General features: G+C 56.8%; 2 protein-coding genes across 2 annotated transcripts; both read left to right on the top strand.

Annotated features, from left to right (window-relative positions):
* The first annotated feature begins 20501 nt into the window (after positions 1–20501).
* On the top strand, positions 20502–30999 carry CBX6 (chromobox 6). Its single transcript, XM_008144611.3, has 5 exons — positions 20502–20657; positions 20836–20879; positions 21037–21102; positions 21244–21310; positions 25542–30999. The coding sequence occupies exons 1-5, from the start codon at positions 20589–20591 to the stop codon at positions 26541–26543; spliced, it is 1248 nt and encodes a 415-aa protein (XP_008142833.2). The 5' UTR covers positions 20502–20588; the 3' UTR covers positions 26544–30999.
* A 12896-nt stretch (positions 31000–43895) lies between these two features.
* Positions 43896–60190, top strand: NPTXR (neuronal pentraxin receptor). The gene is made up of 6 exons (XM_054718644.1): positions 43896–44003; positions 44350–45111; positions 56142–56367; positions 57455–57702; positions 59419–59598; positions 59930–60190. Exons 1-6 carry the CDS (start codon positions 43896–43898, stop codon positions 60152–60154), a joined length of 1749 nt encoding a protein of 582 aa, XP_054574619.1. The 3' UTR covers positions 60155–60190.
* Positions 60191–60899: the final 709 nt, after the last annotated feature.

The following is a 60899-nucleotide window of genomic DNA, read 5'->3' as shown; positions in this document are numbered from 1 at the left end:
AGATCCAAGCAGGCTCGCCAGGATTGCTCTTGGCTTTGTTGCTGTTTTCATGGGAAAAGAAATTTAAGATTTTAAACCATTTAAATCCGAATGGCCGGCTAGATGTGGTCGAAAGTGAAACCGTGAGGAAGAAAGAAATGAGGAAGTGAAGCTGTCCTTGCAACATAACAAGGACTAGAGGAGCTGTTACAGCTGCTGTCATCGGGCGTGTGGTGTGAGTCAGGGACTAAGCAAACCTGTAAGTGTGTTTGGGAGCCTCGCTGATGACAAAGGTGGAGTTGCCATTCGAGGGGACGGGGGGGGGGGGGCGGGGGGGGGCGGGGGGGGGGGAGGTAGCATCAATCCTGTTGATGGCGGCAACTGGCCGAGATGTGTCATCTCCGTGGGGAAGCGAGACGGCCCCGCTCCTGCTCCGCTGCTCCCTTCGGACTCTCTCAGCCCCAGCTTATGACCCCCCAGCAGAAAGGACCCCTCACGTTCGCCTCTACATCTAGAAACCTGCCTCCTTTTAGACTCGCATTCATTCATTCATTCATTCATTCATTCAACACACGTCGTATTGCGCTCCTCTGTGCCGGGCGCGATTCCAGGGGCTGTTCAGGTGCTGTTCAGTCTGTGCGCTGGGGTTTTCACAAACAAAAACTCTCCTTTCAGTCGTTTCTCCCTCCATCCTCTTCCCAGAAAAGTAAAGCCTCCCTTTCTAGAACATGAAACATGTAAAAACTGTCTACATGTTCTGCCCTCCTTTCCTGCCTCCCGCTGGTTTTCATCCCACGACCCCATGCTGCTGTGTTGGGAGGAAAGGGCTCTTTGTCAGGCCTCGCCCTGCCCCTCCCCCAACAGCAAGTGACATAACTGAGCACAGCCTCCTCCTTGAGCTGCTCTCCTCTCCCGGTTGTTGGCGACACTCTCATTCATTCATTCATTCATTCATTCATTCATTCAACACACATCTTACTGAGTGCCTCTGTGCCAGGTGCTATTCTTCCCCTGGTTTTCCTCCTGCTTCTGCTCACCCCTGGCTCCTCCTCTCCTCCTGGGGCTGGGTCCTCCCCTGTGACCCCCACCACCTCCCTAGGAGGCAGCCTGCCTTCCTCCCACCATCCCCCAGGGCACACAGCCCTGTGCCTCCAGCCCTGCTGCTCCCCTGAGCTTGACGCTTGGACGCCAGCTTCCTCGGAGACACCTGCCCTCAGACGGCTCCTGGGCACCGCACACTTACCTTCCAGAATGGAACTCCTCATGGGGTGTTTTCCCCAAGAAACTTACTTTTCTCGGATTTCCCCAACTGCATAAAGGGCACTGCCATTTTCCCCTGAGCAGTGAGCTTGAGCCCAAACCCAAAGACTTACCTTGAATCCTCTTTCTCATAATATCCAATTCATAACCACGTCCTTCCAGTCGATGTTACTTCCAAACCCACTCCCATCTGTCCATTAGTCTCCATCCAACTGCCTCCCCCATCACCTCTCGCTGGAGGATGGGAGAACCTTCCGGCTCCCACTCTTATTCCCTCATTCTATGTCCACACAGGGTCTGGTGCTTATCTTCACCTCTAAACTCCTGCCTATGACCAAGCCCCACCACCTCCCCGCTCCCACCCTGTGCTTTGCGGGCGCTTCTCTTCTCGCCTCCCTCCTGCCTCAGGGCCTCGGCACTTGGGTTAGCTCGGTCCACGGTTCTCCCAGGCTAACCCTTTCCCATCCCATCCTGTCAGTCTCAGTACAGAAGTAACCTACCTGCGCTGAACACTCTATTTAAAATCGCTGCCACCACCCGTCAGTCTCCATGAGGGCATCCTGCTCATTCCCTTCCAGGAATGACCTTGATCTGAAGTTCTCTTACCCACCCCCATCATTTCTTATTTCCTTTCTGTCTCCCTCCCCCATGACATAATCCCCTGGAGGTGTGGAGCCCCCCGAACCTCACTCAAATGTGTGCCCCCAGTGCCTTGGAACAAGCCTCCACACAGTAGGTGGTCAATTAATATTAGTCAAGAAGTGGACAAATAAAGAGATGGGAAGTACTTTGTGTCCTAAGTATTTCTTTTTTTTTTTTCATAATATTTTTAAAAATATATTTTATTGATTTTTTACAGAGAGGAAGAGAGAGGGACAGAGAGTTAGAAACATCAATCAGCTGCCTCCTGCACACACCGTACTGGGGATGTGCCCGCAACCAAGGTACATGCCCTTGACTGGAATCGAACCTGGGACACTTGAGTCCGCAGGCCAATGCTCTATCCACTGAGCCAAACCGGTATCGGCCTAAGTATTTCTTTCTCTGCAGAAGAAGGAGATTAGGGAAGGGTGTGGCGGGGCTGGTGCTGAGAGAGAGACTCTAAACTTTCCCAGGAGATACCTCCGTATTATTTGACTTGTTTCATTAAGCAAATACTTCCTGAATCTTTGAACAAGAATGAAATCACTGCAGAAGGAGAGGTCTCCAGGTGGACAGAGACAGGGAGAGGCAGGCTCCGGCTGCCAGGGCCAACGCCCAGGTGGGCATCACACACGAGCTGGGCGAAGGAACCCTGTCCAGAGCGGGGCTCAGAGCCCTACGTGGGAAAGTGGCCACCGAAGAAGCATCGCCTCACCCGGGGACGCAGCCAGCCTCACTCCCAGGCCCCGGCCGAGGGAAAAGCAAACCAGCACAAGGCAAGGGATCTGCGAGGCGCTGGGAGATGGGCCCCAGGAAACGGGGCCAAAGGACAAGTCAGGGGTGTCGGCCGTCCCGGCCAAGGCTCTTCGGTGAGCCCAGAGTTGAGTCTGGCCTCCGGAGAGCTTTTCCACATTAGCAAGTCCAAGCTGCCCCCCTCCCAGGGCCTGGCCCCCTGTGTGGGGAGACGCAAGGCGCAGGATGATGCAGCGAAGAGGAGCTAGGGGTCACGGAGGGGGCTGTGGCGAACGCCAGGCCTGTCTCGGCGAGTGCTGGTGATGAGGAGGGAACCGGGTACTGTCCACGGGGACCCTGGGCAAGATGTGAACCCAGGATATTCTGTGTGTCTTGTGAACTTTTACACCCACATTGGCATACTTTCAGTTCTGCTTCGGGTGACATTCCGGAAGGTGAGCGCACCCAAGGGCTGCCCGGACAACCGCGAGCAGAATGAGGAGGACACACCTCCGTGTGGCAGTGACGGGAAATTCCGAAGGCCCAGGAGTTCCTGCAAAGGCGAGACCAACAGGTGTGGCAGCCCATGCAGAGCAGACCCCGGGCGATGCACGAGGCCCAGGCCGGGAGCCTGCAGGGCTGGGGCTCCGAGAAGCACGTGTGGGGGTCTCGGCAGTGTGGGCACAGGGCCTGGAGGGATGGAGCCCAGAGAGAGGGTGGGGGGCAGGGCCCTGCCAGAGAAGACCCCGGGGGACCCTTCAGTCCGCAGGTCGACGCTCTATCCACGGGGCCAAACCGGCCAGGGCAGCCATCGCGTTTTGTAAAGGTCTTGGTTCCGCTCCCCTCTGCGCAGGCGGCTCCCTGGCTCCCTGGTTTTCTCTGGACGCCAGGCGCCTGGAAAACCTGCCCTCGGGGCACAGCCAGGCTCCATCCTCCCTCCAGCCGCACGGCACAGCCCGAGGCGGTGGCCCGTCCTTCTCTCGCTGCTGTTCCGGCCGCCACCCGAGGGGGGCGGTGGCGAGTAGGGGCGCGAGTGACGCGCAGAGAGCGGCCCGGCGGGTCCCCGGGTGGGCGTTCGCTCTCTCCAGGGAGCGGTGGTCCCTGCGTCCGTGCCCCGCCCCGCAGCTCCCCTCCCCCCGCAGACTCCCCCTTTCGCTCGCGACCCCTCCGCCGCCGCCCGCACAGAGCAAGGCTCGCGCCCCGCGCGCACGGCGATGCGGAGACTCCGCGGACCGCACCGCAGCGCCGCGCCCCGGAAATCCCTGAATATTGCACAGATCCTTGTATTTTCATCACCACGGGAGGCTTAGGCCCAGCATTAGCTTCAGTGGGTGTTTTGTTTTTTTGAATACTTTTGGGGATTATTTTTGTTGAAAATCCGTACCAATAAAGGGCTTACTGAGAATATTCCCGATTTTTGGTGTGTGATTGGCAAACAAACAAGCAAAAAAATGAAAGAATGGCGACTAGGGTCATGAGAGCTTGAAAATACACGCGCCCTTCAGGGTGCAGGAGGGCCGTGGGGATGGGGACAGGCAGGCTGGCAGGTTCTGCTGGGTCTGATCAGTGTAAGCTGTCAGGAACCGGCCCGGGGTCCACGTTCCTTATTTATGGGGGCCCTACCTGTCCTGGGCAGAACAAACGGTCTCCGTGGCTTACGTCCATGGCACCTTTTTCCTGCTGATGCTAACTGTCCATGTGGGGCTGGGGGGCGGTCTGACCGGAGCCTCCACTGGGCCAGGCCCAGCAGCTTGGCAGGGGCCGGTGCTCGGCTTCTCAAGTTCTGCCTGGAGCGATGTGTCACATTTCATTGGCCAAAGCTAATCCCAGCGGAGCTGGGAAATGGAGCTCCACCATGGCCCCAAGGAAGGAGAACCAGAATGTTCCCAAGCAGCCCTCCTGCCCTCCATCACCCATCCCCTCCTGCTGATGTATGGGTCAGAGCCGGTCAGTAAGCCCGGGGAAAGGAAGAGGTGTGACCATTGGGAAGAGGCCACGTAGGCCGCGTCTCCCGGTTTCCAGGGTGTTGTTCTGTCCTGCTCCACTTGAGAAGGTAGGGGTCTCACCCTGGCGGAACCGGGCCTCAGTGTCCCAGGTCAGCACAGGTGTGAGTCTGTGCTCCCTACCAGCCTCCTGCAGGCCGATGAAAAAGCAAAAGGCTCCTATGCAAAGGCGAGAACTGAAGGGAGAAGACTTAAGTATTAAAGGCCTCACAATCCTGCTATATTATTTTCAAAGACTTGCCCGCTCTTACCCATCTGCTTCTTACCTCTCCCCCTGTATCTGTTTATCTCACCAAAAACTGCCTTTGTAAGGCTTCAACATCAAGAGCAAAAATAAAATCTTGAAAGCTACCAGTTAGACGAGATATATTACCTAGGAAGGAACAAGAATCACACGGACAGAGCTTACAAGTTGTTTTTGTTTGTTATTTTTAAAGCTTTGTGGTTCCTATTATGTTGCATTGTATCTCCAGTTCCCAAACATGGATCAATAGTGGCAACCAGGTTCTCCAGGAGGTAGTGATGAAGACAGCAGCATAGCTCCTCAGAAGAGCACCATAAGCAAAATGGATGAACAGTTCTCCAGCGTAACTATGAAATATGAAACTGCATATTCTAGGACAAAGGGATTCTTGGGTAACGATTTTATGCATGTCGCCATAAATGAACATTGTGAGTATAAGTTCAATGAGAGTCCGACCGATGTGGCTCAGTGGTTGAGCATTGACCTATGAACCAACAGGTCACGGTTTGGTTCCTGGTCAGGGCACATGCCCAGGTTGTGGGCTCAATCCCCAGTAGGGAGTATGCAGGAGACAGCCAATCAATGATTCTCTCTCACCACTGATGTTTTTCTCTCTCTCTCTCTCTCTCTCTCTCTCTCTCTCTCTCTCATCTCCCTTCCATTCTGAAATCAATTAAAAATTTTGTAAGTTCAATGAGAAATATTTGAAGTTTTCATTTATCACACTAGCAGTCCATTTGCCCCTAGTCCTCAATACGTTACAATTAAAATTAAAGCTTTGATAAATAGTCGTCCGAAGCCATGAAACAGGTCTTCCATGACCTTCCAAATAAGCAATCACTCCATTTTTTTTTTTCAGAAGAAGCACACAAAAAAAATGCTTTCTAACGTGAAATTAATTATTCTTGTTACTAAAGGTGCAGTGGAGACCAAAGCTACAGAAGCATCATTCTAAGTTGCTCCCTCTTAAATGCACATAAAAGTCAGTCATACAATTACCAAGAAGACTGCAAACCAGCTGCAAAAATAGTGATAAAAACTTTGCTAGGAGAGAAAGCCAAAAGGACTATTGAGCCCTAACCAGTTTGGTTCAGTGGATAGAGCGTCGGTCTTTGGACTGAAGGGTCCCAGGTTCGATTCCGGTCAAGGGCATGTACCTTGGTTGCAGGCATATCCCCAGTAGGGATTGTGCAGGAGGCAGCTGATCGATGTTTCTCTCTCATCGATGTTTCTAACTCTCTATCCTTCTCCCTTCCTCTCTGTAGAAACTTATATATATATAAAGGACTATTGATAAAACTCCTTTATCAGATGACACTGTTGTACGTTGCAATCATCAAGACTATACGCAGTAGAAAAGCAATCACGGCATACACCTGCCAGGGGCTACTGTGCTTTAAGCAAGCCAGCACTGCACATGGGTGAGGCATACAGCAAGCCCTTGGCACAGTGGGGCTCTAACACGAAGGGAAAATGCTGCCCGCCTTGCCATTTGGCTTGTCATCCCAAAGCATGACAAGAGGCTTTTACTTATAGATTATGCTCCCTGTGAGTCATGGGCTAGGAATGGGCCTTTGGGCCGGCGCCAGAGGTGGAGTGGCCGTGACTGCCAGGAGGAAGGGCTCTGTGAATGAAAGGTGGCTCCGCACGCTGCTTTATTCACAGAAAGGAGTTAATGGTCAACAAAATGCATCTAGACCGTGGCTGGGGGTTAGAGGAAGTCATAAAAAAGATACAAATAGCATCTAACCCTGACAGTTAGATGCACACCTTTTCAGCATGCTGTGAGGAAAAACCAGATAGGACACGGCTCAGGATGCGTTCCGTGGGGACAGACACCCGGTTCCAGGTGGATTAAACAATGACTGGGCCGAATGAGGCCGTTTTTACGTCAGGGCTCTGGCTCCGTTCCGCTGCCGGCGCCCTTGTGTTGGCTTCTTTTCAGACCGGCTCCCTGAGGTAGAAAAATGGCCTGGTTGAGTGGCTCAGCGGGTTGGAGCGTCCTCCCCTACACCCAAAGGTTGTGGGCTCCATCCCTGGTTGGGGCACCTATGAGAGACAACCGACCCACATTTCTCTCTCTGAAATCAGGTTTTATAAACCATTTTTTAACAAATGCTTACAGCAGCACCAAGCCCCACATGTTCACCACACACCATCCAAACCAATGGTGTGTCCCAGAATTCCCAGAAAAAGTCCTGAGGTTCACACTGATTGGATGGATGTAGGTCACATGTGCACTTCCGAACCAATCATGGTGTGGCCGGGGGCGGAACCCACTGATTGCCCCGCCCCTACCATAATGGCAAAAAAAAAAAACACGGCAAAACAGACAAGGAGGGCAGGTGCAGGGACAGCTCACTGATATGAAACTATTCTTAGCATTTAAACATTGAAAATACTGTCTCGCAATTTAAAAATCACCGAGGAAACTCTGCCTTTATATTTTCTTTTTGCTACAAATTGGTGATCTGTGATGTGAAAACTTTGAGGGATTGTGCCTTAAGAAGATGCTGCGAGGATCTAATACCTAAAGCATACCCCTTGCAAATCCACGTTCTTCTGTAGCAAATGCTTAAAACAGTTATACATGCCTCCTAATAAAACTCTTCTTCCTCCTCTCCCTTCTCAGGGGATGGGGTCGGTGAATGGCAGGGAGAGAGCTGAAAGCATCAAGCCAGACTCTCTGTGGTGCCACTGACTCTGTGCTGATCAGGCACCAGCCCCCCAATGTCAGTGTTCCCTGCAGGCTGACCTCACCAAGGCAGCGCCTGTCTCTGCTCGTCCTCTCTCTTTCTGCTGCTCCTTCTGTAGTTCCCTCGTTCCATCCCCTCATCGGTCTGGTTTCTCTGTTTGCACGGGACTATCGTGCATGTTCCAAAATAGGCCCCTCAGCCCCAGGTCTTCCTGACCTTCCAGGTCCGAAGCCAAAGCTAATCTAGAAGAACCACGGCCTCTCAGGTCAACAAATGCTTCCAGACCTTGGTTTGGGGTTAAAGGACGTGATTAAAAAATCTCCAGAAGAGACCATCTCATTGGTGCCTCTTGCATCAGGTGTCCACACCTGGTCCAATTAGCCATAGGCATTTGAGGGGCCCATCAGTGTGGGGGAGGAGAGAGAATATGGCAGCCAATGGGACACACGTATTTCAAGGCGTGTCTACAAATCCTTTGGAAGACGCCTCACCTCCTCCTCTAAGTGTCCCTTTCAAGGACGGTTCATCATAGCAAAACAGACTATGCTGCCCGATCAGTGAAGAGCATCACTCAAGTAGACCAAGTGGAGTCAGGATAAGCACCCAGCAGACTAGGAAAAGCCCATTCCCTGGCGACACTAGGAGAGAGCTGGCTTGACGTGGATCCAGAGCTGGCTGCTCCTCTGTATCTGATTCAGGTCTGGGTGGCGGCCAAGCTGATTCATCCAGGAGCTGGAGGAACAGACCTGGCTGTGCCCCAGACCAAATCTCATTCCTCGTCACCTGAGCGGTGTCTCATTCCCCTGCCAGAGCTGTTGTCTTTATAGGCAATCCTACTGCCTTCTTCCGTCGTTGGAAGTTACTCATTACTTTTACTGTCCAAAGCTGGAACATCTACTAGTATGAGGTGTTGAGATGGCAGGAAACCATAGCCTTGCTGGGGTTTCGGCCCATTTCTCTTCCCCTCTTCAACCATAGACCTAAGCTTCCGGCTCCAGACCCTGACCAGCAATAGTTGCCGTCACAAAATTAGCTTCTCCTTCTTACTAACCTTTTTTTACGTGATCTCCAGACATTAAACAAGATGCGTGTATAGTACAAGGTCATGTTTCCCTTATGGAATGTGTGTCTCTTTTCCTGAATAAGGAGGAATTAGCTGGTGGTAGTGAGGGAAATACGGCCTTTGGGATCCTCAGAACCTGAGTTTGAGCCCTAGACTCAGCACACAGAGCAATGAGGTATCACCCTGGAGGCTTGCCTCTATGAGCCCGATTGTTGACTGGGGAATTTGTGATAAATATCGCCTAAGGATGAAATTTTAAAATCTGAAGTCAAATAGCTGACACCGTTGAATCTCAAATGTTAGCCCCTTTGTCCTCCATCAGGGCAGGGATGAAAACAAAATTTATTCCAAGTCCCTCGTTCAGGCTCTTTCTCTCAAAATCAACATTTTTATCAATTCAACCAACACTTATTGACAACTACACTGGCAAGAAACTCAGAGTCTTCTGCCTTCGTTATCATCCATAAACTTATCATCAGAGGGAAATGGTGGGATCGTGTGCTTCCCAACTTCCCAGAGGTCTTGGTGACTGTGAAACTGTGTAAACTATGTTCACAAGAAAAGGTCCCATTTTCTCCGCTCTGAAAATGTCTCAGCAGTAGGCTCTCCAAAGAACTCAGTATGTTTTCCTCTCCTCTCTCTACCTCTCGTGTTCTGGTTCATTTGATTCCCAGCTCCCGGGAGGGGTTGAACAGGAGTCACCACTGACCCCATGGAAAATGGAATAGCAGTGCCATAGAGACCAGCAAGTACGGTTCAGGACCATGGACAGCGCCAGATGGGCGCTCCTGGCCCGAACAGGTGAGTCCTATTAGCCCCGGGCCTTCCTGCCCTGTACAAGAGTCAGTCTGACAGAAGAGCCTTCCTGCCTCTCATAGGTTTGGTTCCTGCTGCTGGAGTAACTGGATCGACTATTGGGGAACTATTACAACCCTCCCCTCAGAGCTGGAAGGAGGGTCTGAAAACCAAAAAATACCCAGGAACACTTGCCATTTGGACCCAGGCATGGGAAGATGGGAGGTTCGGCTGTCAGTTTCTGGGGTAAGCAGATGTAAAGGGACTGGGCATTTGTGGGTTTTCCTAAGAGCAATTTCTAAGCCAAGTCACCATGCTTTTCAGCTTCAAGCCTCCCATTCAAGCCAGTCGGTGACTTTCAGGCACAAGAGTGCCCTAACAAGGGAAGACCGGAGCTGAGCCGAAAGTATGGCTGACCCTTCCCTGCTGGCCTGTCGGTGACACCTGGAGGGGTTGACCCTTCCCTCCTCAGTACCCCACTTTCAAAGTGATTCTCCTCACATCAGAACTCCTTGATTGACAGTCCTCCCTCCTACCCCCTCCCCTCATTGAAGGCCTTGAACAACAAAGTCTGGACCACTGTTTGCGCTCTCCCTCTGTCCTCCTTTCCTCCTTTCTCAAGCCTCAGGTTTCACTTCCCTGTCTTTGCCTCCAAAATCCGCTTCACCATTCTGGATTCTTAAATTCCAGTTCCTTAACCCTTTGCACTCGCTTGCTTTTTTCTCGATTCCTTTATTCTACTCGGGATTTAATGCTAACCGTGTCAAGTCACACTCGACATCCGAGTGCAAAAGGTTAAACTAGCAAAGCAGACTCACCTTCTATTCTTCCTGACCCTCCTCCCCTGTTAAATCCTATGTAATAAAAGTCTAATATGCAAATTGTCCCCTCGGGAGGTCCTTGGACCAGGAGTTCAACTGCTTGCTATGACGTGCCCTGACCACCAGGGGGCGGCACAGAATATGGTAAGCATCAGTGACATGGCACTGGCAGTGGGAGGCAGTAGAGGCACTGCTGGCCCCAATGGGCCCCAACGAGAACAGGACCGTGGCGGGATGGTGGAGTAGGTGAGTGGGCAGCGCCAGGTCAAGGCAGGTGTGAGCTGGGGCCTGATCGCCCTGCTGATCACCCTGCAGAAGCGGGATGGTGGAGCAGGTGAGGGGGCGGCACCAGGCCATGGCGGGTGCCAGGCCGAGCTGTGGGGCTGCGAGGCTGGGGCCACAAGCTGGGGCTGAGAGGTTGGGGGTGCGAGCTGGGGCCCCGATCTCCACAGGCCACCCCGAGGGACCCCACCCGTGCACGAATTTGTGCACTGGGCCTCTAGTCTGCTAATAAAACTTTTTATGCTTTCATTAGAAAAAAGTCTCTAAATCAGTTCCCCAATATTTTCTGAACCAAAATATATGTAGGCTTGAAGAATAGGGTCTTATTTTTTCCATATAACTAAACCTGCCATATTACTGCATTCTGTATAGTTGTATCTCATGCGTTTCTTTTTTTATCTGTATTTTTGTTTTTATTTTTGCTACTAAAGCGTAAGTAGAAGCAAAAACAACAACAACAAACAGACAAAACCCACTTACTTGTATTGCTCTCCTAAAATATTCTTCCCAAACTCTAAGGTGAGTTTGTTTGTTTTTTTTCTTTTATTCCCCTTCACCCCCCTCCACCCCCTCCCCTCGGGCAACTGTCAGTTTGTTCTCTGTATCTACTGGTCTGTTTCTGTTTTGTTTTATTGTGTTTATTCATTTGTTTTATTTTTAATATTCCACAGGTAAGTGAAATCCTATGATTTCTGTCTCTGTCTGACGTACTTCACTGAGCACAACACCCTCTCGGTCCCTCCATCTGTCACAAGAATAGGGTTTTAAATTACAGTGCTTACGTCGATGAGGTGACCACATGCATCAGCCCACCCCCCAATGTAGACCCCCTCCAAGACGATAGTAAAGAATAACAAGGGAATAAACCCGGAATTAAGAAGAGAGAGGAAATGAAATCATAGGGAAGAACGTAATCTGAGAGGCTGAAAACAGATGGAGAAGAGGCAAGTGATGCTGCTGAGAGTATGCACGGAAGGAACTCCAACCAAGGAATGAGCTGGTTTGCCCCCCAAGACTGCTCACAAGATGAAGGACAGGGCCCAGGCGCACTGTTTGAGGTCCCCTGCTTGTGAAAAGATTTGGAAGCTTAGGAGCGGGGGCGGAGGGCACACACAAACCTGTGACCAGGGGCAATGCCAACCTCCCACTGCTGAGTGATCAGATCAGGCGTAGCCCCTGTGACAGCAGAACAGAAACCCCCTAAACTTCCACTGTGAAATGGGATCGAGATCGGGGGCCCGAAAGACCCAGCAACTGAAAACTTTGGACCAGGGAGGGTGATGGGGTGAGAGGGAGGCAGAAGGAAAACCAAGGCTGTTTCCTTTCCAAATAAGTCTGCAAGCCCAAATTCCCACAGCCTGCAGCGAAATCTAATGCTAAGAAAGGAAGCAAGAAAATCAGCACATGAAGTCACTGAAGACTAAGGAATCTTATAGAACCGTACGTCAGTGACCTTAAAGCAGGAGACTGAGACTATCCACAGATCCGAATGCCTGCACTGGCTCGAGGCAGAGAGGTGGGGTGACGGACAGACCCCACCCTGGAACCATGGCACACGATGTGAGACTCCGCTGCCTTTCACCACTCGCTGGACCCCTGCCCTGGAGAAGATCCCAGCAGGCTGATGGAGGAAGATAACGGAGGCATCCCTGCAGCCAGAGGGAGGAAGATCTGAAGGATTAGAGCACGTGCCTGGTGCGGTAGGCTGAAAAATGGCCTCACTCCCCCAAAGGTGTGCGCGCCCTAATCCCAGCACCTGTGCGTATGCTACCTTACACAGCAAAAGGCACTTTGCAGATGTGTGAAAACGGAGGATTTTAAGATGGGGAGAGTGTCCTGGGTTATTCTATGTCATCACAGGCTCCTTATGAGAGGGAGGCCAGAAGATCAGAGTCCGAGGAGGGATGTGTGACAATAGCCCCGAAGGTCAGAGTGGTGTGCTGTGACGATGGGGGAGGGGCCATGGGCCAAGGGATGCAGGGACCAGCCCTACTGACACCTGGCTTCAGCCCAGTGAAACTGACCTTTGACTTCTGACCTCCAGAACTGCAAGGTAATCAATGCACATTGTTTTCATTCATTAAATGTGTGGTAATTTGTTACAGTAGCAATCGGGAACCAATATATCTGCAAAGTGCAAGTGCTTACTTGTATTATTGGCCCAAAAAAAAAAAAAGCTGCTCATATAGTAAATCCCCTTCTTATGTTTTAAATTTATTCTTCATCTGAAATCTTGTTTCCTTTCGATAGTATATGGTTCCACCTCCCTGTTTCCTGACAGTCTTGCTAGAGGCCTGTCAGTTTTATGGGTCTTTTCAAAGAACCAGAAGTTGGCTCCGTTAGTCACGTCTATGTTGTGGTTGTTTTCCATTTCATGTATTTCTGCTGTTATCTTTTGCGTTTCCTTTTTCATACTTTCTTTGAGTTTATTCAGCTGTTCTCTTGATAACTTCTTGTACTGAATGTTTGGTTTACTGATATTCAGCCTTTTACCTCATATAAGCCTCTTATACATTCTGATATGTGGAATTATTATTGTTCACTTCTAAGCATATTCTCAAGTCCATTATGCTTTCTTCTTTATCCACGAATTATTTAGAGGGGTCTTTTAAGTTCTATTTTTTGGTTATTGACTTCTTCTTGAATTACATGGTGGTCAGAGAATGTTATTTGTTCAACCCAGCTCTTTAACATTAACCTAAGATTGCTTTTTGGTGGGATGGTCAATTTTCTTTCTTTTATTTTTTTTTAAGAATAGTTTATTGATTTTTAGAAAGAGAGAAAGTGAGAGGGAGAGAGAGAAAGAGAGAAACGTTGATGTGAGAGCATAACATGGGTCGGCATGTCCCCTACTGGGGATGAAGCCCAAAGCCAGGGTATGTGCCCTGACCAGGAATTGAACCAGCAACCTTTCGGTGCACAGGATAATGCCCAACCAACTGAGCCACACAGCCAGGGCTTTCCCCTTTTATACATAGTACATAGCTCATCAAGCTTCAAAGTCACCATATTTGTAAACTAAATATGTTAGGTTTATAAGAATTGCTTAAGTACCTGAGAAGGCTTGTCAGCCAATTATACTCAGGAAATTAAGCAAATCTATATGTAATGGATAATGGAATATGAAATGTTTAAAGGAGTTTAAATTGGTAAATGAGACCAAAATTAATCAAAGCCTCCTTAAAAGTGTTGGCTAAAACTTCCTAGACCTAGAACTAAAATAAGTTATTTAAGCTGATAGTAAGAGCTTTAGGATAAACTAGGCTTTTTACTTTTATGCATGCATTTAACAAATTGGATATTATTCAAACCTAAGGAAACATCTGAATAGTCTTTTCTGCATACACAAAAATGACTTTTAAGGGCATCAAAAAACAGTCACCGTTTGTCCCCTTCCACCTCCAGCCACCACTACCCCCATCACCACACTGTTGTCCATGTCCATGCGTTCTCTCTCTCTTTTTTCTTTTTTTGCTCAATCCCACCCCCCAAGTCAGCTGCCTGCTCTCTGTCTTTGAGTCTGTCTCTGTTTTGCTTGGTAGTTCAGTTTATTCATTAAATTCCACATATGAGTTAAATTATATGGAACTTGTCTTTCTCTGACTGGCTTATTTCACTTAGCATTATGTTCTCCAGATCCATCCATGCTGTCGCAAAAGGAGTGGGGGGGGGCGGAGAGAGAGAGAGAGAGAAACATCAATGATGAGAGAATCATCGATTGGCTGCCTCCTGCACCCACCCCCCCTTACTGGGAATCGAACCCTGAACTCCTGGTTCACGGGTGGATGCTCAACCACTGAGCCACACTGGCTGGGCCGGAAGTTTCTGTTTTAAAGCCATCCCAGAACTGCTGGGTCACCGGAGGATGCGGGTCTTTCCTCCCACTCACCTGAAGGGGCTCCCTGCAGAGGAAGGAGATGGGGAGGAAAGGAAAGGTGATGTGACAGTGAGAGTGTCTCCTCAGTGGGACAGCTGGCCCCGGGGAAGGCCAGGCGGCACTGGCCCCCACTGTGAACAGGAGCAGGGACCAAGGCCGCGATGCTGGGGGAGCAGACAGTCAGCAGCAGCCTGCTCTGGCCCTCTGGGGCCCGTGGCTCTAGCGCAGGGCCTCACTGCTTGACAGATGGGCCGAAGGGGCACTCATGTCACGGTTCACCCTTTCTCCGATGCAGCCTCCCAGCACCCGCCTGCCAGGTGCCCTCACCTGTCCTCGCATAAAAGAGTCTGGCGAGCCGCCCAGTGTGGCTCAGTGGTTGAGCGTTGACCTATGAACCAGGGGGTCAGGGCACATGCCCGGGCTGCAAGCTCGATCCCCAGTAGGAGGCGTGCAGGAGGCAACGGATCAATGATTCTCTTTCATCATTGATGTTTCTGTCTCTCTCTCTCCCTCTCCCTTCCTCTATGAAATCAACTTTAAAAAAAAAGAGAGAGAGTCTGGAGAAATTAACACCTCCCACTCCTCCCTAAACAACTGAAAAGTATTTGGAAAGAAAAAGAAAAGTTTCCCAGCAAAACAGGAAGAGCCGGAAGAGGACAAGTTTGCACAGAGCTGGCTCCGCTCTGCGCTCTGCGGGGAGATGAAAGCAAACAGCCGGGAACTCTGCGTTTCTTCTCATCTGTTTCACATTCGCTAGAGGAGGGCGGGCTCGGGGCAAAGGGGCCCACAGGAGCCAGAACCGACCCTGGGTTTTATCTGTGATTGCTCAGCAGTCAGCGCTCCCAGCCGGGGCCTTGACCCCCGCCATCAGTCCTGCTGGCCTCGCTGGGGGCCACCAGCCTCCATAGCCAGACTGTATCAAAGACAGAAACCAGTCACTGGATTTTGGGGTGTCTTTGTACAGAAGCTTAACATTTGCCTAAACTAGCTGGCAGACCAGGGGGGTGTCTTCCTCCTCCCTGCTCACCTCTCTGTTAGAGGGGCCCAAGCGTGGAGATTCTAGACACAGTTTTTTCCACTTAAAAAAAAAATCTTTATTGTTGAGAGTGTTACCCATGTCCCCTTGTCCCCCCATTATCTTAACACATTTTTAAAAATACATATTTTTATTGATTTCAGAGAGGAAGGGAGAGAGAGAAACATCAATGATGAGACAGAATCATCGACCAGCTGCCTCCTGCACGCCCCCTACTGGGGATGGAGCCCACAACCCAGGTATATGCCCTCACCTGACCGGGAATCGAACTGCGACCTCCTGGTTCATAGGTTGATGCTCAACCATTGACCCACACTGGCCGGGCTCTTTCCACTCTTCTTTGCAGCTTTCTGCCTCCTGGGCATCCGTGGAGGCGGTTTGGCCGTGGCGGCTTGAGAAGCAGCCACCCTCGGCACTCAGCACCTCCCCACCATCCGCCGGTTTGGCTCTGGATCAAGCTCACCTACCCGGCTCCCTCTCCTCTTGGGGTGCGTTCTCTCCCAGAGCTTCGTTTCTGCACCGAGCACAGAGCCCACGCTCTCCTCCATGACCTGTGAGGCCCTGCACGTGGGCCCCTGCCCTCCTGGCAGACCTCCGGCTCCCCACCCTCCATCCCAGCCCCGCCGATCTCCCTCAGACCTGCCGGGCATGCCCAGGGCCTTGGCACTTGCTGCTCCTTCCGCTGAGAAAGCTCCCCTCCCAGATCTAGGCGGCTGGCTCCGTTTCCTGGTGCAGGTCTCAACTCAGATGTGGCTCCTCAAACGACCTGCCCTGACCCAGCTGAGCACCCCATCCATAGGTTATAAAAACCCTAGTCTTTCTGTAACACGTATCCGGCCTGAAAATCATCGTTTTGTGTGTTCATTGTCTGTCTGCGTCCTCATAAGAATCTGAGCTTCCTGAGGACGGGGATCTGTCTTTTCTCTGCCATGTCCCCAGTGTCTGGAATCACGTTGGCGCCCAGTAAAGATTAGCTGATTGGCTGGCTACCCAGTGGCAGGGAGCTGAGAGGCACCGGAGGCCCTGCCCGCAGGGAGCTCCTGCCACAGGAGGAGAGGACAGTGACCAGCCAGACCTCTCCTGTGCTCCCGGAGCTCTGCAAACACCACAGGGGGCAAGAGAAGGCTGGCCAGGCCTGCCTGGGCGCCGGGCGTGGCTTCATGCAGAAGGACGTCCCCGAACTGAGTTTGAAACACATGCAGGTGTTTCCCAGGGGAACCAAGGGGGCAAAGGTGTGAAAAAGCAGGGACCATTCAGGAAACAGCAGGCATTTCCATGAGACCAAAGGAAGGGGTGTTGGGATGGGGAGACCCGTGTGGCTCGGTGGTTGAGCGTCGACCTATGAACCAGGAGGTCATGGTTCAATTCCCAGTCAGAGCACATGCCCGGGTTGTGGGCCCGATCCCCGGTGAGGGGCATGCAGGAGGCAGCCGAGCAATGATTCTCTTTCATTGATGTTTCTATCTCTCTCCCTGTCCCTTCCTCTCGAAATCCATAAAAATCTATGCAAAGGGTTGTGGGATGGAAGTGAGACCGCGAGGAAGGCCTCCTCCCCGGGAGGAGCTTGGGCTTCCTCCTAGAGACATTGATGATGAACTTGAGAGGGGATTTCATCCCCTGCTGACATTTTGGCTCCTTCCAGCGTTGAAGAGTCTTAAACAGAGGAATGACTCGGTCGGAACGGCCTTTCCAAAAGGTCCCTCTGCCAGAATCGGAGCTCCCCATGTCCCTTGCCCAATTATGACCGTGTTCAGGCATATTTCCAAAGGACTCGACTGCCCTCCTTCTAAAAATAGTTAGCCTTCCCTTGGGGGCGCATAATTTCACAGCACGACGGTTCAGAAGGAACTACGCATGGGTCGTTTCTTTGGGACTCCTGTTGTCACCTGGCTGCACGCCTTCAGCTTTTTTGCCCATAGCTTCCTAAGTCAAATGACATCACATGGCAGATGTCGTCGGGCAGCGGGAGGAGACGAAGGGGGTCCGATGGACAGAGAACTTGTGTTCATCTCAGCGTCTTCCATGTTTGGGTAGAAGCCCAGTGTCCTCAGCAGTGAAGGGGATAATAGTAGCCGCCTTGTGGGATAGTTCTGAGGATTAAATTGGTGAGTGTGGTCTGTAAAACACTTGGAAGACTCATAGAAACATGACGAGTGCTATGTAAAGTGTTTGGTGTTATTTTTGACCAATGCTTTTTCTTTTTTTTTAAAAAAAAAATAGGAGTCATGCCTTTCTTTTTCTTGTTTTTAAAAATATATTTTTATTGACTTCAGAGAGAGGAAGGGAGAGGGAGAGAGAGAAACATCAATGATGAGAGAGACACATCAACCAGCTGCCTCCTGCACACCCTCCACTGGGGATCGAGCCCACAACCCAGGCATGTGCCTTGACTGGGAATTGAACCCTGACCTCCTGGTTCATGGGTCAACACTCAACCACTGAGCCACACCGGCTGGGCTGACCAACACACTTTCCATTTCTACAATTAAATCTGAGTTTTAGTGGAAGAAAAACATGTAAATATATACTGTGTGTGTGTGTGTGTGTGTGTGTGTGTGGGCATCTCTCTTTAGCTGTGAGCTGCCGGGGACATGTACATACATACATACACTTCCACTATCACAGAGAAGAAGGCTGATGGAAACAAACAGATTCATTTGGAATATGGTGTTGGAGAAGAGCTCTACAGATACCCTTGATCACCAGAAGACAAACAAGTGGATTGTAGAGCAAATTAAGCCTGAAACATCGCTGGAGGCAAAAATGGCAGAACGGAAGCTGTCCTATTTCAGGCACAGCCTGAGAAGCAGGGTTCTTTGGAAAGAATAATCATGCTGGAAAAAAATAGAAGGCAGCAGGAAAGGAGGAAGACCAGCTAGGAGATGGATTTTGACTTCACCCATTAAACAGCATGTAACACACACAACAGGAGGTCCGTCAGGGGCGGCCAAAGGAAGGACGGGAGAGCTGCAGCCACGAGCCGAGGAATGCCCGCAGCTCCCAGAAGCCGGATGAGGCAAGGGGCAGGTTCTTAGAGCCGCCGGAAGGACCCAGCCCGCAGATATCTTGACTTCAGCCCAGTGACACTGATTTGGGACTTCCGACCTCCAGAGCTGTAAGGTAACAAGTCTGTGCTGTTTTAAGCCACTGAATTTGTGGTGATTTGTTATAGTCGTCATAGGGAATTAATGCACCCTTATTCCAGCACCCGGACCTCAAGCCTGGGCAACTCTGTCCCTGAAGATTTAGCACAAAGCCTTAACAGGGGCTCACAAAAGCCGCTGAATGAACTAACAAGTGGATTAATGCTTATCCGCTTCATTCAGCTGCCTGTCTCCCCCCCCCCCCCCCCACCCCCAGCCTGAACACACACACACACACACACACACACACACACACACACAGCTACACAGCTCATCTGTCCATTCACCCCACCTCCCCCAGGAGGGCAGCTCTGTTCTTACACCCAAGCCCACTTGAGGCTGGCCAGCAGACAGCTATTTCTCAAAAGGGTGTTGATATTCAGGGGGGAGGGTGATTTCTTCCAAGGTAATAATTGGACAAATCTGCAGAGATGCAGGGACGAGAAGTGGAAATTTTAACATGGTTGGTTTGAAATCTCAAGAACTGGTGTTGCATCACAGAAATGTAAAAACCATCTTCTCTGACAAAACAAGTAATGGCAGCAAGAGACAGCCCTGATCCTCACCACTTCCTCATTCCTCCCCACCTCCATCACAGCCACTAAAATGATAGTGACCTCTGTATTTAAAGACACCAAAAGAGGTCTACTTTATACCTTTAGGGAAGAGAAGCAGATTCCAGACAGTGTGGATCGTGTGGTCCCGTTTTGTTAAAAAGAACGAAGTCAAATGTATACGTGTGTTTATACAGGCATAGAACAGAGGCCAGAAGAAGATTCGTGAAGATGGGGACACATTTCGACGGAGATTATGGACAGTTGCTTTTTTAAATTTTATTTTAATTTACAAAGAACAAGACTGCTGGTGTAATAAAAAATAAAGTTTAAATAATTCAAAATAAAAGAAACGGAGCGTTTGTGTGGCGGGGCTACTTTGTGTCCATTCCCGGGCAGCCCAGGTCTCTCAGCCCCTCCCCGAGCGGGGAGCTGGGTCCAGTCTCCCCTGAGTCATGGCGGAATCCTTAGAAAGACTGCGGGAGGCAGGAGAATGGCGCGGCCTGGGGACCTGGGAGTCAGAAAACATATACGGCAGACATGATCACGAGGGTGGTTTCTACCGAATCATCCGAGGATGACCTGCTTCGGGCTCAGTGTGGGGTGTGGGGAGCCCGCGCTCACCCCGCGCCCTCTCTGTCCCTCCCCCTGTCCCCGCATCGTCCTCCCTGCGGTCTTCACCGGCCGCCTGGGTGAAGGCAGGTGCCGCCCAAGATCTCGGCCTACGGACGGAGGCACCGGACCAACCCGGCCTCGCTGGGCCTTATTCACCCCACCCCGCCCCTTTCCTGCAGTGGCGTATTTGTTTTAATTCATCGGAACTGGTTACAAAACCACACTCCCACGAATACATAAATAATGGATAAGGTGTGGGGTGGGGGGAGAAGGGAGGGCAATGTTTTAAAGAAAATCCCGCAAGGCCTGGCAAGGCAACAGCAAATGCATTTCTGCTGCATCACATTTAACTGTTTGCAAACTTCTGCTGGGAAGGAAGATGCGCAGCGGCTGCAGACTCCACCGCCCTTCCCCGTTTGGGGCCCATTGAGACTTGCGTTGGGGGCGTAGGGTTAAAAGGAGGGAGACGTTGTCGGCTCTCCGGGCCGGGAAGATGGAGAGGGGAGTGAGAGATGTAAGACTGCAGAGCCCAGCTTCCCACAAGCCCAGCATCCACCCGACTCCGTGCCAGGGCTCCCGCAGACCGGCGAGGCCCCTTTAAGAGCCAGCGCGCGCCCCCGCCCCGCGTGCTCTCACTTTCCATAGCAACGGCCCCGGGGGAGGGGGAAGTCCTGGCAACGGCGCGCCCGCCCGAAGGGTCACGTGACGGTCCGCAGCTGGAGCGCGAGCGCGCGCCCCGCCGCGCGCCCGCCCGTCGGGGCCTGTGCGCTGCAGCGCGTGCGCGAGCGGTGCAGCACCGGCCGCGGGAGCAGGGAGTATTATGGGCTGTGGGTGCCGCTGAGCAAGATGGAGCTGTCTGCAGTGGGCGAGCGGGTCTTCGCGGCGGAATCCATCATCAAACGGCGGATTAGAAAGGTGAGCCGCCTCCCGGGGCGGGACGCCGTGTCCCACCGCCGCTGGCCGGCCCGCGGGCCATCGGGGCGCTGCGGTCCCGCTAACCCGGGCTCCCTCGCCCACCCCCACGCCGGCGCCTCCTCGGGTCCCCGCATCCTCCCCACCCCCACTTTCCCCTTTTCCCCCCTCTGTTTTTCAGGGACGCATCGAGTACCTGGTGAAATGGAAGGGGTGGGCCATCAAGTGAGTGTCGCGGGGTCCAGGGACGAGGGGGGAGGGGAGGCAGGGTACGCCAGGCCTTTTTTCCGGGGCGGCGGGGGGGGGGCGCTCAGGTTTGCTCCCTCGCATGTGCCGCTGCCTCCGGTCCTCATTTGCATGTTCTGCATGTGTGACTCGGCAGGTACAGCACTTGGGAGCCCGAGGAGAACATCCTGGACTCGAGGCTCATCGCCGCCTTCGAGCAGAAGTGAGTTTGGGAAGCTGGCAGGGGCGGCGGGGCCGAGGCGCGGCTGGGGCGCCGCGCGGGGGGACGGGGCAGCCGGGAGGGCAGCACCGAGTGGGGCCCGGGAAGGGGCTCTTTTTAACCTTTTGCGTTTCTCCGCCGCAGGGAGAGGGAGCGTGAGCTGTATGGGCCCAAGAAGAGGGGACCCAAACCCAAAACTTTCCTCCTGAAGGTAACCTGGCCCAGCCCCAGCAGCCCCTTCTCGGGCCTCTAGCCCCGGCGCAGCGCGGGGCCTGCAAGGGAGGGAGAGATCGGCGGCCGCCCAGGCGGGCGGGCCTTTCCAGACGGGCCCCAGCTGGGCAGGGGGTGGTTGTGAGCCCCTGGCAGCGACCCCGGCCTGTTCTAGCTTCAGCAAGAGGGTTGTGGAAGTTGGGAGCCGGGAGGGGGATCATCCTCGCTGACAAAATCAGGCTTTGGGGAGGCCAGCAGGGCTCCGGGAAGGAGGTGGGTGAAGCAGGTGGGGGCTGCCCACCTGAGCTGGTGGCAGGGAAGCCCCTTCTGCACCGGAGAGCCTTCCTCTTCCCCAGCCTGGAGCCATCTCCTTGCGCTCCGCCTGGAATGAGACCCCAGTGGGGAGAATGAATGTGGGCTCCCTCATGGCAGGGAACAGGGAGAGGCACTGGGAGGCCACCTGCCCCCAGCTTCCCTCTCTCTCGGGATTCGTTCTGCATGCCTTCCCTCCTCACTGAGGGATTCAGCTTGAATTTGACCTTAAGTCACTTCACTTTGAGTTCATCCCCCAGGCTGGGCCACTGGCTTCGGGGCTCTGAGCCTCAGTTCCTTCCTGCCTCTGGCTGTTTCTGGAGGCCCTAATGAGGACTGAGAGGAGGGGAGTGAAAGCATAGCCCATGAGCCTTGGCAAGGGAGGGAGACCTAGCTCCTGAGGAAGCCATCTTAGTTTGGGGATATTTTATTTTATGTTATTTTGCTGGTGAGAAAGAACAGAGTCTGGAAAGGGGAAGGCAAGATGGCAGGCAAGGCTGCAAGTGGGCTTCCCTGGGCAACGGCAGTCTCCGTGTTAGCGCTAAGATCGTCCCAGGGCCCCTTCCCACCCTGACAGCCTGCGACTTCGAGGCGGTTGGTACAGGAAAGGCAGTGAGGACTCTGCAGAGAAGAGGTGTGCAGAATGCAGAAGCTCAGAATCGCCCATCTATCCAAAAGGCTCACAGCCCAGCCAGAGTGGGGTGGGCGTCTCCAGCCTCGCCTCCCCACCCAAAAGAACTTGTTTAAGGACTTGCTTTGGATTTAAAGCAGAAGTGAAAGAAATGTTGGTTTCCAGAATGACATGTGTCTGTAACCCCGGGCCCCTGATCTACACATGTCTTAGGGGGTCCATGAAGCAGCCTTAACCCTTGATGCTTCTTAGGAGCAATTATGCAGAGCAGCTAGAGGGCTGGTGTGACCGCCTCTCAGCGCTGCTGGAGCACCCTCTAGCGGTGAAGCGAGTAATGACAAGTACTGATTCACAAAATGCCTTTTTTTTTTTTTCTTTTTAATAGTTTTAGTTCCTGAGCTGGCTGTGGGCCTAATGCAATGCTGAGTCCCCACATGGATTATCTCCTTTAATACTCTCAACACTCTATGAACTGGGGAGTATTATCTCCATTTCACAGATGAGAAAGTCAAGGCCCATGGAGGAGAATTGACTTACCTGAGATCCCATCACCCAACTTTATAACTTCATCCTGTCCTTTTCTTCACCCTGTCCTTAGAGAGTACACATCAGAGTAAGGGGCAAGGGGGAAAGCACACACAGGAAACCATGAAGGGACAGGGGGTGCAGAAGCGGATGAGAAGGCCTTGACTGGGTGACGGAGATCAGCTTGATCTGAACCCAATGCCCTGTGAGTCGCTGAGAGGCAATGTGTATAGTAAGCCTGCACTTTCTGCTGGGAACTATTTTGAAGGGAACAGGAGCCCAGGAAGTAGATCACATTATCCCCATTTACACATAGAAAACAGGGCAGAGGGGTTCCTCGGAGCCATGCCTGTCACCCGGTCAGAATACTATAAACACGGGACGTTGGCTGTGGTTGCCATTTTTAAAAAAGAAAATTGTACTTGGTGGGGCAAAAGTAGATTTACAGTTGTTCATATGGAAAATAATACAAAAATAAACTTTCATATAGTCACAACTCTGAACCCACTTTTGCCCCATCCTGTATTTAGGAATTATAAAGGAAGAAATGTTTCTCACGGGAAGTTTGGGAACCATACCTTATTGCTCATCAGCACAGATAAATTAGTATTGATTACTTGCTGCATGCCAGGCGCTGTGCTAAGCAGGTAACATCAGTGATGGCCAAGGAGCCGCTGCGGTGGGCCCTGCTGTGACTGCACAGAGAGGGAAAGAGGCCCACTGAGCCGGGAGTTCATCCTGGAGCTGAGGTTTGCCCACACTCTTAGCCGCTCCCCAGGGACTGTCCGTCACCGCTGGACTCTGTCAGAACCATTATTACAGAGGTCCAAGGGCTCAGGCGATATGCAGAGGGGAACCGCTCCGCCCTGGGGGGATCAGGCAGAGCCAGGATCCCCTAAGCTCCAGCGGGGTTGAACCTGCAAAAGGCCCTCCTTGCTTTCTCCTGCCTTTGTCTGGGAAAGGCTATAAGGGAACCGGGTACTGGCTGGGAGCAAGTTGCTGGTAGCCCTGGCAGGGGAAGGCCAGGCTCTGTGTGCTGCCACCTAGTGGCTGAAAGGGTTGTTGACCAAGCAACACGGCAGGCCCTAAGTGGGAGGGCCTGGCATTAAAGTGTACTTCTCCCACATTTTAATGAAAAATACATCCTTACTTACTCAGCACGTAAGTCAGAAAACACCTCTTCGGGGGTTGTGGTCAAATACAACCTAGTCTTGTGTAAGGGCGGCGCAGGCTACCTCCCAGGTACTGGTTAAGCATCCAGTGGTGGTATGGGGTGAGGTGAAGGGACCCCAAACCACAGATCCCGCTCCCAGGGAGCTCACAGACTATGGAAATGTGGCCTTTTCTTGGCCACCACCATCTCCCACCTGGATGAATGCAGTTACGCCCTAGAGTCCCCTGTCCTACCAGGAGCTAGGTGTCTGTAGGATACAGACCAGTCAGCCACCTCCACCCTCTCTGCAGCCACTGCTTTCCAAAGGCAGGGAAAAGCAAGTAGGGCCTTTTGCAGGTTCAACCCCGCTGGAGCTTAGGGGATCCTGGCTCTGCCTGATCCCCCCAGGGCGGGGCGGTTCCCCTCTGCATATCGCCTGAGCCCTTGGACCTCTGTAATAATGGTTCTGACAGAGTCCAGCGGTGACGGACAGTCCCTGGGGAGTGGCTAAGAGTGTGGGCTCCAGGATGAACTCCCACTCTGCACCTCTCCCTGCCGACTCTGCCCCCACTGTCTCACAGCACCCCTTCAGCAGGCCTCGGGCCCCTGCAACCACCTGGGGCCCAATCAGACTCGAAGGACCAGGGCGCTCCTACTCAGGCTTCGTCCTCCAGGACCTGGGCCCCTATCTGCTTGTCTGGGCCCCACACTATTGTATCAAGTCCCTGCAGCCTAACTGCCTGTAACGTGTCTTCCCCGAGGAGCCAGCCCCCTGTGGAGGCTGTGCGTTCCTAGTTGTGGCCCCACGCAGCTGCACGTCCTCGTCAGCCCTCCCCAGTGAAGGAAGGATAGACGGGCCACGGAGGTCAGCTGATAGGCCTTGTGAGTCCCTTGCTCTGAACCTGGGGGCTCTGGGGCCCTGCCACGCCCAAGTGTCCCACGATGTAGCAGGGAGCTGCTGCCGAGCCCTGGAGAAGAAGAGGTGTCACACCTGGGGGTGCAGTGGCTGGCTGCCCACAGACTGCTCAGCTGCCCTGCGCCCACCATGTTAGTGCAGAGACTGTGAAGTGGTCTGGCCAGTGCAGTCCAAGCTGGCGTGCCGCCTGTTCAAAGGCAGAGGGACCATGGGAACTTGGGGCCCTGTGAGTAGATCACGGGCTGGGGTGCAGAGGGAAGCGGGGAGGGGGGGGCTCCCTCCTTTCTGTCCCCAAGAATTGGTGCGGAGAAGGGCCGGGCCGGCTGGGCAGGGCTCCTTCACAGAGCGGGGTTGGTCCAGGGCTTCCAAGCAAAAGGCTGTTCTCTGTGCAGTGTCCCAAGTGTTGACACTCCTGTCAGCAAGGGCAGCCCCACCGCCTGCCTCCAGGCCCAGGCCGGGCCCTGGCTGAGCTTGCCCAGCTGGTGTGGGTCTCAGCCGGGGCTGGACCAGGTCCGATCTGCCCCCGGAATCGCGTGCACCTGCTTCCCCTGAGTCTCCTTTTATCTCTAAGGTGGGTCAGGAGCGGACCGCCGGTCCTGAGTGCTCAGGGTGGTTTGTGTGAGTGGCTGGCGCAGGGGTGACCAGAGGAGGGCAGCAGGAAGCTGAGCCGCACCAACCCCTCCCCGTACCCACAGGCGCGGGCCCAGGCCGAGGCCCTCCGCATCAGCGATGTGCACTTCTCTGTCAAGCCCAGCGCCAGCGCCTCCTCGCCCAAGCTGCACTCCAGCGCAGCCGTGCACCGGCTCAAAAAGGACATCCGCCGCTGCCACCGCATGTCCCGCCGCCCCCTGCCCCGCCCAGACCCCCAGGGGGGCAGCCCGGGCCTGCGCCCGCCCATCTCGCCTTTCTCGGAGACCGTGCGCATCATCAATCGCAAGGTGAAGCCTCGGGAGCCCAAGCGGAACCGCATCATCCTGAACCTGAAGGTCATCGACAAGGGCACGGGCGGAGGGGGCGCTGGGCAGGGGGCCGGAAACCTTGCCCGCCCCAAAGTCCCCTCTCGGAACCGAGTCATCGGCAAGAGCAAGAAGTTCAGCGAGAGCATCCTGCGCACGCAGATCCGCCACATGAAGTTCGGCACCTTGGCGCTGTACAACAAGCCGCCCGCGCCCGGCCCCCTGCCGGCCCCGCCCGCCAGCAAGGCCGACCTCGCCGGCTCCGCCGCCCCGGGGCTGCTCCTGGCGGCCCCCGCTGCCTCCTATGATGCCCGCAGCTCCAGCTCCTCCGGCTGCCCCTCGCCAGCACCACAGTCCTCCTCCGACCCTGACGACTCGCCCCCCAAACTGCTCCCCGAGACCATGAGCCCATCGGCCCCCGACTGGCAGGAGCCTGAGGTGCTCGACCTGTCCATCTCTCCCGAGTCGGCAGCCACCAGCAAGCGGGCCCCTCCCGGCGCCGCTCCATCTGCCAGCCAGGAGCCTCCCCCCGCCCCCGAGCCCGCGGGCGCCCCTGAGCCGGAGGCTGGGGACTGGCGCCCTGAGATGTCCCCCTGCTCCAATGTGGTCGTCACCGACGTCACCAGCAACCTCCTGACCGTCACTATCAAGGAGTTCTGCAACCCTGAGGATTTCGAGAAGGTGGCTGCTGGGGTAGCAGGCTCTGCTGGTGGGGGCGGCAGCAGTGGGGTGAGCAAGTGAGGGGGCTCCAGCAAGGAGGAGGCTTGGGGGGGCCCTCCTGCCGAAGGTCACACTCTTGCTCCCACCCCCACCCTCAGACACCTGCCTGTGCTTTGCTTGTTTCCAGTGGCTCAATGTTACCCCTGGGATGGGTGGGCAGTTGGAACCCCTGAAGCCTGTGGGGTCAGTCCTGGACCAGATTAGGGCTGCAGTGGGGCAGAGGCCCTGGCAGTCCTCTTGTCATGTGGCACCCCTCTCCCCATGCACCGTGGGGCCCACTGGGCGGCTCCTACGGAGTCCCAGAACCTGGGGTTCAGCTGCCGCCTCCACGTCCTGCCCTGCCTCCCCAGCTTGCTTCCAGCTCACGCACGCAGCATCTGATTTCTCGGTGCTAACCGGGCAGCCGAGGGGCCCCTTAGGAGACCCCTCAGCATGGGCACCATTCCTCTCCTTCCTCCAGGTGCCCGGGCAGAAGGGCAGGGATGGCAGAGCCCAGACGGGTTGAGGAGCCCAATGAGGGTGGCAGTGCCCAGAGCATGGGTCCGCCCACTTCTGGAGGAGACTCAAGCGCTCCTTTAGGCCCCACCCACCTCTCCTAACCCGTCTGGCAGGTGGGGGAGCTGGCAGGACCTCACCTGCCTCAGCCTCCCAGCGGCTAAAGGCCCCTTCAGTTCACGACCAAAGGTGCTACAAGAACCTGCCGGACGCTTCCAGCCCTGCGCGTGCGCGTGCATGTGCAGCCACTTGCTGTGCGTGTGTTGCCGTGTGCACCGGCACGGGTCCAGGCTTTCCAGGCCGCACTTGGGTTCCTCAGACAGGCTCGTCCAAGGCCTGGACCTTCCCTTGCCACCAGCTGGGCCTGTGGAGGCCGCCAGGCCTACCTCCCGGCCTGGTGTGCTGGGCATGCATCCCCACGCCCGTCTCCCTCGGGGTGGGCAGGCTGACGGGCCAGGCCTCTGTGCTGCGCACATGGCATGGGGGGGCCTGAAGTCGCGAAGGGAGACCCCGTCCGAGCGTCCCCGTCCTCCTGGGTGCTGTGGGGGAGGGGGAGCCTGGCACTGTGTCCCGGGGTCTCCCGCTTCTCGCCCCCTCTCGCCTGCTTCTAACCGCTGAGGCTCTCACGGCGCAGCCTGCCCGCAGCAGCGGGAGGCCTGTGCCCCGGGCAGCGTTCTCCCTCTGCTGCCAGGGAGCTGCGGCGGCCGTGCCAGTGGCAGAGACCAAAGCCCGGTTTTAATCCAGACACTGGAGGACAGGCAGGCCGAAGGGGGGTGCGAAGAGGGGCCTGTTTTCTTCGGAAGAGCAAGGGTTTGAGGGCCCGGGGTCTGGTGCGCTGGGGGAGGCAGCCTGGGCCACTGGCTGTCACGGTTTGGCATGAGGGGCACGCCCTGTGCCCTGCGGGAGGCTCGGTGTCGCTCCCTGGTGTGTGCGGTGACAGGTGTCAGCTCTGAGCGTGAGGGCAGACGGTAGGAGGAGGGAATCCAATTAGGGAACAGAAAGTGGGAGGACTCGTTCTTTCGTCTCCCACCAGGGGCTACAGCCTGGCCTCTGGCCCTCCCCACCCCAGGGTGTAGAGCGAGGGCCCTCAGAGGGTTTGGGGGGCTGGCACTCCCGGACCCTCCCACCTGCCCTTAGTGTTGGCTCTGTGGCTGTCCAAGTGCCAATTGGCTGCCCCCCAAATAAGGGCTGGTTTTCTCCTCTGTCCTTGGAGGTGATTCCCCCGACCCCGCACCCCAGGTGAGCGACCACCTGGGTGTCAGTTCCAGGTGTCCCCAGAGACCATAGAAATGTGTTTTCCTGAGAGTCTGTGTCATTCGTGACTTTTTTTGTAAAGAAGTTGTGTTTTCAGAGGTGATTTTATGACAGGAAAGTGAAAGAATTAGTTTTGCAAAAAACAAAAAAGAGGATAAAAAAGAAATAGAAAAAAATATTGTGGGGTTCCTATGGGGTTGGGGAGGGAGGGGAGAAAGATATTTAAAGAAAAACTGGTAACGCAGTGATTGCACAGGTGAGGTGGCAATGTGAGGGCAGGAATGGAGGGCGGGCCGGCTGTGGCCGCTGCCTGCCTTTCTGGTGAGGCAGAGTGAGCCCTCCCCCTGGGCCCAGACCCCGGCCTGCCCTCCTCCAAGGAAAGGATGACAGCTGGTTCCGAGGGAAGGAGCCGAAAGCTGCAGGGGCCAAGCACATGGAGCTGGGATTTGGGGAGGGGGGCAGGCTACGGGACGCACCGTTGGCGACTTCTCCAGGAGGCTGGTGAGAGGTGCCGTTGGGTGTCTTGCTCTCCTCCATTCCTTCGCTTGTCGGGCCATCCGGTCCCTACCACTCCCACCCCATGGGGGACGTCTCCCTCCCCATCACCCAAAGACCAGGACACCCCTGCGCTTCCCTGGCCAGGGAGGGGGTACAGGCTTCAGGAAGACAGAGCTGTGGACTCTGGGAGACAGGTGGTGACCCTAAGGGATTGGGGGTTACCATGGAGAGAAGGGAATGCCTACCCCTTCTCTTTCCACTGGTGGGCGGGTTGCTACCCTGACCCCTAGCCTTGCAGAGGCACGCATGCACACTGCTCGGAGATGAGCAGCTCCCTGGGGGCCCGCGTGGGCGGTGTCACGAGCAAACGGCCCTCCTTACCTCTCCCGGGGTGGCTGGGGCAGGGGCCGGAAGCACCCACACACTCTTGCACGGATCAGCCTCCCATGGGCCCTTCCCCTTGCTGCTTTCCACTTGCCTAATTAAGGTCATGTCCCCTTAATGCAGAAGTTGCAGTCTGGTTTGCTTTATTTTTACATGTGAACACCCCCACAGCCGATCTCCCATGTTCAAGTATCGGTTGGGGCATCGGTCATGTCCCCTTATGCCACCCCTTCCTACCCACATGTCATAGGAAACAGGTGAGGTTTGGTGTCTCTGGTTTGAGATGGGAAGTTGGGACCATCCCTGTGTTCCCCTCTCTGACCCTCATTTGCCCATCTGTGAAATGGGTGTATGGGGAGCAAGGCCTCTGTAAAGCACGGCTGGTGTCCAGGCAGCGGCTGAGGGTTAGGTAAGTGGTGGTTGAGGTTGCTGGCCCGGGGCCTCCCGCCTCCCACAGCCCCTTTTGTTCTCACCCTGCTGAGGGGTCAGGGTCACACTGAGTTCCGTCCTTCCTCTGCTCCGGAGAGGTGATGGTCAAGTCCCCAGCCTCATTGTGAGCTGGGCAGGGTTGGAGGGATCGCCCCATTTATGGAAACGGCTCCTAGAGGCAGAGATGCTTCATGGGGCTGTTCTGGCCTTTGGCATTTTTAAAGCCCCTTTAAATGCTGGGCCCTGGAGCCACCAGAGAGCTGGCAGGCTGCCCCTGAGCCAGGGGTCCTGGGTGAGGGGTCGGCCCGGAGTAGGAAGTGTTCGCTCGGGCGTGAGGGTGGAGGTGAGCCGCCACCAGCCTTCCTGGGCTCTGGGACCCAGGTGAGCACGCCATCTCCCACCTTTGGGGTCAGGGGGTTGGTTTGGTTTTGCACTTGGCCCCCCGGACGTGGAGCCCCACCTGTCAGCTCCACGCGATGCACTAGCCCACGGCAGCTGGGGGCTTGTATGGTTTAGGAATCACTTTAAAAAAAGGAAAGTGTTTCAAGGTTTTTGTTTTTCTATCTGCATCTCCTCTCAGACTCAGAAAGCCCAGAACCACGGCCTCAAACTGCAGGAGAGGGTCTCCCAGCCCGACCCATCTTGCTGACAGTCACCAAGATCCTAATGGGCAGCTGGATGGGGACAGAACCCCACCTCCCAGGCCTGCGGGCCCCCCTTCCCCCCCAAGGAGTCAGCGCCTCACTCCAATAATGAGTGAGCCCCTACTGTGTGCAATGCTTCCGCCAGGCCAAGGGGGGCTGATGGTAATGGGGGACCCTCCACAAGAGGCCAGCATAGAAGGAACGGTTCTGGGGCCCGCCCCGGCCTTGGCCAGAGTGGAGATGGAGACTTCTTTTTTGGTTTTAATTTAAAAACACAAAGGCCTAAAGAAATGTATCTTATAATTTTTTTTAATTTTTGAAAAGCTCATTTAATGAATTGTGCACGGATGAATTCTATATATATAAAATATACATATATAGCTCTATATTTGGGGAGGGCACTCTCTTTTCTCTTTCTCATTTTAAAAATGAAGTGTTGTTGCCTTTGTCTGTGGTTCAACCATCCAGCTCCCAGCTGGCTAAACTTTGCCTCCAGTGGTTAAAGAGAGGAAACGGGGAATCGGCAGGCCCCCCTGCATGAGGGGTCCCCGTCCACCTGCCCTGCCCCAGAGGCTGCGGGGGGAGAAGACGGCCTGTTTCGGGTGTGGGTTTCGGTTCTGTTCTGGATTCGGTTGTTTCTGGGTCGGGGGAGGGGGGTTCGTGCTGATTACTCTCGTCTTGTACGTTTTGTTCTGCTGCTCTTTGATATTGTATCAATGCCAGGAAGGGGGGTGGAAAGCTTCTTGCTCCCCAAATAAATTGTCACATTCCAGCGCTGAGGTCTGGCCCCTGGCTGGGGGTGTCTGTCTCATTTCTTCCTCTGACGGGTCTGCGGAGAGATCGGCCTGCCTCCTGCCACCGGTGACGGCCTGCCCCACTCCCTCTGCCTCACAGCCTGGAGGGAGCTGAGCTGGCGGTGCGTGCCCATCACCTCCTGGCCCCTGGAGAATGCCTACTAGGCAGGCCCGTGGAGGGTCCGCCATTGCCTGCCCGCCCCCCCCCCCCTCCCGTTGGAATCGCATCACCACAGAGGGGCTGTGGGCGGGGTCCCTGGCGAGCTTATCACCCAGAGCCCGGAGAGCAGCCCAGCAGGGGCATGGCTGCCGGGCAGTGGCTCCCCAGTTGGGCGCGATGTTTTGCTAACAAGGAGGTTGGGAGAGACTCCTGGCACTCATGTGCCTCCTCTGGTCGGACGAGCCCTCTTCCCTGCAGGTGCCCATGGCTTTACAGGCAGCACCAGGCAACCCCCTTCCTCAGGCCTGCGCTCTGCCCAGGAGCTGTCCCTCTGTATCCACTCGCCAGGCCTCGATTGGGTGTCCTGTCCAGCCCCCGCCCCTCCCCCTTCTCTCCGCTCCCCGCAGGTCCCACCCACCCTCCTTCCTCAGAGCCTCCGTCTGCCAGGCTCCAGCTTCCTGCACCAGCCCTGCCTCAACCTCTAGAGAGCCCCCACCCTCGGGGTCCTGTCCTCCCTCAGCCTGGCAGCCCGCTCAGGGTGCCTGCCCCCTCCCTGCCCCAGGGGTTCTCTCAGGTGCCCCTCACCGCCCTGTGGTCTGGTCCCTCCCTGTCCCCAGTGCCAGCAGGACACATGGGAGCCTGGCTCTGTCTGCGACTGGTCCTAGACACAGGCCCAGGATCCGGCAGGTGGGTGGGAAGGCGGGCGAGGGGCTGGAGTCCAGCCGTGAAGTCAGGGCCGGCCCTCCTCACAGCACCTGCCCCAGGTCCCCCGCCCCTTGCCTCCCCGCTGGTCACTCCTCCCCCACCCGTGCCCAGTGAGGCCTGGAGTGACGAGCCGTGTCAGGAGGGTCACGGTGACCAGCTCACCTGCCCGAGGTGACACGGTGGCACTCAGGTGGCCCCCAGGCCCCCAGCTCTGGGCCTGAGCACATGGGACTGCCCTTGTCAGAGCCTGAGCACGTGGGACTGCCCTTGTCCGGTGAGTGTGCCCTGAGGTTAGAGTCACTGGGTCCCTTACCACAAGGCAGGCCATTGCTTTGAGCAGCTACATCTGTTACTGATTGCGGGGGAAGGAGTGTGACCCAGGCAGCTTCGTGATGAGGGTCGAGGGTTTGTGAGGGGGGCCAGGCAAGATCCTGCAACTCGGCTCAGAGAGCCTGACGCCACAACACCCCGTCTGAAGTGGGTCGGTGGGGTACACGCAGCTGCTGCTGGGGTCCATCTGCCCTGGCCCCCACCCCTTGCCTCACCCTATTCCTGGACCTCACGGGCTACAGGTGAGCTGTGGGGTGAAGCTCAGGAGTGGGCAGGTAAGGACGAGGGGTCGGAATGGGGTGAGAATGATAATTTTGCAAAATTACGTGGTCATTTTGTAGAAGCTGGTAATTCCGACCTTGTCAAGTTGTGCCTGAAGTGCAAAGGGGGTCAGGGTGGAGGCATCTAAGTGCCGACCCCCTCAAGCCAACGTGTCCATCCCGTACCCCCATTCAGGCTGCTGGCTTCTGAGCTCACACAGCAGAAAGGCCTGTGCGGGGGGGGGGGGGGGGGGGCTCTGTGGAAGGGGTTCAGGGGGCATGGGGGACATCTGTAATACTGTCAACAATAAATTTAAGATTTTTTTTACTTTAACTTAAAAAAGGCCTCTGGCCCTGACAGGCTGAGCTCTGCAAGAACCCCAATCACAGCGGTGGGGACATGAAGGCAGTGGCAGGCGCCCCCCCACCCCCTCCCAAAACCTGGCCTCCAGGCAGCCATGCACTCTGAGCCGCTGATCAGAGCAGGTGTGAGGGCGCTAACTTGCAATCACTCTGGTGAGCTCTCCGAGGCCTGGGCCGAGGCAGAGGGGACAACGGAAGGGGCCAGAGAGAGAGGTTTGGGACATTGAGGATTTGGTGGTTGGCTTTGCGTGCTCGTGAGAGGGGCCTCTCACAACACGCTGGGGCCTGCTGTAGGCAGGGGAGTCAGCATGGGAGGAAGGTGAGCCAGGCAGAGGGTCTGGGAACGATTTTCACCCGTGGAATTGAGGCTTGGAACAAGTTCCCGTCCACGCAGGCATTGCTGGAGAAATCTGTCCCTTTATGGAAGCCTCTGTCCCAGGCGCACCTCAGCTCTGAGAGGGCTGGTCACCACTGGGGACTTAGGTGCTTAGGTCCAGAGGAGGGGATACCCAGCCCCTTCCCCCTCCCGCCCCCATCAGACAGAGGAGGCGGCAGGGCAGGGTGGGGGCAGTGGGCTTCCAGGCCACTCGGAGGCAGGAGTGGAACCAGGTTTCAGGCTTAGTGGACGTAACCTCCTGCAGAGCTGCTCTGCGGGACACTAGGTAACTACGGCAGACCTCGCTTAAACACCCCCTGAGCTTCCAAAACAGGAAGGAAACACAGGTACCCAACCCCCAGGGAAGCCAAACCGAGTGACGAGCAGAGGCTGATGTCTGGCTGGGTGGGTGGGTGGGTGGGTGGCACGGGGACAATCGTGGGGCGCTGTCGGCCTTTGCTGACCCTGGGAACCAGGAGTCTGGGTTTTACATCTCTGTAGGGATGGGAGACCAGGCCTTGGGCCCTTGCCAAAAGAGATTCGGAACCAAGACACCTGAATGAAGGTGAAGCCAAATCCTCAATGAAAGAGCAAACAAGAGGGGAAATCGCCCTTTTACAAAAAGAGGGAGAAGTTGTCAGTCATTTTTCAGCTCCTTTGGAAAATTAAAGAGTCTCATTTAGGAAACTGTAAGTCCAGGCTTTCCCTGACACAAATTTGAGGCTTGAATTTTCATTAACCACACGGTCTTAGAACTCCCAAGTCTGGAAATTAATACAAAAGGCACCCACAGAGCGCGTGGCAGCACCCAACGCAAGCCTCTCTGGAGGGCCTGCCCCACCGTCAAGGCCGCACGGGATTCTCACACATAAAACCCTTGGAAGCATGAGCTCACAATCCAAAATTCCAAAACAGACAAACCCTCAAGACACAAAGACAAACAGCTGAGCCACAAACAGTATCTATAGAATCCTGCCCCCGAATCGTTATTTTCCAGCACACGATGATTTCCAAAAATTATCATGTACATCACGTAGAAGGACATAACGCAAGTCCCAATAAATTTCAAGAAATTGGCACCGTGGATCACGTATAATTAAGTTAAAAATCCAAAAACAAAAGGATAACTAAAAAGCAAAACCTCATGTATTTGGACAGCAGCCCAGGTCTCTCTTTCCTCTGCATCTTGCTCCCTCCCCAACCTTCTGAAGCCTCTAGAACAATGAGCTTCCAGGAGGGATGTGGAAATGCTAATGGGCGGCAGACACCCAGGAGGTGCCCAGCAGATCAGAGTGGAAGCTCAATGGGAACAGATCTCCCTCTGGTCCCCCTACAGGGGATGTGACCTTCATTAGAACAAAAGACCAGTTTCTTCTGTCTTTTCCGAAGGATGAGCTCAGAGTGTGACAAAGACATGAGCCACCATTTACACGGCAGCCGCCAGCCCTCAGCCTTTATGAGCCAGAGGGTCTGGGAGGCCTCCGTGCGGGGACAAGGTGGGCTGATGAAAATGGGACAGAGCCCGTGGCAGGGGGTGTCGGTGCTGTGACATAAAGGCAGGCACCCTGCCAACCGCCCCCTGCCTACCTTGCCTGAGGGTCTAAAGCCCCAGCATGAGCAACACGCTCTTTTGGGGTGGATTTGGAGGTCTCTAGGGGTTCTGTTAAGGACTGATGCTCTCATCTGTGCACAAGGCAAATGTGGACTTTGCCCCCCACGGGGGCTCATTAAAATGATCGTCCTCGCACAGGCCCCCTCGGCAATGCCCGTGGGCACTTTTCCTGCAGTGGCGACCTAGAGGAGGCTTGCTGGCCTTGTCATCCCTGACCTCTCCCCACTTCTCATCCGCCTGCGTGCCCACCTGTCACATCTCAGACACCAGAAAGAGACCCCGGCCAGGTTCAGGTGGCCAGGTTTGAGGCTGCTGGGTCACTTGCCCACGTGGGGCTCGGAGCTCCTTAGCAGTAAAGGAGCCAGGACTGCCTACGTGGCAGGTAACTTGGGGGGACTGAAGGTGATGGCTGTGAAAGGGGGGACGCTCACACACAGCGGGGGGGGGGGTAAGAAGAGGCGTCTTCCAGGTCTCCGTACCCAGCCCGCTCCCCTAACTTCCAGGCTGGGTGTCCCAGCTGTGCTCACCCATTCTTGGTGCCTTCCTCCCAGGAGACAGCTTAGTAGAAACACCGTGGAGGCATCCAAGCTCTGCCAGCTGTGTGACCTCAGGCCAGCCAATCACCCTCTCTGGGCCTCTGTATCCTCTTCTGTAAAATGGAAGAGAGGGCCTCCTTTAATCACCCTTCCCAACTCAGAATTACCTCAGGATAAGCAACCTGCGCAGAGTGGACTTTACAAGGATTCGCTCATTAAACGCTCAGCCAGAGAGTGCAGGACCCACAATGTCTAGATGAGGGGACTGAGACCCAGGACAGTGAGGTCACTTGTTCCAAAACCCCTACAGGCAGAGGCAGAATGTGATCCCATACCGCCCCCCCCTGTGCCCGCATCCTCCCTGCAGAGCGCGGTGGGCGAGGGCAGTCACTGGAGCGGGACTGTCTGTCCACGTGAGACCCTGGGCAAATAGTGTATCTCCGCTGGGCCTCAGTTTCCCCATCTGTAAAATGGGGGATGAGGGTAACACTCCCTTCCTCGTGGGATTGCTCCGCTGCGTGCGCCACCAGCCAGGCTCTGAGCTGCACACGGGGCTTGACTGTGCATTAACCCTCCCGTGGAGCAGCCGGGAGAAGGCAGAGAGGCTGAGTCACTGGCTCCGGGGGGGCTGTTAGGCAGTTGTGACGCTGGGATTGAACCCGAACGCCCGGACTTCCAAGTGCCTGCTCCCAGCCATCTGCTCCACCTCATGTGACGGCCTCCAACTCCACGCTCAACACCCGTCTCCCTGCACACCGGCACCCGCCGCCGCTGACTCACCGCCCCCCTGAGCGGGCCTGAACCCCGCGCCGGGACGTTGACTCATCCTTTCCCGGCCAGTCACCGCGCCAGTGACTAACTGACCCCTTAATGGAAATGCCACTCAGACCCCTCCCTCCTCAGCCCTGCTGCCCGCTCCCGTCCAGACCCCCCGAGCCGAGGACAATGTCACCAAGTACCCCTGTGCCAAAGTCTGGGCCAAAACCTCAGCCCTCCAAGGCCGTGGCCGAGAAGCCGGTGGGAGGTGGGCGTGGGCCTCGCTCCCCAGCCTCAGCCCAGAGAGCCCGAGAGCATGGCATGTGTCCCCCGGAATTTGGGAGGGGAGGTGACTAGGGACAAAAGTGGGGGGCGGCTAGAGTTACCCGTTTCCAGCAGGCAGGGACCAGGCAGCTTTGGGCACAGCCGCACGCCCAGCATCCTGGGCCCAGCAGGAGCCGTGCCGAATGTGGCTGGTTTGAGGTCATGTTGAACTAGGATCCTGCCCCAGGAGAACTGGGGGGCGGGGGGAGGGGGTGCCACGTGATCCTATGAGAAGAACCTGTGTTGGGCGGACCCGGAAGACAGATGCACCTGCCTGTCGGGATGCTCTGCCCAGGCAGGACCTGCAGCGGGGAGACCTCTAGTGGGGAGGCAGGCGGGGTCTCTGAAGAACCCACAAATGTGTCCCTAATGAGGAAGAGCCAGTTTCCAGGCACCTGACCCTCCTGAGCGCACCTGACCTGGCCAGTCACCCGCCACCTCTGTCCTCCCTGCCCCAAGCTGCAGCCCTGCGGAGACCAGAGGCACCTGTGGGGGCGGAGGTGGGGGGAGCGGGGCCCGTGGGCCGCCCTCCTCATAACCAGGTGTTTGCATTTAAGGAAGACTGGGCTGGGGGAGAGGAGAGGCTTTGGATGGAGCTTAAAGCTTGGCTATCAGACCAGGCTAGTTCAGTATCTAAGAAACAAGGTAAACTCCAGAGTGACTGGGAAAGCTCTGGGCTCGGCCCGAGACTTCGCCCAGAGGCAGGAAGGAGCGGGCCAACAGAACGAGGTGGCCGCTGGGGAAGAGGGAAATGACTCCTGCCCGCGGCCCGCCAAGCTCCGCGCGTCCTGTGTCCCTTCACGGCCTCCGCCTCCTCGCGGGCATTCTGTGTTCCCTTCTGCTGGGCCTGCCCTCCCCGCCCCCCCCCCCCCCCCCCCCGTCCAGCCCCGCCCCAGTCCGTCGGGCGCAAGCCCCCAGAACAGCCTTCCCGGACTGTGTCTCCATCCAGAGACAGCACATCCTCCTGGCCGTGAGCTTGGATGTCTGGGTCGGAATCCCAGCTCCTCAACGTGGCGGCTGAGGGACCTGAAGCAAGTTGCTCAACCTCTCTGTGCTTCAGCGTCGCTATCTGTAGCATCGCGATGGGGAGAGCGGCACAGCGCTTCCCCTGGGGCCTGGGAGGCTTTCCGTGGTTGCACGTGGAACACTCAGTGTTAGCGTTCACCTCCGGCTACCTAGCCTTGGGCAAGTCCTTTTCCCTCCCTGCTTCTCAGTTTCTGTATCGGAGAAAGAGATCATTCCGCGTGGGGATGCATTGGCTGGTGGCTGCAGCTGATGCTGGGGGCAGGCAACCGTCTCTGAGCAGAGAGACCCAGGCCCAGACCCCCGCCAAGCTGGTCCAAGCTTAGGGCTGGCGGGCTCCGCGGGCAGGAGCAGGGAGCGTCCCACCATCCGAGCTGCCTCTCCACCTGGTCTCCTGCACGGCTCTCCTGCCAGCCTCTGGGAGTCTCCCCAACTTGCCACTCTCCTCCCCTAGGGGTCGCCTGGGGTACGTGAGCCAGGCCGGGAAATCCCTGGGATTTGAGGGGGATCTTCAGGGCACCCTCGGTGCCTGACGGACACGCATGAGCGGCTGTCCACGGAGCTCCCGGCCCTCCCCTTGCCCTGGCCCAGTGGTCGGCAAACTCGCTAGTCACCAGAGCCGAATATCAACAGGACAACGACTGAAATGTCTTTTGAGAGCCGAAAACCGACTTCTGCACATGGGCCACGAAGTTTCAATCGCACTGTACCTGCACGCCCGCACGTGGTATTTTGTGGAAGAGCCACACGCAAGGGACCAAAGAGCCGCATGTGGCTTGCGAGCCGCGGTTTGCCGACCACTGCTCTAACCTCATCACAAACCTCTGCAGGGCTCTGTCCACCTCCCCGGCTCTCCTCCTCTCACAGGCCTTTCCTCGCACCGCGGGCAGCACAGGGGTGCCCACGCCCACTTCACAGACCGAGGCAGGCAGGTTCCCAGGGCCCCAAAGCCCAGCTTCCTGCCCCCGAGCGCAGTGTCTGCAGATCCTGGGGGTCATCAGAAACCGCCTCTTCCGGAGACCCTGGTTCCGTCGTGCACAAAGGAAACGCCCCCCGAACACACATCGGATGCCCGTGACCCAGACAGGACGCAGGCGCAGTGCCATGCCTCAAGGACCCCCTCAGCCTTGCGGGGAAGTGACAGGTCAGGGCGATGGACGCTGGGTGAGGGCAGGTCGGGGGGGGGGGGGGGCTGCGGTGGCCAGTGGGTGTAGGAGGATCCTGGGGTCGGGGAAGGGCCTGGAGAAGGGTGGCCTGGGTCCAGGGCAAAGGGAAGTTCCAGGAGGAACTCGGCCGCCTGGTCACGGGGCAGGGAGTGAGAACACAGGATGTGGAATCTGAGAAATTCAATCCCAGGTGTGCACCCCCCGGACCACGGGACCTGGGCAGACTACCGCCTCTCTCCGAGTTTCTACTTTCTTCCTGAGAAACAGGGATGAGGATAAGCTGGGTTCCAGGTGGCCACAGGGAGGGTCCGGCAGAGGAAAGGTGTGGGAGGGGAAGGAAGACCTGGTGGTGGGGCAGTAGGCACACCGGCCCCGCCCTGGCAGCCGCAGAAAGAGGCGGTTCCTCGGCAGCCACTCCTTCCGGCTTCCTCGGCTCGGCCTGGACTCAGGCACACACACGGCAGCCAACTCCCAGGCCCCCTGCAAGGAGGACACCCGCTTCCTCCCCGGCTCTCAGCCCTCCTGAGCTGGGAACAGATGTCCCGCTTCCTGCCGGAGCCTGGGAGCGGGCTGGCTCCCGCTGCTGCTTCCAGGGAAGCAGAAACCCTGGATGGAAACCTCCGGGCTTCCCCAGAGGAAAGCTCCCCTGCCCTGGCTCCTGCCCTCCCCGCTGGCCCGGCTCCTGAGCCCGGATCCACTGCGAACGGGCAAACGTCTCAGGCCCGGCCGGAGCCCTGCTGCGCCTCGGAAGGCCCCAGGCTGGGCCGGGCTGGCTGAACACATATGGGAGCCTTGGTCTCCATGATGCCCCACTCTGCCCAGAAATGGGATGGGAGCCCTAGCTGGTGTGGCTCAGTGGATAGGGCGTCCGCCTACACACTCAAGGGCCCCGGGTTCGATTCCGATCAAGGGCACATGCCCGGGTTGCAGGCTCGTCCCCCAGTAGCGGGCGTGTAGGAGGCAGCCGATCAATGATTCTCTCTCATCGTTAATGTTTTTATCTCTCTCTCCCTCTCCCTTCCTCTCTGAAATCAATAAAAATATATTTTTAAAAAACAGAAATGGGATGGGAGGAGGAGACAGCGAAAGGACAGAGGTGTCTTTCACTGGAGGAAGGCGCTGTAGGCACCTGCAGAATAAAAGTAAAGAAGTAACAATAGGAAAAGGAAATTAACATGCACTGAGCCCCTGACATGCTAACATCAGCGTGTTAACTAGCCAGGCAGCCAGTATAACAAGGAAGGGGTAGCAGGCATTGAGCACCTACTAAGTGCTAGACACTGTGCCAGGCCCTGGGAATACAGAGCAGCCTGGGAAGAAACGGCCTCTGCCCCCGAGTGCCTGAGAGACCTTACCTAGGGCGTCTCCTTGGTCTTACCCAAGTCTCATTCCAACCCTGTGAGGGAGGGACCGTGACCCCATTTTATATCTTTTTTTTTAATGTTTATTTGAGCCAAACTGACAACATAGGCTTGGGACCAAGATCTCAAACACTCCCGATCCCATTTCATAGATGAGGTGGCTCGGTCCTGGGCACTCCCTCTCTGGGTACAGACTGGACCCTCAGGATGGAGATGTCCAGGAAGGACACCCCTGAAGAGAGGGGGTTCTTTGGCTCACAAGCACACCCCAAAGGGGTTGTCTCCATTCGCTGGGGGTCTGAGTGCCCACACGCGCTGGCCCTGGAGACAGGGGGATGGGGATGACGCAGCCGGGCCCTGCCCTGGGGGAGCCCACTGCCTGCAGGACTCGGTAGAGCGGGAGAGGCTGCAGTGGAGGGGAGCACGGGGCTGGGGGCAGGGCGAGGGAGTCAGTGCGTTGGATAGCTGCTGTGTACCAGCCCCGAGCGAGTGCCGTTTGGAGATAGTTAGGGTGACCAGCTGACCCCCTCTGCCCGGGACTGAGCAATTCCCAAGAGGCAGGACGCTAGCGCTGAATCCGGAATGAGGAGGTCACCTTAAGCCCGGAGGTCAAAGTCTGTCTCGGGCAGGTGCCTGTGGCAGAGCCTCCAGCCCCCTCGCTAGCATCCATTCTCTGGTTCTTTTAGAAATGACTTGGCAGTCCTGGCAGGTAGCTCAGTTGGTTAGAGCAGTGGTCGGCAAACTCATTCATCAACAGAGCCAAATATCAACAGTACAACGATTGAAATTTCTTTTGAGAGCCACATTTTTTAAACTTAAACTTCTTCTAACGCCACTTCTTCAAAATAGACTCGCCCAGGCCGTGGTATTTTGTGGAAGAGCCACACTCAAGGGGCCAAAGAGCCGCATGTGGCTCGAGAGCTGCAGTTTGCTGACCACTGGGTTAGAGCATTGTCCCAATGCATCAAGGTTACGAGTTCAATTCCAGTCAGGGCACATACAAGAATCAACCAATGAACGGATTAATGAGTGGAACAACAAACTCTCTCTCTCTCTCTCTCTCTCTCTCTCTCTCTCTCTCTCTCTCTCTCTAAATCAATACATACAAATTTTTAAAAAAGAAATGACTTTATAGCCCTAACCCAGTGGTCGGCAAACCGCGGCTCGCGAGCCACAAGCCTAACCGGTTTGGCTCAGTGGATAGAGCGTCGGCCTGTGGACTCAAGGGTTCCAGGTTCGATTCCGGTTAAGAGCATGTACCTTGGTTTCGGGCACCTACCCAGTAGGGAGTGAGCAGGAGGCAGCTGATCGATGTTTCTAACGCTCTATCCCTCTCCCTTCCTCTCTGTAAAAAAAAATCAATAAAATATATTTTTTTAAAGAAATGACTTTATAATGGTCTGAAGGTTTTCCCTGCTCAATTCTACTTCCTCCCCCCCTTTTTTAAATGTATCTCATTTATTGAGCAGATATGTTGTGCCATGGACTAGGGGAAGGAAAGAATATTCTCACCCGCCTCTCAGCAGAGGAGTAAAGGAGGCATGGGAACCCGAATGGGTGGTGAAGAAGGAGATAGCGAGTACCGCTCGGGACCCTGAGACCAACTGCGGGGATAGGGGCCAAGGTTCATCCCGAACCCCCACGAGGAGCTGTCCCCTCAGGAGGAGAGGCCCAGGGGACCGTGGAGAGCTGCTCCCTGGGGGCGGGGAGGTGGGGGAGAAGTGGGTCTTCCTGGTGCAAGGGGTGGACTGTGGCAGCCCTGGAGGGGCACGCTCAGCTCCGCCTTCAGGGACGAGCTTGCTGCTCCGCTGCACATGCAGTCAGTAGACACCCTCCCCTGCAGGGCCTTCAGCTTTTGTTTGCTTTCAGAGCAGTTTTAGGTTCACAGCAACGTTGAGCAGACAACAGACGGTACAGAGATGACACCCCCGTCCCCCTACACGTGCACAGCCGCCCCACTACCAGCATCTGGTACCAGAGGGGACATTTGTTACAACTGATGAACCTACACTGACAGGTCATCATCATCACCCAGAGCCCACAGGTCCCATTAGGGATCTCTCCCGCTGGTGCACGTTCTGTGGGTTTGGACACATGAATAATGACATGTACCTACCGTGATGGTATCTTAGAGAATAGTCTCACTTCCCTAAAATCCTCTGTGCTCTGCCTCTTCATCCCTCCCCCTGCCCCCGCATAACCCTTGCAGCCACCGATCTTTTTGCTTTCTCTATAGAGAATATCATAGAGTTGGAACCATACAGCATGCAGCCTTTGCAGGCTGGCTTCTTTCAATTAACACTGTGCATGTCCGCGTCCTCCATGCCTTTTGATGGCTCGATAGCTCATTTCTTTCTGGTGCTAGTACATGTAGCGAATACTAGCTCCTTGCCTGGCTGGGCCAGTTTATTTATTCATCCATCTACTGAGGAATATCTCGGTTGCTTCCAAGCCTTGGCAATTATGAATGCAGCAGCTATAGACATCTGGGTGCCGGTTTCTGTGCAGACATCACCCCAGCTTTTGAGGGGAAGCCGCCTTCTTCTGGGGCAGCTGAGCAGGAAAAGGGACTAGGGACTGGGCATGTGTGCAAAACTTCCCTAACAGACGTTCTCGGCCCCAGAGCTTCCTGGCTGGTCGGCCACGATCTGAGGTTTGAGGCTCTCCCTGCCCCGCTCTTCCTCCGCCCCTTTTATCTTTCACAGGCCTTGGCCCCCCATCAGCCCCTTGCCCGTCTGACCCATCTCAGGGCTGCTTCCTGGAGGACCTGCTGAGAAACCTGCCTCTGCAATCAGCCCACAGTCCATCCCGTGCTCGCCATCATCATGGCCTCCACGCCCCAGTCCTTTCCCTGGAGGTTGATGGCCCCTATCTGGTCCCCCAGGGCTGCTGCCTCCTGAGGAATATTCTGGTCTCCCCACACCAGCACCAACCAGAGCCCACACGGGAGCCACGGCGGCCCAGGGCCCAGGCTGCAGCTCCGTTCAAGTCAAGCATGTGGGCTTGGAAGGGAGACAGGCCTGGGCTGGGGCTGGCCTGGGCGGGGCGCTGGCCGGTGACTCCCATGAGCCGCAGCCCCTCTCCTCTCTCCCAGGCGGCGGGGGAACTTCCACAGCTTCTGGGGGCCCTTCCAGCCCTGGGAACCCACTTTGGTCAGGAAACGCCTCCTGGGAAATTGCAACTGGGGGGCGTGGGATTGTGAAGGAGGGTAGGCTTTTTTTTTTTTTTTTAAGTTTTTCGTTGCGAAGTTAATTTGCAAAAAATATATATAGACATTTTTGACAGGAGCAAGTAAAAGACTCCTCCACCACCCCCACACCACGTCCCACTCCCATTCCTGCTGTTCCTTCCAGTGCCTGGCCCACATGCCCACCGGGGTCTGCCATCCTAAAGCAGGCTGCGGGGGGCAGGGGAGAGGGGGAGTCTTCTCTCTCCGTGGTCTGTGTCCCCACAGAGGCAGGGGAGGAACTCTGCTACCCTTTGAGATCACAGAAAGATTTATATATATATATATATATATATATATATATAATTATTATTATTATTTCAGAGAAGAAGGGACAGAGAGAGAGATAGAAACATCAATGATGAGAGAGAACCACCAATTGGCTGCCTCCTGCACGACCCCCACCAGGGATCCATCACAACCCCGGGCATGTGCCCTTGACTGGAATCGAACCCAGGACCCTTCGATCCTCAGGCCAATGCTCTGTCCACTGAGCCAAACCAGCCAGGGGCAGGAAGATTTTTTTTTTTTTAGTGGGGGTGGAGGGGAGTGAACTCTGCTCCCTCAGGAGGTTGGGGTGGGGATGGGAGGTTAGGTCAAAATCTCCGGTCCCCTGCCCCCAACACTGGTCTCTTTTCTTCCTCTCCCAGACCCACCCAGGACCATCCCATAGTGAGATGAGCCTGGGCCCCAGTGCTGCTCCGAGGACCACCTGTGTGACCCTGGACAGCGGCCTGACCTCAGTGGGCCTCGGTTTCCACATTTCTATTATGAGCATTTCCACGGTGAGGCTTAATTGGGACTGAGGTTGTGGCTTGCTCTGGACAGAGCTGGACACGGGGGTGTAAGGGGAGGGGCTACCGGTTTGGGGAGGGGGCCAGAGCCCTGGGAGGGTGGGGTGGGGGTCGCCCAGGAGTCCCGCGGCGCGGCCATCGAGTCGCCTCCCTCTGGGACCGAGGCCGGATAGAGCTCTCAGCGCCGCCACCTGCCCCTCGCCGCATCCCGGCGGCACCCCCACCACCGCGCTCGGCGCGGAAGGGGTGCGGGGCTGGGCCAGGGCTGTCCTGGGGGACCGGCGGGGCGGGGCCGTCGCGCCCGCTCCCCCTCCCCGCCGCCTTCTTCTCCTCGCAGCGCCGGGGTTCAGAGCAGCGGCAGCAGCGGCCGCGGCCACATCTCCGGCGCCGGCGCCTCCCGCTCCCTCTCCGGCCCCGCTCGGCCCCGCGCTCTCGGGCCCCGCGCCCCGACCCCGCCGCCGCGCCTGCCGGGGGCCTCGGGCGCCCCCCCGCCCGCCTCACGCTGAAGTTCCTGGCCGTGCTGCTGGCCGCGGGCATGCTGGCGTTCCTCGGTGCCGTCATCTGCATCATCGCCAGCGTGCCCCTGGCGGCCAGCCGGGCGCGGGCGCTGCCCGCGGGCGCCGACAACGCCTCGGGCGCCGCCGCCGCGTCCCCGGGCCCGCAGCGCAGCCTGAGCGCCCTGCACGGCGCGGGCGGCTCGGCCGGGCCCCCGGCGCTGCCCGGGGCGCCGGCGGCCAGCGCGCTCCCGCTGCCGCCGCTGCCCCTCTTCGGCCGCTTCCTGTGCACCCCGCTGGCCGCCGCCTGCCCGTCGGGGGGCGAGCCGGGCGACGCGGCGCCGGGCGAGCGCGAGGAGCTGCTGCTGCTGCAGAGCGCGGCCGAGCAGCTGCGCCAGACGGCGCTGCAGCAGGAGGCGCGCATCCGCGCGGACCAGGACATCATCCGCGAGCTCACGGGCAAGCTGGGCCGCTGCGAGAGCGGCCTCCAGGACGCCGGGCCGCGCCGCGACACCATGGCCGACGGGCCCGGCGACTCGCCCGTGCTCTTCCTGGAGCTGGAGGACGCGGTGCGCGCCCTCCGGGACCGCATCGACCGCCTCGAGGTGAGCGCCACGCCCCGCGCCTTGCCGTCGGGGAGCAGACGGGGTGGGAGTGGCCGGAGGGCGCCCGGGTTCTGGCCGCCACCGCCGCTGCGCTGAGCGAGGGACCCTGGGGAGACCGCCTGCTGGGGTTTGACCCTCCGTCTCCCATCTCCCAGGGGATGGCGGTTCCTGCCCCCAGGCCAGAAGGAGGAATCCCCTTAGGGCACCTGGGTCGGAGGCTGACCCTGTGGCTGAGGCAGCCTCAGCCTATGTGTCTGTAAAGTGGGTATAACAGCGTCCACTTGCAGTGAGGACTGATTAAAACGTAGGTGTGCAAAATGCGTGGCACGTACTAGGACCTCGTTCAATGTCCATTTCATTTTCTTCTTTCAGACATCCCCAAAGCAGCCCACCCACACTCAGTCCTAGTGGTCAGGGCACAGGACTCGGAATCCCCCTCTCCTGCCCACCAGGGAGGAACAGAGTCCCATAAGCCATACCCACCTGGTCTGAAACCTGGGACCCAACCTAAGGGCAGGAGCTCCTATGGTGCCCTCCAGCCAGGACGCCTGGAAACTGGCAGCTCTGGGGTGGAGACCGAGTGGCTAACGGGGTTCCTCCTCTCCCACTCGCCTTTCTCAGACATCCCTGGCTCAGGCTGGGAGCCAGATACCAGAGCTCTGACCCAGTAGCCCACTGTTGGCAGTCATGTGATCCTGGGCCAGTCATTTCTCCTTTGAAGCTGCCAGACCCCTAGCTCCCTGTGAGACCCTATTTAGGAGGGGGAGCTGGGCGGACCTGGACGGACAGGCATCCGGGAGACACTGACCACCCCCGGCGGGTCAGGCGCAGGGAAGGGCGTTAGCAACAAAATTGGGCCTGTGAAAGGAAGGGAGGGAAGGAGGCCAAAGCCCCGGCTGCCCCTTTATTCCTCCCTCCAAACCGAGTGCCCCTGGCAGAGGCAGAGAGGAGAGAGGCTGGGAGGGAGGAAACGCAGGGACTCCCCTCCCCGCGGCTCTCGGTGAAATCTCTGGCTCGGCAGCACAGGCCATGGCACCCGGAAGGTGGGCCGTGCCCCTGGTCCCATGAGGGACCCTCCAGCAAGTCTGTGCTGGTGTCAGCACCCACCCTACAGGGTGTCCGAGTGCAGCCAGGGAGCCGTCACAGACGACCCTCTCGTCTTACAGTGAGGAACGTGGGTCTCAGAGACCTCCTACGGTGAGCGACAGAGGCAGGAGGAAAGCCGGGGTGGGGGGGGGGGGGGGGGGCTTGTCTGCCAGGCCAGCACCCCCTTTTCCCACTCCAGCTCTGGGGTATTTCTAGGATGAGAGCCAAGTGCAAGAAATAATAATAACAACAATAATAATAAAACGCTGAAAGTCAGCAGTGAAGGGGAGTTGGGGAGTCTCAGTTTTCCCACCTGTATAATGGGGACAATAACAGCACCTCCCTCACTGGGGTGTTAGGAGGAATAAGTGAGATAATCTCCGTGAAGGGCCCAGAACAATGTCGGCGGAGGTGTGCTCAGCCAGTTTGAGTGACTGCTATTTTTAACACTAAGCTATCCCTTTGCTAACTTTTTAAATAGCCAAAAATAAAAACGGGAACAAACCCTCCTTTTAGGAATAGATTTTTATTGATGTAAAAAAATTGTTGGTTTCCAAATAACTTCCTCCTGCCTGCCCCAGCCCCTGCCCCCACACCCAGATGGCACCGAGGCTCCGCCCACGTCTGGGGCTGGCAGGCTGGGCTCGCCTGGACCTGTTCCCCCAGCACCTGCGCCTTTGGCAGGGGGGGCTCTGCCTTAGCCTGCTGAGGTCGGGGCTATCCTGGCGGCTGGGATTTGGCACCAGGTTCGCCTCTCAGGTTGGGGGAGCTCTGGCTTCCCTACCCACACCCCTCCTGCTTTCTGCGTGCAGTGGACCTGCGGGGAGAGGGGCCGGGGCCGCCTGCCCAGCGGTCTCCCCGAGGCTGGCTGCAGCCGGGCCTGTCTCCTCGGGGTCTCGGGAGGAGCTGGGGTCTGGAGTCGTACTGTTGGTCTCAGCTGGACTCATCCCCCGTTAGACACTGTTTCGTTTCTCTCTTCTCTTTTCCTCCAGCATCCGCACAAGGATGCCTCCAGAAGGTCAGGGTCTACTTTTTCGCCACACACCTCTTCCCCGCGGCACCTGGCGGCACCACTGACGTCAATAAACTGAATTAAACATTTCAGTCCTTACCTTGCTGGACCCCTCTTCGACCTCTGACCCCATTGATCATTCCTCTCTGACCTCTGACCCCATTGATCATTCCTCCTGCAGGCTTCCGTGTCCTTGTCTTCTGGACTCCTCCCACCGCTTCTCCTCCCGCTCCGCCTCGGGGTTCTCCTCCTCTAACATCTGCGCCCCTCCTGGCTCTCACCTCACTTTCCCTGGGTGAGCTCAGCCACGCCCTCGGGCTTCCAACATCCATTCCGCTGTGATGCCCCAGCTTCCTCTCCAGCCCAGGATTCTCTCCTGAGCTCCAGACCCAGGACCCCACTGCTCCCTGAGCTCCTCCCTCTGGATGTCCCACCAGCCAGCCCCCGCCCCTCGTGTCCCCACCTGAACTCGGGTCCTCTGCTTCTCAGGTGTGCTCTGGGAAGGCATGCTGGGGTCCTCCCCTCCCTCCTCCTTCCACTTGGCCTCGTCTCTCTGTGGCCACTCTCAGCAGCCTGTCACTGTCTCCCTCCCCCAGGCACATCCTTCCACCCATCCCCCTTCAGACAGCCCCAGGGGTCCTCCTCAGGCCACCATGGGGCTCCCCCGTGTTGCAAACTCCTCAGCCTGCGTCCAGGCTGCCATTTGGGATCTGGCTCGTCTCCCAGTTCCTTCTTGCCTCTGTCTAGGTACCAGCTCCCTTCTCCCTCCCCCTCCCCCAACAAACCCATCCTTATCATTTAAGAGTGTTCTGAGACACCTCTTCCCAGAGGGCCTCCTTGATCGCACTCTGCCCATATCATCCCTTCCCCACCCCACAGGCCAACTACCAAAGGGGAGGGAAGGTCACGCTGGCCCCGCCTCTCTCTCCAGGCCTCGGGTGGGAGCAATGTGGGAGGAGGGTTGGGAGAAATGGTTTGTCTTCATGTTTTTATTTTTGTTGTTATGGCTGTTGCTGTTAATGGAAAAATGTCAAAAGTATTTTTTGGGGGGAATCACATCTCATCCCACCATTGCATTTGTGTTGCAGCTTCCTTTCGGTCCTTTATCCCCGTGTAGGCGTTGTTCCTGCGCTGCCCGCACTGCAGGTCATCACCACTTAGTGGCGCCATAATATCCGGGGTCCGTCGCGGGCTCTGCCATCCATCCGTCCCTTGAGCATCTCTTTTGTTGCTGGGAATGTAGGTGGTTTCTAATTCTTCTTCTTCTAGATGCTCAATGCGGGATCCACGTGGGGCAGAGAGCTGTGTTTTTTCTCTTTAAGGCTGCTGAGTGATTTCTGCAGGCCGAGCTCCCAGGAGGGGGATTGCTGGGTCAGAGGATATTGACTTCTTGTGGCTGCGGCCAAGAACCGCTTTCCAGAAGGGCTGGGCCGTGTATGTGGACACCGGCCAGGTACACGTGCTCCCGTGTTCCGTTCCTGCACTAATGTGTCTGTAAACGGAACTTCAGGCTTCATTTCAGCAGTAATTCTGTGACACACACCACATCCTTCGCCCAGCCTAGCAAGCTGGCCGCCTCCCTCTGTCTTGGAGCGGGAGCAGGGTAAGGAACACGCTGATGGCCACAGAAGACCCTGGACTGAACAACAAGTACAGCTCACGCCGAGCACTTCCCGGGTAGCGGGCACTGTACATTCTCCCTTCATCCTCATCCAACCTCTATGAGGGGGGTGCTCTTCGATCCCTTTTTACAGATGAAGAAACCAAGGCTCAGAGAGGTTAAGGGACTGGCCCCATGTCACACAGCAGTGGCACCTGGATTTGACCCTGACATTGGCTCCAGAGCCCTTGTTCTTCATCATCAACTCTAGATCCATCTGGAGGGCTCAGACCTCAGTACCTTTAGGAGTGTGAGGAGGACAGGCAAGAGCAGGGGCCCTTGCCAGGTAGTGCCCTGGCCATTGCTGCCTCAGAGCACCCAGAGCGAGAGTGATGAGGGTCAGTACTCAAAGGCTCGTCCTGCTGGCAAGATAACCAGGAGGCTCGTGTGAGAGCCTCAGTGATAAGAAGAACAACGAGAAGTAACCTTGATGGGGCACCTGCTGCATATGTATGAGCTTATGCAGTCTTCAGCCCGATGGAGCAGGCTGCGCACACTCCTCATCTAGATAAGGAAGTGGAGGCTCAGAGACTCTGAAGGAACCAGCGGCAGGCAATCCCCAGCCCCGCTCTGGGTTCCTTTCTAAGATACAGGGGGCCAGATGCTCCCTAAACACCTTTCAGCTGTACATTGTCTCAGCAATAGGAAGGCCAGGGGGGCATAAAGCTGAGCGCTTCTTGCCTGCAGCTTTAGGCTAATCGCTTTTCCTCTTTGGGGCCTCAGTTTTTTAATCTTTAAAATGGGTAGAAGGAGGGTCTAGGTTCGGTCCAGGCCAGTGGTCGGCAAACTGCGGCTCGCGAGCCACATGCAGCTCTTTGGCCCCTTGAGTGTGGCTCTTCCACAAAATACCACGGCCTGGGCGAGTCTATTTTGAAGAAGTGGCGTTAGAAGAAGTTTAAGTTTAAAAAATGTGGCTCTCGAAAGCAATTTCAATCGTTGTCCTGTTGGTATTTGGCTCTGTTGACGAATGAGTTTGCCGACCACTGGTCCAGGCCCTTTGGTCTTTAAATGATGAGTTCTTGTGCATATGCACCGAGACTAGGAGTTGGGGGACGGGGGTGCCTATGTGTGCAGCCCCCAAGCTTCCATTCACCCACTCCCAGCCTCCAGCTTCTCAGGGAAGTCTGCAGATAAACACAGTGACTTAGAGAATCTACTGGTGCCTCTTCCAATGTCTATCGGTTGCTTTTACTTTCCTCTTATATTGGTACCCCTTCTGGAAGCTTCCGCTCTCTGCGGGCTGCTTCCCCTGACCCAGCCTCTTGGGCCACGAAGGGGGCCAGCAGAGCATGGCAGGAGAGGTTCTGCCCACTGGCCTTTTGTTTGAGGACGTGGAACCTCGTGCCCTCCAGCCACCGGCAGACCCCGATGCCCCTCTCCCCGTGGCTGGCAGGTGGGGTACCTGCCCTGGGAAGTCCTTAACCCCTGCTCCTGCCAGTGTGGCACCTTCATTCTAGCAAGAAACCTGGTGTCTTGAGCACAGCTCTGCCACCTGCTGTGACCTCAGAAAATGTCTTCTTCTCTCTGATCCTCAGTTTCCCCATCTGTCAAATGGGAGGGGTGGGCAGGACCCCTCTCGCTCTGTCATTCTGTGCCCCTGAGGCCTTTCATCCCTGGCAGGCCTTCACGCAGGAGAGGAGGCCTGCTGTGCCGAGCCGGGCAGGGCCTTGCTTGGGGGACTTTGTTTTTGTTTTTGTTTTTAGGTATATCTTACATTCACGGTCTCTGAGAGCTCCCATATCTTACTTACGAAAGACACAAATCTTAAATGCACAGCTCAGTGAACGTTTGATGTATGGAAATACCATGAGAGCACCACCCAGATCAAGCATCAGAACATGTCCAGTGCCCCAGCAGGCTCCTCTGTGACCCCCGAAATCTGTACTTCCCAAAGGCACCACGCCTCGGCTTCTGCCACCACCCCTCCCTCTAACACGCGTCTGAACGCCCTTCCGGTGGGCGCGGCTGTGTCCCCCTGTCTGGTATTCTCGTTTTCACTACGTCTGACGCTCACTGGGTCCGGGTGCGTGAGTCCGTGGGCCGTTACTTTTCGATGCTGTGTCGTGTCTCTGTGGATATGCCTGCATTGACTTACCCGTCCCTCTTACGTACGGATGGACGTTTCTTGTTTCTGGTCTGGGGCTATTACAAATAAAGCAGCTTGTGGCATGCTGAGGTGGCTGGAAGCCCTCATTTCTCCTGGCTACATCCCCAGGAGTGGGGTGCCCGGTCCCCGGGAGAGGCATATATTTAGCGTCAGGAGGGACGTGTGCCAAACACTTCTCCAAAGTGGCAGCGAGCGTCCACACGCCCACCTGCGTGCGAGTCTCGCCAACCTGGGTTTGGTCATTTGGAAGACGCTCCTCGTCCTGGTGGGCGTGAGCGCACTCACCGGTTTTAATTTGTATTTCTCTCATGACTCATGGAATGGCGCACCTTTTCGATGGCTACTGGCCGTTTTGTGAAGTCCTCGCCTGTGGGAGGTGGAGCGAGGTCAGTGACTGAGTGTGGTGGGGTTTCCCCAGGACAAACTTGGGCACATGATCCCCCCTGGACGCTGGGGGCATGGATTGCAGCCACCAGCCCCCCGGGGAAGCACTTATGCACCCCACACACTCTTCATTTGACTCAGGGGAAGTGAAGGTTCAGAGAGGCTGAGTGACTTGCTCCAGGCCACACAGCACAGCCGAAGCTGGGCAAAGACCACAGCCAGGATGTTCTGTTGAAATGGGCTGGGGGGAGGGGCCTCACTTTGCTGTGTATTTTTGACCGGGGCCCAGCAGGTGTGTGGGCAGGCAGGGCCTGAGGGAACTCTGTGGCTTCTCAACACATCAGCTCGGCAGGGAGTACGTGAAGGGGGAGGCGAGCGTCCCTGGGGTTGGGGGTGTCCTATCATGTACTCAGGGACTTCAGGGAGCCTTCTCCCCATCTCCTGCCCTCTTCGTTCTCACCACGCACCCCGACTTGGCACTCCGGTGCACAGAGGCCCATTTATCTTCTTCTTCTTCTTCTTCTTCTTCTTCTTCTTCTTCTTCTTCTTCTTCTTTTTCTTTTTTTGGTGTCAAGCCTCACTCGAGGATATTGTTCCATTGATTTTATTTTATTTTTTTAATGTATTTTATTGATTTTTTACAGAGAGGAAGAGAGAGGGATAGAGAGTTAGAAACATCGATGAGAGAGAACCATCGATCAGCTGCCTCTTGCACACCCCCTACTGGGGATGTGCCCGCAACCAAGGTACATGCCCTTGACCGGAATCAAACCTGGGACCCCTGAGTCCGCAGGCCGACGCTCCATCCACTGAGCCAAACCGGTTTCGGCTGTTCCATTGATTTTAGATAGAGAGGGAGGGAGGGAGGGAGGGAAGGAGAACCATCCATGTGAGGGAGACACATTGATTGGTTGCCTCCCGCAGGGGCCCTGACGGTGGAGGGCTTGGGGGAGGAACCCAGGTACGTGCCCTTGACCAGGAATCGAACCCATGACCTTCGGTACGTGGGCTGGTGCTCTGACCACTGGACCATACCGGCTGTCTTCTTTTTATTACAGCTCCAAATTGGCACAGGGACCAGGACCAAAGATCAGTGTGCCCCACCCGGGTTAGGTGGAGACAGCCTGGGTGGGCCGGCTCCTGGAGGGGAAGACAGGGCACAGGCCAGGCCAGTCTGCGAGTCCTTCCCTGAGTCACCTCGCCCCCGCCCCCCCGCCACCCCTGCCCGTGGCTCTTGCAGGTGCTCTTGCTGTCACGGGGCCCAGTCCACCTCCAGCGGAGGGTGCTCGGGCAGCAGGCACAGCCGGCCTTTGCACCTCTGGAGCCACAGCACCTGGCGCTTACAAGAGGCAGCAGGGCTGAGCGCACCCGCTGTGCCAACCTGTTCTAGGGCCTTAAACGTTAGTCCCACAGGAGCCGTGGTGCCATTACTGCCCCCATTTCTCAGGTGAGGAAACGGAGGCTCAGAGAACCTTGCCCCAGGCCCTGGCCAGTGTGGCTCAGTTGATGGAGCACCGTCCCATCGATTCCTGGTCAGGACACATGCCCGGGTTTCAGACTAGATCCCCGGCGGGGGGCGAGGGGGGGCGTGCAGGAGGCAGCCGATCATATCAATGTTTCTCTCTGTCTCTCCCCCTCCCATCCACTCTCTCTGAAAATCAACGGGGGGAAAATATCCTCGGGTGAGATTTATGGTTGGAGATGGAGAACAGTTGGTTCCTTCCAGAGAGATTTAAGTATATTAATGATGATAATAATACTGACACATACACTTCATGTGCCACCTCTACTCTCAGTGCATTCCTTTAACTCATTGAATTCTCACTGCAATGCCATGAGATGTCATCACCCTGCCCTTCTTGCTGATGGGGAAACCGAGGCACACAGCTTTACATCACAGAGTCACTGGGCTGTGGAGCCAGGCTGTGGGCCCAGGCAGACTCCGCTGCTGCCTGGGAGCTGGGCCCCGTGCCGTCCTGGGCAGGGGTGAGCTGTGCAGAGGGTGGGACCCTGACCCTAAAGCCAGCACCTTCCTTCTGCTCCCCAAAGGAGATGAGGTGGGTGGGTCCTCCCCACATACGCCCAGCCTCTGAGCCACCCCGCATGGGCAGGTCCCTCTGTGAAGCTGCCCCAAACCATGGTGACACAGCCTGCCAGGCCCTCCCAGGCTCCTCACGGCCACGGGAACCTTCTGCTGGCCCTCCAGGCAGGCAGGGCGGCCGGCACTGTGCCCTCTTGGCAGACCGACAAGCTGAGACCCAGACTGGCGGGTAGAACCGAGGAACGGAACCAGGTCTAGAATCAGAAGGGCCTGGGCTGGGGTTTGGCTTTGTCACTTCGCAGCTCTGTGACCCTAGGCAGGCGACTTCACCTCTCTGAGCCTCGGTCCCCTCATCTGTAAAGTGGGCCTCCTGGTCTCTCCGTCGAGAGGGGCCGAACTGTTTGCACAGCGCCTCCTCAGTGCGGGCCTGGCACGCAGTGCGTGACGATGGGGCCAGCCGCCGCCGCTGGCATTCTCATCAGGAGTGCTAATGAGCCCCGCACACGGGCGGGCGCGGAGCGGGACTAGAACCCTGGGCTCTCCTCCAGGCTTCATGCAGTGACAGCAAACCCCACCCCGAATCCCAGCACGACAGCCGGTGGGTTCCGAGCCCCCATTTTCCTGCCTCAGCAGGACCTGAGTGGGGGTGATGGCATCATCCTCTCCCCCACCATCTCGGGCGTGGGGCCCACTTGGCATCCGGCTTGGAAGCCCACGCGGCACAGCCTGCACCCGCAGCAGATGGGGAAGTGGGGGGCGCAGTCGTGTTCTTCTGATTCAGACACGGCGGGGAGGGGGCCCCACACGATCCGGCGCGTCCACCTCCTCCCTGGCCTTCCTGTTGGCGGCAGAGCTGGTGGCTCTGACAAAAGAACAGCTTGCGAGCCCACCTTCCCCCCCCCCACCCCCCCGCCCGCACGGCTCCCTCGAAACCCTGTCTGTGTGAGTCGCAAGCACTCCGCGTCCCGCTCCTGCCTGGCAGGTCCCTCTGGCTCGGAGGGAGCAGGACGCTTTGTAGAGAGAGAAGGCTGTGGCTCCACAGGTGGCAGCTTTGCCCCGCCCATCGGAGAAAACTCAACAGGACTCCTGCCTCAGTTTCCCTGTCTGTGAAATGGGGACACTCACAGTACCAACAAAAAAAAAATGAGCTGTAAGGATTCATGAGTAAATACGTATAAAGTGCCAAGGATGGGCCTGGCACACTCATTCAGATGCATGCCCCTCCTGCCAAGCTTGGCACAGTGGAATGGGGAAACTGAGGACGGAGCAGGGCTGGGACCGAGGACCGCCGGCCGCGGCCCTCCAGCGCTGAAGTGGAATGCTCTCTATGAGTTGCCTCTGCCCACGGTTTCCGGGAAGTCCAGCCACTCCCAACGCAGTGTGTGGCTGGCCCTGGCCCTCCAGGGGCTGTCTGTGGTCACGGGAAGATTCTGGAGGTGCAAGCTCCCTGTCTGCTGATGTGCTCAAGCCTCCCAGTTTGCATTCTGCTTTTACAGCCCACGCGGGCCTTCACTTCCTTTGATCTAACCTGGGGATGAACAGAGAGCGGCCAGTGGTCCCTACTTACAGAAGGGGAGACTGAGGCATTGTGTTTAGTCAGGATTCCTAGGACCCGGGGGGTGAGAAGGAGCCTTCTGGATAGTGAAGGTTAGTATAACAGGGGTCAAGGTTAGCCCACCTGCCCCCGATCTCAGGGTGGCGTGGCAGAAGGGAGTATCAGTCCCTCCAACTCCTCAGCCCCAGGCAGGAATTGCAACAAACAGGCTCTGCTCATGGGCATTTACACTTACGCGCCCCACAAACCTTCTCAACAGCGACCGTTGCCCCCGTGTTGCATGTGAGGAGCCAGGGGCTCAGAGAGGTAGAAGCATTTGCTCAGGGTCACACAGCAGGTTGGCTCTCGAGCTGGATTTGAACCCTGGGCTGTCTGACTCAGGAATCTGTGATCTTAACCACATTCCACCCAGATGGCTACAGCACTGGAGCCCTGTCCCAGAAGCCCCTGGGTCTGCCCCGTGCCCAAAGCTTGGCGAGTGAACGGGTGAAGACGAAGACAGCCAGCCCTTCAAGGACCCGTCAGGGGCAGCTTCAGTCATGAAGGAGTCTGCTGTGGCCATCACCCCGACTGCACATTAGAACCGCCCAGGGAGCTTCTCCCTGTCAGCCCCCCTTCCCGTGCGCCCCCCCCCCCGCCCCGCCCCCGCCATTGGCTGAGAGGTCCTTGAGGGCGGGAGCCAGCCTGCCCTCAGCTGCCAGCACACACCAGTCTGACCACAGTGGAGCTGGATTTGGATCCTGAGCTGTCTGACTCTATGATCTTTATTGTAAAGTGTATTTTCATTGATTTTAGAGAGAAAAGGAGAGGGAGAGAGAGAGACAGAAACATCAATGATGAGAGAGAATCATTGACTGGCTGCCTCTTGCACGCCCCCTACTGGGGATCGAGCCTGTAACCCCAGGGCATGTGCCTTGACCGGGAATCGAACCGTGACCTCCTGGTTCATAGGTGGACGCTCAACCCCTGAGCCACGCCGGCCGGGCTGAGTCTATAATCTTAAGATGCTTTGCTAGACACCCAGTTTGTTGCTGGAAGCTGGCATTGCTGGCTCCATTCTGCCTACGAGGAGCTGGAGCTCACCTGGGGTCACTCCACAGTGGGGAGGGGGTCTCTGAGCCCCGTGTCCCTTCCCTTCCTCCCTCGGAGTGACCTCACGTACCCCTTTCTCTGCCCCGAGAGCAGCAGGAGCTCCCAGCCCGCGTGAACTTCTCAGCTGCGCCCGCCCCTGCGCCCGTGGTGCCCACCGCCCTGCACTCCAAGATGGACAAGCTGGAGGGGCAGCTGCTGGCCAAGGTGCTGGCCCTGGAGAAGGAGCGCGTGGCCCTCAGTCACAGCAGCCACCAGCAGCGGCAGGAGGTGGAGAAGGAGCTGGACGCCCTGCAGGGCCGCATAGCCGGACTGGAGCACGGTGGGTCCTGGGCCCCGCCATGGGCAGGGCAGGCGGGGCCTTGGTCCTGGGGGAGGGGGGGGTCAGGAGGGGAAGGAGTCACTGGGAAAACATCCTCATGCTCTCCAGAAGCTGAAGAGAGAACAGTGGGAGGAGCTGGGAAACGCAGAGGGAGAGAATTGCTGGCTACCATTGCCATTATTTTTTATCATTACCATGATTTTTTTACCATTATTATTATTAAGTTTGTATTTTCTGGCACCTATTCTATATTGGGAGTGAGCTAAGGACTTGACACATCAGCTGTCAAGTCCTTGTGGTTTAATCTTCACAAACCACAGGGCGGTGGTACTATTGTTATCCCCATTCCACAGATGAGGAAACTGAAGCTCAGAGAGGTCAAGTGACTTACCCAGGGTCACACAGCCAGTGAGTAGTGGATCTAGACTTCAAACTAAATCCGATTCCAAAGCTCATGCATTTAAGCACCTCACAAAATGTCACCTTCAATGAACCAGAATTTTGTCATTTGTTTAACACCTGGGCCTGGCATGCCAGGGTGACAGAGAAACGTGACGTAATGGACAACATCCAGGTAGGAGCATCAGGAGACCTAGTTCCTGGTTCCCCAGCTGTCACTGACTTGCTCTGTGACTTTGGAAGTTTGCTTCCTTTACCCAGGCCTCGTTTTCCTCATCTGAAAAGTAGAGATTTCGGGTTCATAAGCTCTCAGGGACCTTTCATCTCTGAAACCTTGCGAGGACCACCCATAGGGGATTATGGACAAGTTGGGGATACCAGGGAAAACCATGAGCTGACCTTTAGCTGGGACTGGCTTAAACGTAGGTTAGGAATTCTGGAGGAAGAAATCTGGGAGGCTTCCTGGAGGAGGTGGGCCTCAAGTTAGTCCTTGAAAGCCGAGGTGGAGAGTGAATTGTGGAGTGAAGGGGCCAAAGCAGGGGCACAACTGAAGAGAAGCATAGCAGGTGCCTAAGGACTAGTACAATCCGCCCCCCCATTCTGGAGAATGCTCTGCCCACCACACCCTCATCGGTGTCCACTGACTCCCACCGTTTCCACGTTGTCCCCCCCCCACCCCCCCCCACAGGGTCCTCAGCCTACAGCCCTCCCGACGCCTTCAAGATCAGCATCCCCATTCGCAACAACTACATGTACGCCCGCGTGCGGAAGGCACTGCCCGAGCTCTACGCCTTCACCGTCTGCATGTGGCTGCGGTCCAGGTCGGGCAGCGCCGGCCAGGGCACCCCCTTCTCCTACTCGGTGCCGGGGCAGGCCAATGAGATCGTGCTGCTGGAGGCCGGCCCCGACCCCATGGAGCTGCTGATCAACGACAAGGTCAGTGGGGACGGGCAGACCACAGGGATGGGGACGGGGCCACCCTTCCAGGAGCACCGCACTGTGCCGGCCCCACACAGGGGGGCCCTTTCCATCCTCTCGGCTCAGCGTATGCGGCACACCTGCCGTGCCTGCTGCCTGCCAGGCTGGGCTCTGGAGCACAATGACAAGCCAGACCTGGGGCCGGCTGAAGAGGGGCTCGAGTCCCAGAGAGGCTGTGGGTGTGGGGCTCCCATTTACAGGGGAGGCAGGGGAGGCTTAAGGAGACTCCGTGACTTCCCCGGCGGCCAGCTCTAGGAGCAGGGCTGGAAGTGTCTGCCTCGGGGTCCTGATCATTCTCCTGGACAAAGAGAGAGGTTCAAGGGCCCCCCTAATGGAGAGGTCCCAGGACCCTCCTAATGGGGCCCTCCCAGGCCCCAGCAGAATCCTGCTCAGCAGGAGGTGCTTTTTGTGGGTGTCCTGGAAGCGGAGGAAGGAGATGGGCCCAGGGGCAGTGAAGTTTTTCTGAGACCCAATAGGTCCTGAGAAGTCCTGGGAAGGTGGACTGCATCTAGATCCTGCTAACTAACCATGTTCCCCTCACGCACCCCAGGCTGCCATCCTTGGCCTGGCCCAAGTCAGCACTCACGTCTTAGGACTTCAGCACCCTGGACAGGGCACAGGGCAGCCCCATTCCAGGCCCCTTTGAGGCCTCCCTCCAAGCCTTTGCTCCTCTGTGCTCCCCCCTCGCTTTGCCTCGCGTGGATGGGTCAGAGTCCGTAGTCATCCGGGTGTGTTTAGACTCCATGTCTTTGTTCCCACACCCCCTCCTCACTGGGCCTTTATCGGCTCTGCACCTCCCAAACGGCCCCTGCGTCATTTTGTCTGTAAAACTGTTCCCGAAGCCCTTCCCTCGGGGCAGACTCCGCTCCCTTACAGCGGGGACCAGAGTCTATCCCCAGCACAAGGCCTGGCACCACGTAGGCCTCGGCAATGTTGCACTGAACTGTGACCTCAGAGAACGAGGCGATGAAAGAGCCTCTGGGAACTCCAAATCCACAGGCAGCAAATGCCTTTCGCCTCACAGGCCAGGGCTAACCAGCCAGCAGTGGCTTCTGAGAGCACTGCAGTGAGGAGGATTCTGGGGCCGAGTCTCGGCTCGTGATTGATTAGCCCTGTCTGCCTTGGGGGAAGGAGGCGGAGGTGGCTGCATGTTGGCCATTCCTCGCCTGACCTCCTCACTTCACAGATGAGGAAACCAAGACCAAAAAGAAGGTGCAGACCCCACAGGGTCCCAGCGGGGTGGGGTGGGGAGCAGAGCCAGAGCCGATGCCAGTGCCCCGCCCGAGTCCAAGGCGGGTTCCGCCACTGCCTGCACTTTCTGAGCCCAGCTGTGTGCCGGGCACCGTGTGAGGCGTTCAGGGGAAGGTAGGAATGGAGATTCGGCTCTCACCCCACATGACCTTACAGGCCTGTGAGTGAACAAACCACCCGGAAACAAATGAAAACCAGCACTGACTAGTCCCGTGGGGCCTGGGTGAAGCCGTCTGGTTAGGTCGCGGGGAAAGAGGAAAGAGTGTGGGGAAGACGCTGGCTGGGAGGAAGGAGAGGGCCAAGCCTTGGGTCAGTCCCTGGAAGGAAGGGCATGGTGCTCCTGGTCACCGCCCCCCCCCCCCTCAACTGCTCCAGCCTTGGGCCTCATGACCTCTGACCTGGAGCTGGGGGATCTGTGTCCAGGTGGCCCAGCTGCCCCTGAGCCTGAAGGACAACGGCTGGCACCACATCTGCATCGCCTGGACCACGAGAGATGGCCTGTGGTCTGCCTACCAGGACGGGGAGCTGCGGGGCTCCGGTGAGAACCTGGCTGCCTGGCACCCCATCAAGCCTCATGGGATCCTTATTCTGGGCCAAGAACAGGTAAGGCTCAGGGTGATGTCCAAGCTTGAGGCCCAAGTAGAAATCCCCTCCACCCAGGGCCCTGAGGAGGAGGGGCTAGGCAGAGGGACCCTGAAAGCACAGCAGTGATCACTAGGTCTGACCCAGCCATTGGAGGCCTGCCCCAGGGGCTAGAACCCTAGGGGCGGGGCTAGCAGCTTAGGGGTGGGGCTAGCAGCTTGGGGGCGGGGCTAGAACCTTAGGGGTGGGCTCGGACATAGGGGCGGGGCTTCAGCTGGGACAGGGCCTGCCCATATCTTTTCGCCACCCTCACTCCATGTCCCTGTCCTTTTTCTCTGCTCTCTCGGCCCAGGATACTCTGGGAGGTCGATTTGATGCCACCCAGGCCTTCGTGGGTGACATTGCCCAGTTTAACCTGTGGGACCACGCCCTGACACCTGCCCAGGTTCTGGGCATCGCCAACTGTACTGGGCCGCTGCTGGGCAACGTCCTTCCCTGGGAAGACAAGCTGGTGGAGGCCTTTGGGGGTGCAACGAAGACCGCCTTTGATATCTGCAAGGGGAGGGCTAGGGCATGAGGGGCCACTTCGTCCAGGGCCCCTCCCTTGCCTGCCAATTTGGGGACCTTACAGGAGGGGAGCACATTCCCCCCTCAGCCTACCCACGCACTGGCCTTCCCTCCTGCTCACTCCTGACCATGCCTCTCATTTCCCCCACCTACACCCACACCTCCAGGATGCCTGCCCTGATGGCTGGCCCCTGATCCCACCTGGGGAGAGTCCAGGCCCTGCAGGGGTGGTAGCAGTGCCCACCCTCCTGACGTTTTACCACAGCCCTCTCTTACCCCCACCACACCCTCTTCCATTGACCACATCTGAATTCACTGATGTCAACAGCATCCCATGGGGCTGTGGGGGCGGAGGGCCCCCATGCAACAGGCCTGACCCTTCCCCCTCAGGGCTGCAGAGCAGTCCCTGCTGAGAAGGGGAGGGCAGAGACCTAGGAGACTCGGACTCCCCCTCCTCCCCTCTCCACCAGCTGCAGTCAAGGGCAGCGGGATCTCGATGGACCCTCTACCCCACACCCACACCCCACCCCTCCTCCTCCTCTTTCCTCGTTTCTTTGTGTGCAGTGGATTGAATGTTGGTTCCATGCCTGTCCACACCCCACCTCCAGGACATTCCCTTCTCAGCTCTGGCCTGGAGGGTTAGGGGCCAAGACCCCAGGGGGCCACAGGACCATAGTCACCCCTGTGCCCACCCACAGCTGTGTCCACTGCTTGCATGGTCACTTCTCCCACTCTGTGGCTAGGACGGGGTCTGG

Source organism: Eptesicus fuscus, chromosome 7 (assembly GCF_027574615.1).
Source record: "Eptesicus fuscus isolate TK198812 chromosome 7, DD_ASM_mEF_20220401, whole genome shotgun sequence".
In the NCBI taxonomy this organism is placed as follows: domain Eukaryota; kingdom Metazoa; phylum Chordata; class Mammalia; order Chiroptera; family Vespertilionidae; genus Eptesicus; species Eptesicus fuscus.
This window is presented reverse-complemented; position numbering and strand designations above follow the sequence as displayed.

What these genes read in the sequence shown, in the direction of transcription:
- CBX6 (XM_008144611.3), top strand. Translation starts at nt 20,589, where the DNA reads ATGGAGCTGTCTGCAGTGGGCGAGCGGGTCTTCGCGGCGGAATCCATC. An exon ending in ATCGCCGCCTTCGAGCAGAA is followed by an intron (nt 21,103 to 21,243) that starts GTGAGTTTGGGA and finishes TCTCCGCCGCAG; the next exon opens with GGAGAGGGAGCGTGAGCTGT. An exon ending in CCAAAACTTTCCTCCTGAAG is followed by an intron (nt 21,311 to 25,541) that starts GTAACCTGGCCC and finishes CCGTACCCACAG; the next exon opens with GCGCGGGCCCAGGCCGAGGC.
- NPTXR (XM_054718644.1), top strand. Translation starts at nt 43,896, where the DNA reads ATGAGCCTGGGCCCCAGTGCTGCTCCGAGGACCACCTGTGTGACCCTG. An exon ending in ACCGCATCGACCGCCTCGAG is followed by an intron (nt 45,112 to 56,141) that starts GTGAGCGCCACG and finishes CCCCGAGAGCAG; the next exon opens with CAGGAGCTCCCAGCCCGCGT. An exon ending in AGCTGCTGATCAACGACAAG is followed by an intron (nt 57,703 to 59,418) that starts GTCAGTGGGGAC and finishes ATCTGTGTCCAG; the next exon opens with GTGGCCCAGCTGCCCCTGAG.